The sequence below is a fragment of the Jaculus jaculus genome, chromosome 17 (genome assembly GCF_020740685.1).
Source record: "Jaculus jaculus isolate mJacJac1 chromosome 17, mJacJac1.mat.Y.cur, whole genome shotgun sequence".
NCBI classification, from domain to species: domain Eukaryota; kingdom Metazoa; phylum Chordata; class Mammalia; order Rodentia; family Dipodidae; genus Jaculus; species Jaculus jaculus.
Window position 1 is genome coordinate 59,747,122 of NC_059118.1, and position 71,714 is coordinate 59,818,835.

The window sequence follows — 71,714 nt, forward strand, 5'->3', positions numbered from 1 at the left end:
GAATGAGAACCTACCTCGAAAAAAGAAAAGAAAAGTTTCCCCAGTCTCAGGTATTTTGTTATGATAAATACAAAGCTGACTAAAAATACACCTTTGCCAGGTAAGCATGGTCAACTTCTCATATGCCAGCTTCCTGTGAGAGGTGTTTTAGTTCTGGGCTGGGGAGATGACTCAGAGGGCAAAAGCTCTTGCTGTGCAAGTGTAATGACTAGAGTTTCGGTCCCCAGAACCCACTTAAAAGCATCTGTCATTACAGATGTCCTAGGGCGAGATGGGAGTGGCAGGAGAATCCGGGAAGCTCTTACACAGCAGTGAAGCTGTGAGTCTGAAGTTGTCCTCTGACCTCCACATGCAGGCGAAATGGTCTAGCTCCAAGGTCAGAACTCAGCCCCCAGGCAAAGTTGTTCATGCCTTTAATCCCAGCACTCGGGATGTCAGATGAATACTTTACATATATATGTATATATAATATGCCTGGGTATTACAGTGCATGCCTGTAATGGAGGCTGAGGCAGAAGGACTGCCATGAGTTTGAGGTTAGACTGTACTACAGAGTAACAGCCCATCTCAAAGGATCACTGTGAGTTCAAGGACACCTGAGACTACATAGTGAATTCCAGCTCAGCCTGGGCTAGAGCAAGACCCTACCTTGAAAAACAACAATAACATATATATATACATACATACATACATACATATGTAAAAAAATATATAGATAGATAGATATAGATATAGATATAGATATAGATATATAGATATAGATATAGATATAGATATAGATATAGATATAGATATAGATATAGATATATATGGGGGGGGGGTTGTCCTTTTCCAGTGGCTTGATCCCTGAATGATTAAACCCTCTGACCAGAAGAGGCAGTAGTTCCAACCGGCCCCTCGGGCATTGGTCTTCTTGTACTGCTCCTTGTCTGTCTAGATAGATCCCTGCTACCAGTTTTCCATTTGACATACACTATATTAAATTCTAACTATTTCAAAAGGAAATAAATTTGTAACCCTTTCCTTCCCCTTTTGAAATAACATATACAAAGAAAAATAATTTAAAAAACTACAGCCATCCATAATTCCATAGGCCATTAAAAAGGAACTAGAAACTGGATTTTCAAGCTATAAAATTATAAAACTGGGCTGGAGAGATGGCTTAGCGGTTAAGCGCTTGCCTGTGAAGCCTAAGGACCCCGGTTCGAGGCTCAGTTCCCCAGGTCCCATGTTAGCCAGATGCACAAGGGGGCGCACGCGTCTGGAGTTCGTTTGCAGAGGCTGGAAGCCCTGGCGCGCCCATTGTCTCTCTCCCTCTATCTGTCTTTCTCTCTGTGTCTGTTGCTCCCAAATAAATAAATAGAAAATATTTTTAAAAAAATAGAAAAAAAATTATAAAACTGGGTAATAGGCTGGAGAGGTGGCTCGGGAGTTAAGGCCCCTTGCCTACAAAGTCTAATGACCTGAGTTTGATTCCATAGTACCTATGTAAAATAGACGCACCAGGTGGTGCACACATCTGGAGTTCATTTGTAGTGGCTGAAGGCCCTGGTGCGCCCATTCTCTCTTGTACATGTGCTCTCTGTCAGATGAATACTTTACATATATATGTATATATAATATGCCTGGGTATTACAGTGCATGCCTGTAATCCCAGCCCTTTGGAGGCTGAGGCAGAAGGACTGCCATGAGTTTGAGGTTAGACTGTACTACAGAGTAACAGCCCATCTCAAAACAAACAAACAATTTGAATTATAATCTAGTTTTTGTATCCTGATTCCTTCCAGATGCCAATGCCAAGCAGGACAGATAATTGAATAAGCCCTTTGCTGTTGAGAACAACACACTGCAACCATTGAAACCTTATCGTAAATTTCCACTAATACATGAAGACCACATATCGAGAAGAGGAAGTCAGTACTAGAAGATGTGAAGTGTACACATTGAGGTTAAAGACAAGCTTCACTAAAGTTTTCACATATAGGATCAATTGCTTTTATTTAAATTGCCAAGAACAAAGTAGAAATGTTTGTAATTGGATCTCCTTCCTCCCATCCAAGGCCCGACCCTGCTTAGCTTCCGAGATCAGACAAGATCTGGCATGTTCAGGGTAGTATAATCATAGACTAAAATCTCCTTCCTAAGAGACTTAAAAAGCCTATAAAGTAGAGGTTAGTAAACATAACATGGCACAAGCAAAACCTATGCAAGAAGAAAACCACCTATGTGTGTATACGTATATACAAGACCTATGCAAGAGAAAAACCACCTATGTGTGAATACGTATATACAAGACCTATGCAAGAGAAAAACCACCTATGTGTGTATACGTATATATGCACCTGAATACACGGACACACTGACAGCTTATCATCATTGTGTCTAATTACCCAAAATTAATCTGTATGAATTCTGCACAGTTTCCATCAAAATCCTCACAGGAAAAAAAAAACTTTCTAAAAGTAAATCAACAAAAATAGGAAAGAAGGCTGGCGGGATGGCTTAGCGGTTAAGGTAATTGCCTGTGAGGCCAAAGGACCCAGGTTCAATCCCCCCAAGACCCACGTAAGCCAGTTGCACAAGGGGCACATGTGTCTGGGGCTCATTTACAGTGGCTGAAGGTCCTGGCATGTCCATTTTCTTTCTCTCTATCTATCTGCCTCTTTCTCTCTCTCAAATAAATAAAATAAATAAATGCTTTTTAAAGTAGAAAATAATAAAGAACAGTTAGACTTTTTAGCCCGTTTTTTTTAATGGTATCTTTAAAATTTTTTTGTTTATTTATTTATTTGAGAGCGACAGAGAAAGAGGGAGAGAATGAGAATGGGCACGCCAGGACCTCCAGCCACTGCAAACGAACTCCAGACACATCTGGCTTACATGGGCTCTGGGGAATCAAGCCTTGAACCAGGGTCCTTAAGCTTGACAGGCAAATGCTTAACCAAGCCATCTCCCCAGCCCTTAAATACTTTTAAAAAATCTTTTTATTTATTTGAGAGAGAGAGAGAGAGAGAGAGAGAGAGGTAGACAGAGAGAGAATTGGTGCACTGGAGCCTTCAGCCACAGCAAATAAACACTAGGCACGTGCACCCCCTTGTGCATCTGGCTTACATGGGTCCTGGGGAATCAAACCTGGGTCCTTTGGCTTTGCAGGCAAGCACCTTAACCCTCCAGCACTTAAAAATCTTTTTGTTGTTGCTGGTGGTGGTTTTGGTTTTCTTTATTTTTTTTCATTTTTATTTATTTATTTGACAGCCACAAAGAGGCAGATAGAAATAAAGAGAATGGGTGCACTAGGGCCTCCAGCCACTGCAAACGAACTCCAGACATGTGCACCCTATCATGCATCTGGCTAACGTGGGTCCTGGGGAAACAAGCCTCGAACTGGGGTCCTTAGGCTTCAGAGGCAAGTGCTTAACCGCTAAGCCATGTCTCCAGCCTGGTGTTGGTTGTCATAAAACAGGGTCTCGTGTAGCCCCGGCTGGCCTCATCTCACTGTATACCTGATGATCACCTTGAACTGGCAGTGCTTTAGTTTCTGCCTCCCAAGTGCTGGCACTACAGGCATGAGCCACTGACTTTTACAAGATGCACCATATCCTAACTCTGCGGTGGTTTTTTTTTAAACAATGGTATTAGCCTATGAATAAATCAAAAGATTAGTGCAACGGAGAATTCAGAGAGGCCTATAATTATGTGAATATTTAGTGTGTCTTGGTATTTCCAAATCAAGGCAAAGGACGGAGGGGGCTGGAATAACTGGTTTTCCCTAGTGGAAGAAGAAGTTAGATCCCAGGGCCAGGACTGTCTCCAATGGTACCGTGCTTGTCCAACATCCACACTACAAAGCCCTGGGCTCCATCCCAGCACCTCATAAAACCTGATGTAGCGGCACACATCCGTAATCCCAACACTCAGAAAATAGAGACAGGAAGACCAGAAGTTCAAGGCCATCCTTGGCTACATAGCAAGCTCAAGACCAGCCTGGACTACATGAGATTCTGTCTCACATAAAGAAATTATTGCCAGGCGTGGTGGTGCACGCCTTTAATCCCAGCACTCGGGAGGCAAAGGTAGGAGGATTGCCGAGAGTTCGAGGCCACCCTGAGACTACATAGTTAATTCCAGGTCAGCCTGGACCAGAGTGAGACCCTACCTCGAAAAACCCAAACAAGAAATTATATGGCAAAATAAACACAGATGGTACCAATGCCTAAGTGTTAAACAGGGATACAGATGGCACAGCAGTTAAACTGCTTGCTTGCAAAGCCGGATGGCCTGGGTTCAATTCCCCAATACCCATGTAAAACCAGATGCACAAAGTGGTGTATGGGTCTGGAGTTCCTTTGAAGCAGCAAGAGGTCCCGATGTGCCCCCTTTCTCTCTCCTTCATTCCTTTCAAATAAATAAATACAGTATTACAAAAACAGTTAGTGGAGCAGAATGTTACAGGATGCATGCATGTTTTATTGAATGTCACTGAAAACAAAAGAACACTTGAAAGCTGGGTATGGTGATGCACACCTTTAGTCCCAGGCACTCAAGAGACAGAGGTTGGAGGTTTGCCATGAGTTCGAGGCCATCCGGAGACTACTTAGTGAATTCCACATCAGCCTGAGCTAAAGTGAGATCCTACCTCAAAAAAAATAAAATAAAATAAAATAAAAAAGTGCTCCTGAGATGATACAGATACACGTGTGTGGCTCTAAGGAGGGTGGGTCACATTTTGTTTGCATGTGTGTGGCGCTGGGGATCAAATTCAGGGCCCCATGCATTGAAAATAAATGGTGTACAACCTTTGAAAATGGAATACAAGAAGGCCTTTATTTTTAAAAATATTTTTATTAATTGTTTGAGAGAAAGAGGCAGAAAGAAAAAGAATGGGCACACCAGGGCTTCTTACCACTGCAAACAAAGTCCAGATACATGCGCCACCTTGTGCATCTGGCTTACGTGGGTACTGGGAAATTGAACCTAGGTCCTTAGGCTTCATAGGCAAGTGCCTTAACCACTGAGCCACCTCTCCAGCACCAACATGACCTTTAAATTGACTATTTTCTTTAGTTCTTATCTTTTCCCATGTGCCCAGTAGAAATATTTAGTTTAGTAAGCTACACAAAACTTTGGTATTTGACAAGTAATTGTGATACTGTTAAACATCTTATTCCTAAATTGTATCTTGAATTAAAAAAAAAAAAAAAAGAGCCGGGTGTGGTGGCGCACGCCTTTAATCCCAGCACTCGGGAGGCAGAGGCAGGAGGATCATAGTGAGTACAAGGCCACACTGAGAATACAGAGTAAATTCCGGGTTAGCCTGAGCTAAATTGAAAAACAAAACAAAACAAAACAAAAAGAATATGAGCTGGTTATGGTTGCACATGCTTTTAATCCCAGCACTCGGGAGGCAGAGGTAGGAGGATTGCTGTGAGTTCAAGGCCACCCAGAGACTACATAGTGAACTCTAGGTCAGCCTGGATAGAGTGGGACTCTACCTCAAAAAACAAAACCAACAACAACAACAAAAAGAATACATAAGACAGATGTGATGGTTAATCTTGTCAACTCTACTGGATTGTGAAACACCTAAATCAGCAAGGCACGCTGTGTCTGGGAGGGTATTTTTAGAACAATCAGATCATAAGACTCTGATGTACTTAGTGGGCTAATAAATAAGTAGATAAGAAAATTATGAAATTAGCTAAGAAAATTATGAAATTAGCTGGGCATGATGGTGCATGCCTTTATTCCCAGCACTCAGGAGGAAAAGGTAGGAGGGTCCCTATGAGTTGGAGGCCAGCCTGAGACCCTATCTCTCAAAAAACTAAACAAGTAAATAGAAATGTATGAAATTAGGTGAAAAGTGGGGGACAGAGCCTAGTAGGTTGCTGGGGGTATGTCCCTGGTATATTGCCCTGTCCCCTTCCTGACCCCCCTCTCTGCTTCTGGGCTGCCAGGGTGTGAGCTGCTCCATACCTTTCTTGCCTCGGTGTCTGTGACGCCGCGAGCCAGAACGAACCTTTCCTCCTGTCCGCGGCCTTCCTTGGGTACTCAGTTACAGACAGAAATGCAAGCCTGACTCATGCAGTAAGAAAGAGGACTTACTCCTGCTCCAAATTTTAAAATAAGTATAACCAACTTAAATAAAACTGATCTTCCATTTCAGCCTCTGTCATTCTCAAGGACTCTCCCTGACAGACCAAAAGGGTAAGTTCAATTATGAATTTCAGTAGATGGACGGGATGATTTTTTAGACAGATGCACACATATGAATATATTCCTTCTTTCTTCTCCTTAAAAATTTTTATTTATTTGAGAGAGCAAGAGAGAAAGAGGGAGAGAGAGAGCAAAAGAGAGAATGGGCATGCCAGGGCCTCCACTCACTGCAAATGAAATTCCAAGTGCAGGTACCACCTTGTGCATCCGGCTAATGTGGGTCCTAGGGAATCAAACCGAGGTCCTTTGGCTTTGAAGGCAAGTGCCTTAACCACTAAGCCATCTCTCCATCCCCTCCTCCTCCTCTTCTTCTTCTTCTTTACGCTGGGAGAATTGCTGTGTTGAACATTCATGGTGGATATTAATGAGCCATCAAATCAATTCACATAATACCAAAGATGGAAAACAATATATTAATTTATTTCCAAGAGGAAAAAAAAAAAACACACGCACAGAAAACATCATCAAAAACAAGATGGATACAGTAGTTTCAGGGCGTGCCCACAAGCTAGCAGAAACCCACTAGCTCCAACATTACACCTTGCTGATAGTAAAGGATTTAAGACATAGAAGAGGTGACCAGTAGTGGACATGTAAACATCTTCTATTCCAGAGAAATTTCTCCCTCTATGTGAGAAAGAGCCAGTGGAAACATTTCTACTCATAGCCCATCATTTAAATAACAGATTGAAATAAGGTTCAGATTTCAGCCTTGGCCTTCTTCATTTTCACTTTGTGGAGGTAGAGTCTCCCTCTAGCCCCGGCCAACCTGGCACTCACCCCGGCTGGCCTTGAACTCTCAGGGATCCTCCTACCTCTGCCTCCCGAGTGCTGGGATTAAGGGCGTACGCCACCATGCCCAGCTTTGTTTTTCCCAGTAGCAGGAATAAGAAAATTTTACATCAGTCATTCCCTTTAAAGATGATTAACATTCAGCAGGTGCGATTGTAGCAAAGGTATTAAATTGTGTTAATTAAGCCATGTGCAGTAATTGTTTCTCTCATTAGAATAAGTAGTTAGGAATGCAGTGGATTACAGGAGTATGAACGCTCACTCCCCATTTTTCTGAGAGCAAGACTTCTCTCAATACAGACACTGAGCCCATCCTTAAGTCTACCTTTTCTGGGGTGCTACATATGCCTTTATTTACCTTCTCTCAAGTAACCCACCTGAGGAAACAAGCTGAGAAGCCAAATTCCAAGAGAATTTGTTTCTTAATGGTCACGAACATTTTCAAGACTTGTCACTCTATCTAGAAAGCTGGAGTATTCACATAAACCTCGGAAGCGGACTGAACCAGGTTGGCTAGGGAGGAGCTGGCAGATCGCGCACCGACCTGGGTGCTGTTTCCTTCTCCCTGTCCTTTGAATAGTGTCTGACCTCACTGTTGGTATAGTCACCGGTCTCCACAGCCCGATGCCACAATGCCCACCATGCCTAGGAAAGTGGGAAGTGTGGCCATTGTGTAAGACTGTCAAAGCAGCCTTCCCAACGCTGCCATCACTGCCAGGAGTTTTACAGTTAATAAGTCCGTCACATTTTTCCTCTTGTCCTAGTACATGTCTAGAGGGTCATAGGCACTCAAGAAGCTTTTTATTTACTTATTTACTTATTTTTATTTTGAGGTAGGGTCTCACTCTAGGCCATGCTGATCTAGAATTCACTATGTAGTCTCAGGCTGGCCTCGAACTCACAGCGATCCTACCTCGGCCTCCTAAGTGCTAGGATTAAAGGCATGTGCCACCACACGCAGCTCAAGAGGTTTTTGTTGAATGCGGGCTGACGGACTCAATGAATGAAGACAGGTGCGTGACACAGGTGTCCAATCAAAATCTCTTGAAAATCCAGGCATTCCTGTCAGTACCACACATTGTCAAGCTGCCCGGAGAAGGTCATGGTGTCATCAAAAGCTGTGCAAGGGGCTGGAGAGATGACTTAGCGGTTACAGCGCTCGCTGGTGAAGCCTAAGAACTCACATTCAAATAAATCTCCAGGTCCCATGTAGCCAGATGCAAGCATGCAATGTTGCACATGCACACAAGGGGGCGCACGTGTCTGGCATTCATTTGCAGCAGCAGAAGGCCTTGGCATGCCCATCCCTCTCTCAAAAAGAAAAAAAAAAAAAAGCTTTGGGGTGACAGAGCCCCAGAAGAACTCATTCATTCAGAGGTTCCAGACCTGAGACTAGACGCGTGCAACGTCACCTTTCCTGTGGGAAAGAATTCCTTCCTTCCTGTGAGGATGTTCCCATGTTCTCGTGGGAAACAAGGAAGAAAGCTCAGACAACATCCTGGTATATAACTGAGAAGCGTCTGGGGTCCCTGGAGGTTTTTTTCCTGCAGTGTGGATAACGGTCCGGTGCTCAGTGCTCGTCTCTCAGTAGTGGCTTCGTGATACACATATTACACTCAGAACCTAAGACACAGGTGAGCTGAAAATGCTGATGCACAGACGGAGATCACCGCCTGGCACCTGCTGTGAGTGAGACAGAGAGTGTGTATGTATGGATATATATGTTTTTGTTTTGTTTTTTGTTTTGGTTTGGTTTCTTGAGGTAGGGTCTCGCACTAGCCCATGCTTACCTGAATTCACTATACCTGGTACTTTTTGTAAGTATTTGTTTTTTCTGGTGCTGCAGATGCAACTCAGGTCCTCATGAATGTCAGACAAGTGCGCTCTCACATTAATTTAGACCCTCAGCCCTTCGAGATCTGTTCCTGTTTAAAGGGAACTGGTGAGTTCCCAGAAAGCTGCTTATATGCTGCTGTGTGGTTGAGTAGAGCAGTGACTGGGAATATGTTAAGAGATTCCTTTGCAAAGAAATGCAGTTCTGATCTATACTCCCCCTCCTAAGAGAATATGTGGATATGGTGAGGGTCTGGTGTGAAGCTGATGGCATTTAAATATCTCTCTGATCGCAGCGGTAACTAGCAAACACAGACGTGAGCATTAGCAACTGGCCAGGCCACACTTCATAACCAAGTGTGGTGGTGTGCACTTGTAACTCCAGCACTTAAGAAGCTGAGGCAGGAGGCTTGCTGCGAGTTCAAGACCACTCTATGCTACATACTGATTATTCAGGCAGCCAGGGCTACATAGCAAAACCCTGTCTCAAAAATAAACAAAACAAAAAAACAAGAAAGAGAAGAGACAGGAAGGAAGGAAGGAAGGAAAAGAAGGTAGGAAGAAAGTGAGGGAGGGAAATGGCCAGACTGGCCCCCTCCACCACCCTGTCAGTGTATCACAGTGTCCAGTGGATATCTCAGGTAGAATTATGTAGCCCGGTCCGGCATCCCGGAGCCTTCAGCGTCACCAAGGTAACGTCTCTTGGAAGAAAGCATGGCTCTCCCCTTGTGGCATGAGCTGCAGTCAGTCATCAAAAATACCAGCTGGGCTGTATGGCCGTTTCACTCTGGTTAAGGGTTCTTTCTCGAAGCCTCAGCTCTAGGCATTCCACTGTAAGGGGGTACGTGTTCAGCTCAAACTTGTTAGCAAACAGGCTTGGTGAGTTAATTAGCCATTTCAAATCTCCATTTCCATAGATACAAATGCCATGTACATAATGACCTGCAAGAGAGAACAACAAACACAGTCACAGCGGGTTCCAACGTCAAGGGGCATCCGGGCATCTTAACACTGCAACGAGCATCACGAGATTAGATGGACGCCGGCTGGCTGTCCCAGCCCACCGGCAGCTTACACTACATAGGAACACAAGCACGTACTTGAGCACGTAGTAAGGAAGTGTCTCACGGCCATCTGCTCCTTAGTGAAGGGAGTTGCAGATGAGAAGTTCTAGACATGTACACTTGGGAAAGACCTGTGGGCTACGCCTTCTCGGAGTGCTGACTCCACAGCACCATGCGGGTGTGTCCTAAATCTCACCAGTGTGCTGTGTCAATGTGGCACTTTGAACCAGACGTCCCCCATAAACTTCCTGTGCTCTGAATGCTTGGTCCCCACCTGGTGGCAGTCTGAGAGGCGCAGTCTTGCTGCTGAAGGTGTATTGTTGGGTGTAGGTTTAGGGGTGCTATAGCCAGCTCCCCATTGCCAGAGTTGGGCTGTCTCTCCTGCCACTGTTTTCCATCTGCTGTGGCAGAGGTGACGTCCAGCCTCTGCTCATGCCATGCTTACCCCTGCCGCCACGGAGCTTCCCTTTGAGGATATAAGCCAACATAAAAACCTTCCTCCTATCAGCTGCTTCTGGTCAAATGTTCTACCCCAGCAACGAGAGGGAAACTACAGTCAGCACTGAACTTCTAATTGATTTTTTTTCAAAGTAGGGACTTGCTCTAGCCCAGGCTGACCTTGAACTCACTATGTAGTCTCAGAGTATTGTGAAACTCATCCTTCTATGTCTGCCTCCTGAGTGCTGGGATTAAAGGTGAGTACCTCCATACCCAACTTCATTCATTTTTGAGACAAGGCTCTAATTTTTTTGTTATTGTTGTTTATTTTTGTTTTTCAAGGTAGGGTCACACATTAGTTCAGGCTGGCCTGGAATTTACTATGTAGTCTCAGGATGGCCTCAAACTAACAGCAATCCTATCTCTGCCTCCTAAGTGCTGTGATTAAAGGCATAGGCCAGCATGCCCAGCTGAAACTCTGATTTTTGAGACTCAGGCTAGCCTTGAACTTGCAATCCTCCTGCCTTACTCAGCTTCTTGAGTTCTGGGGTGTGTGCCATTGCCTCTAAACCTCCTCCCTTCTAATCTCCCCATCACTGTCTGTGCTAATTCTATTCTTCAGTGCCTGGCTGCTTTGCAGCCCACATCCAACCTACTAGGAATTCTGCTTAACCTTCAAAGTACTTATGTAATCTACTGTTTGTTTTGAGATAGGCTGGCTGTGAATTCACTATGTAGCTGAAAATAACCTTGAACTTTTGATCCTTCTGCATCTACCACCTCAATGCTTAGATTGAAAAAGTGTATGCCAGCCAGGCATGGTGACACACACCTTTAATCCCAGCACTTGAGAGGTAGAGGTAGAAGGACTGCCAAGAGTTCGAGGCCACCTTGAGACTACATAGTGAATTCCAGGCCAGCCTGAGCTACAGTGAAACCCTACCTCAAAAAAACAAAACAACAACAATAAAAAAGGTATGCCTTAAAACCTTTTTTTTCCTTTGAAAAAATTACTTTTTATTGAGAGAAAGGCAGATAGAATGGGCATGCCTCACAAACTCCAGAGTATGCACCCCCTACTGCATCTGGCTTACGTGGGTACAGGGGAATTGAACCTGGGTCATTAGGCTTTGTAGGCAAGCAAACATCTTAACTGCCAAGCCATTTCTCCAGCACTCCCAACATTTTTTTTTGTTAGGCAGTGCTAGGTATTAAACCCAGAGCTTCAAGCATGATAGGCAAGCTGTATCACCTAAGCCACATTCTCAGTCTGAAATACCAACAGAAATACCACTGCCACTCTGGTCCTAGCAGCGCTCAGCTTCCTGTCCAAGTTGAACTAAAGAGTGGCACCCCTACTTGCCCCTTGGCCCTGTTAGTAAATGTTCCGCACAATGGCCAGAGAGACTGACTCTTTTAAATTTTAAGTGGAACATACCTCTGGCTCACTTCCACTGTAAGGGCATATAAGACCCTGGACTGGTCACTCCTTACTTTCCTGGACTCACTTCCACCGACTCTAACCTTTGGACAAAGCGCCTTCCTGCCGCCAGGCCCCAGCAAAGCAGGCCTGCTCACCCCGAGAATCCCACGTGCTCTTCCTCCTCTGATCCACCCTCCCCCCCCCCCCCACCTCGCTGAGCAGCACCTTGGTCTCTGCTTTAGAGCTGCTTTCTCAACGAGCCTTCTCTTTTCACCTCTCCCTTAGTCATTTGTATCTGGGCATATATTACTGACTGGCAGATGTGTAACAGACACATGCATGTGTCATATCTTAAACATAATTTATACATAATTATGTATCATATACATATACAGAACTTTTTTGTGGTTTTTCAAGGTAGGGCTTTGCTCTAGCCCAGGCTGACCTGGAATTCACTATGGAGTCTCAGGGTGGCCTTGAACTCAAGGCGATCTTCCTACCTCTGCCTCCCAAGTGGTGGGACTGAAGGCGTGCACGACCACGCCTACCTCCACCCTTGAAATTTTTTGAACAGAAAAGAGTCAAATGACAAAAGTGACTTATAAATATGTATATAGCTTGTTTTGATTTTTAAAAATATTTTATTTATATATTTATTTGAGAGTGAGTGTGTGCCAGGGCCTCCAGCCACTGCAAAAGGACTCCAAGATGCATGCACCTCCTTGTGCATCTGGCCTACGTGGGTCCTGGGGAATCAAACCTCAGTCCTTTGGCTTTGCAGGCAAATGCCTTAACCACTAAGCTATCTTCTCCAGCTAAACATTTTTTGTTGTTCTTGTGAATGTTTGTTTGTTTGGCTTCTTTTTTATTTTTGTTTTTTCAAAATAGGGTCTCACTCTAGCCCAGGCTGACCTAGAATTCACTATGTAGTCTCAGGCTGGCCTCAAACTCTCAACAATCTCCCTACCTCTACCTCCCAAGTGCTGGGATTAAAGGCATGCACCACCATGCCTGACTTGATTGTTTTTTTTTTTTTGAGGTAGGGTCACACTACCCCAGGCTGATCTGGCACTCATCCTGCAGTCCCAGGCTGGCCTTGAACTCATAGCAATCTACCTAGCCCTGCCTCCCAAGTGCTTCGATTAAAGGCAGACACCATCATGCCCTGCCATAACTTTTTCTTTTTAAATTTATTTATTTGTGTGTGTGTAGCATGCCAGGTTCTCTGTTTTTTTTTTTTGCTGTTTGTTTGTTTCGTTTTGTTTTGTTTTGACGTAGGGTTTCACTCTAGCTCAGGCTCTCCTGGAATTCACTATGGAGTCTCAGGGTGGCCTCGAACTCATGGCGATCCTCCGACCTCTGCCTCCCGAGTGCTGGGATTAAAGGCGTGCGCCACCACGCCCAGCTGTTTTGGTTTTTCAAGGTAAGGTCTCACTCTGGCCCCAGTTGGTCTGGAATTCACTACATAGTCTCAGACAAAGCGATCTTCCTATCCCTGCCTGCAAAGTAGTGGGATCAAAAGTGTGCACAACCACACCCAGCAAAGTTTATTCATTTGCAAGGAGAGAGAGAGAGGGTGTGGGCGTGGGCACAGGCACGCCAGGGCCTCTGGCTGCAGCTGCAAATGAACTCCAGATGCACTGGTCACTGTGCACCTAGTGTTGTACTGGGGAACTGAACTCTGGCCATCAGGCTTTGCAAGCAAATGCCTTTAACCATTATGACACTTCTCCATCCCCAACGGAAGTGATTTTTAACAAGATGTGCTCTGCGGCCATTTTCAGGGTGCATCAGAAATTAAGAGACTGTAGCAATGACCTAATCCACCTCCACAGGGAGGCCAAGTACAGGGAGTGCTGAGTCCATGCTGTGCCCTCCGGCCTCTGGACCCGCCATTGTCTTTTCTCTATGTCCTGGTTTGGATGACAATCTTTACATCCTTACCTTATAAAACTTTCAGCTGTTTATTGGCACAGCATGTACTAACGGAAGAAAAATGAGATCATCGTCTGAGATGGGCTTGGACTAACCAAACTTGTTTTATATTTGTTTGTTTTTGGTTTTCAAGTTAGGGTCTCACACTAGCTTGGGCTGACCTGGAATTCACTATGTAGTCTCAGGGTGGCTTCAAACTCATGGCGATCCTCCTGCCTCTGCCTCCCAAGTGCTGGGATTAAAGGCATACGCTAACCAAACATTTTGGCTAGTTTCCTGGCTAGTTCTCACAGACATAGTCTCTCCTGTGACCAGTGACGATCCTTATGAAAATGCAAGGCTGACCAGCTTGTACTTTCTGTACTAGGGGAGCACTTGGCACAGAGAGAGACTGTGGGTAACTCTCCGGTGGGATAGTAGCGTCTACCATGGGGAAAGCTTCAAGGTCAAGATGCCACTTGGGTGACAGCTGTGGATTAAAGACCTCCTGGGTTCTAGCTGGAGGAGCTCGGAGGGGACTGCAGATAAGACAGTGGCTGGTGTGAGGATGTGGAGAAGGTTCATACCGCCAACACTGGTAACCTGGCTGCCGCCGATGGCCAGTTTATTTTCCTCTCGATTTTTATTAACATTTTCCATGATATTAAAAAGTATCCCATGGTAATACCCTCCCTCCCCCCACTTTCCCCTTTGAAATTCCATTCTCCATCATATCCCCTCTCCATCTCAATCAGTCCCTCTTTTATTTTGGTTTGTTTATTTATTTATTTATTTATTTATTTATTTTTGTTTTTTCATTTTTTGAGGTAGGGTCTCACACTAGTCCAGGCTGACCTGGAATTCACTCTGTTGTCTCAGGGTGGCCTTGAACTCAAGGTGATCCTCCTACCTCTGCCTCCCGAGTGCTGGGATTAAAGGCGTGCGCCACCACGCCCGGCCTCACTTTTATTTTGATGTCATCATCTTTTCCTCCTCTAATGATGGTCTTGTGTAGGTAGTGTCAGACACTATGAGGTCGTGGATATCCAGGCCATTTTGTGTCTGGAGGGTGATGGCCAGTTTCTTCAAGAGAAAAAAGAGCCAAGTGTCATCCTCTGCACCGTGCCCTTCCATGCAGAGGACAGGCCATGTGGAGGGGGAGGCAGATAACATGCCCCGGCCTCGGGGAAATGACGGATGGATGAGAAGATGTGTGTATGAGAATAGGTGGGACTCTGAACATGGCATCAAGGCATCCCAGTGGAAGGGAACTACCACCAACAATCATGAGAGGAGGGGGGAATGATGGAGACAGGAAACAGGTGTAGATACACTGGACTGATGTGTGATGCCCAGACTGAATGGAAGCATGGAGACACAAGACTCACTTAGAAACTTCCGTATTCTCATTAGTGAATCCACTTAAGCAATAAATGTTATCGTGTGCAACTACAGGCTAAACTGTACTAACTAAAAGCCCAGGACCTCAGAGTGAGGTGGAAGCCATGTCTTTGAAGGGGTCATGGAGGCTGGAGAAGATAGCTCAGCGGTTAAGGTGCATGCATCTGGAGGCCCTGGTGCACCTATTCTTTGTCTTTGACTCTCTGCTTGTAAATAAATAAATTTAAAGGGGGGGGGGGGGCTGCAGCCAGGCGTGGTGGCACACAACTTTAAATTTTTTTCTGGTTTATTTTTATTTATTTATTGGAGACAGAGAGAGAGAGAATGGGCATGCCACGGCCTCTAGCCACTGCAAACAAGCTCCAGAAGCGTGCACCACCACATGCAGTTAGCATATGGGGGATGTGGGGAATTGAACCTGGGTCTTTAGGTTTCGGAGGCAAGCGCCCTAACCACTAAGCCATCTCTCCAGCCCAGGCGCGCGCCTTTAATCCCAGCACTTGGGAGGCAGAGGTAGGAGGATCACTGTGAGTTCTGAGGCCAGCCTGAGACTACATAGTGAATTCCAGGTCAGCCTGGACTAGAGGGAAACCCTACCTCCCTACATCAAAACACCAAAAAGCAAAAAAAAAAAAAAAAAAAAAAAAAGTTGCAAAGATGATTTAGCTGTTAAGGAACCAGCCTGCAGAGCCTAAGGACCCAGATTCAATTCTCCAGGTCCCACAAAAGCCAGATACACAAGGTAATGCATGCATCTGGAGTGCATTTGCAGTGGCTAGAGGCCCTGGTGTGCCCATTCTCTCTCTCTCTCTCAAATAAATAAATAATGGTAGTGACCTCTGGGATGACTCAAAAGGCACCAGGGTGCTGAGAAGAAGTGACGGAGGAGTGCTCAGCTCTGAAACAGCCGCTATCACAGGTTCAAAGGCTCAGAGTCCATTGCAGACAAGGTGAGGGGAAGAATAGGATCCTAACTCTTCCAGACACAAAATGGCCTGGATATCCACAGTGCCTGGTACTACCTACATAAGAACAGTATAATAGGAGGAAAAGATGACGACATCAAAATAAAAGAGAGACTGACTGAAGGGGCATGATGGACAGTGGAGTTGTGAAGGGAAAAGGGAGGGAGGGAATTACCATAGTTTACTGTCTGTCTATAATTATGGAAGTTGACAATAATAAAAATTTAAATAATAATAATATAATAATAAAATAATAAATATATAAATAAAAATAAATAATAAATAAATAAAATAATATAATAATAAATATAATAATAAATAAAAAGAAGAAACCTGTACCTAGACAAAATAAATAAATAACATAAAATAGATTTTTGTTTTGTTTTTTCAAGGTAGGGTCTCTTGTTCTAGCCCAGGGTGGCCTTGAACTCACAAAGATCCTCCTACCTCAGCCTCCAGAGTGCTGGGATTAAAGGCATACACCACCATGCCCAGCCAATAACATTGTATTTATTTATTTATTACAGAGGGAATGGGCACACCAGAACCTGCAGCCACAGCAGATTAATTCCAAACGCATGCACCCCCTTCAGCAACTGGCTTACGTGGTTCCTGGGGAATCAAACCGGGGTCCTTTGGCTTTGCAGGCAAATGTCTTAGAGGCTAAGACATCCCTCCAACACCTAAAATATATTTTCTAAAAGTTTACTGTGGGACTTCTGGTTAAGATGGCAGTGTAGTAACCACGCCAAAGCAGCACAGGGGAGAAAAAGGCAAAAAAAAAAAAAAAGGCAGCAAAATACACTCTTCTACTAAAAAGTGAGGTGTATAAGAAATAACCAAAGGCAACAGAGACGTAGGAGAGATCCAGAGCAGCCAGAGCCCACACAGGCGGGCAGAAGCAGCTGCAGCAGCAGTGGCACCAGCTCCGCGGGGCCACAGCTGCCAGGCTTGGCTTGAGCCGCAGGAAAGTCAGGTGAGGAGATTTTCCACTCACAATGGAGCTCCTAGAAAACTCAAGAAACATGAAGCAAGCTGGAGAGATGGCTTAGCAGTTAAGCGCTTTCCTGTGAAGCCTGAGGACCCTGGTTCAAGGCTCGATTCCCCAGGACCCACGTTAGCCAGATGCACAAGGGGGTGCATGCGTCTGGAGTTCGTTTGCAGTGGCTGGAGGGCCTGGTGTGCCCATTCTCTCTATCTCTATCTCTCTCTCTCTCTGCCTCTTTCTCTCTGTCTGTTGCTCTCAAATAAATTAAAAATCAAACAAACAAAAAGAAACATGAAGGGGGGCTGGAGAGATGGCTTAGCGGTTAAGCGCTTGCCTATGAAGCCTAAGGACCCCGGTTCGAGGCTCAGTTCCCCAGGACCCACATTAACCAGATGCACAAGGGGGCGCACGCATCTGGAGTTCGTTTGCAGTGGCTGGAAGCCCTGGCGCACCCATTCTCTCTCTCTCTCTCTTTCTCTCTCTCTGTCACTCTCAAATAAGTAAAAATAAACAAAATTTTTTAAAAAAAAGAATATAAAAAAAAAAAAGAAACATGAAAGGAGGGTCACAGCAAACAATGGAGGAGGAGATCATGAGCTAGAGGATGACATGGACCAGCGGGAGAACTAGAGCCACCGTCCACAGCCCCCCCTCCCCCACGGCCACCACGAGCGCCAGCAAGCACCGGAGGAGACGTGGGGAAGGGAGCTCACAGCACCCAACACCAGTGACCAGAGCAGCGATCCAATAGCCCAAAGAGCCTACTTGAACCCACAGGACACCAAAGAAGGACCCAAGCAGGAGCGCAGCATAACTGAGACCAGAATCATCCCAAAAGGAAGGGTCTCACTTGGTCACAACCTGACTTGGGACACTCAACAGACCAGAAATCATAACCACCTAATTGACAGATTAAGGGTGTGGGGCAACACACACCCTAAGGGACAGTGACTTTGTTAGAGGATCTGGTTGCCATAATACCTACTCACGCATAAACACTCTGTGCTGTTTTTCATTGAATGTGTACATTGTTTAGTTAAATTTTAGAATCTGCCTATATTATGTTCCATTTAGCTCACTTGAATACTCTCATAGCAGGCAAACCCAACACCTAGGGTCACTTTTGGAGATACTCTGAGAGTCTTAAGAGCTGTACCTAGCACCTTAAGCTCCTACTCTGAAGATACATAACATCAGATTGATAGATATATCTAATAATACTACAGCAAACCTGAAAATCCAAGCACTAAATTAATCCAAGATGTAAAAATACATACACAAGGAACACCAAAAATCAAGACAATATAAATCCACCAAAAAGTATTAATGCATCAGAAATGACCTCCAGTGAGAATGAGTTAGAGGAAATGCCTGAGAAAGATTTCGAAGAATGATTATAAATATGCTCAAAGAAGTCAAAGAGGAAATCAAATGATTCAAAGACGACACAGGACACCAACTTAATGGAATAAATAAGTCAATACAAGACATGAATAAGGAAACAGAAATAATAAAGACAAAACAGTCAGAATTACTAGCAATGAAGAACACAGTTAATGAAATAAAAAACTCTGTAGAAAATCTCACCAGTAGAATGGATGAAGGACAGGACAGAATATCTAAACTAGAAGACCAGGTGGCAGATATAATACAGTCCAACAAAGAGAAAGACAAACTAATAGGAAAGTATGAATGGGAATTTCAAGATATTCGGGACACTGTGAAAAGATCAAACATAAGAATTCAGGGCATAGTAGAAGGAGAAGAATTTTACTCCAAAGGCATACTAGACGTCTTCAACAAAATCATAGAAGAAAACTTCCCCCAAATTGGGAAAGAGGTGCCAATGTAGATACAGGAATCCTTTAGAGTACCAACCAGACAAAACCTGGAAAGAACCTCTCCTTGCCATATTATAATTAAACTACCAAGCTGACAGAAAGCTGGAAGAAGCCATTCTACATGTAGTTCAATGGGAGAGATACCACCAGTGAAGATACTCAACAGTGGACACTGCAAGCCTTATAATTGGCCAGCCAGGCCAAAGATGAATGTGTCACCTTGCGTATCTGGCTTTATGTGGATCCTGGGAATCAAACCCAGGTGTCCTGAAGAGAACTATTGCCAGGCCTGATAAAAGCCCTTCTTAGTAAACTCCGCAGAAATGACAGCAGCCAGCAGGTTGCGGTGCCACATACGTGTGGTCCCAGCGCCTGGGAGGCGGAAGCAGGATGATAAAAGTTCACTTTGGGGGCTGGAGAGATGGCTTCGCAGTTAAGCGCTTGCCTGTGAAGCCTAAGGACCCCCGTTCGAGGCTCGATTCCCCAGGACCCACATTAGCCAGATGCACAAAGGGGCGCACACGTCTGGAGTTCGTTTGCAGAGGCTGGAAGCCCTGGTGCACCCATTCTCTCTCCCTCCCTCTATCTGTCTTTCTCTCTGAGTCTGTTGCTCTCAAATAAATAAAAAAATTTAAAAAAAAGTTCACTTTGGGCTGGAGAGGTGGCTTAGCCATTAAGGCGTTTGCCTGCAAAGCCAAAGGACCCAGGGTCAATTCCCCAGGACCCACATAAGCCAGATGCACAAGGTGGAGCATGCATCTGGAGTTTGTTTGCAGCCTCTGGAGTTTGTTTGCAGGGGCTAGAGGCCCTGGTGCACCCATTCTCTCTCTCAACATCACTCACTCTCTCTCTCAAATAAATAAATAAAATATATTTTTTTAAAATGGCTGGAGAGATGGCTTAGTGGTTAAGGCATTTGCCTGCAAAGCCAAAGGACCCCAGATCAAATTCTCCAGGACCCACGTTAGCCAGATGCACAAGGTGGCGCATGCGTCTGAAGTCTGCTTGCAGTGGCTAGAGGCCCTGGCGCTACCATTCTCTTTGTCTCTTTCTTCCTCTCTCTCTCTCAAATAAATAAAGTTAAAAAAAAAAAAAAGAAAGTTCAACCGGGCATGGTGGTGCACGCCTTTAATCCCAGCACTCATTAGGCAGAGGTAGGAGGATCACCCTGAATTTGAGGCCACCCTGAGACTCCCTGGTGAATTCCAGGTCAGCCTGGGCTAGAGTGAGACCCTACCTCAGAAAACCAAAAGAAAAAAGAAAAAAAAAAAGAAAGGTCGAGGTCATCACAGGGAGTTTGAGGCCAGCCTGGGCTACGTGAGACCTCAGGCTTCTCAGTCTGAACACCCAGTTTCTCCGACACAAGTGCCCTCTCCCTTCACCCCATCACCGCCCTCACGCCGGGGCCCGACACTCACCGTGGCAGCCGCCGTGCTTGTCCTCCATGTCAACCCACTTCACGGCTCGCAGGTTGCCGGTCCACGACGCGTTCGGCATGGAGCCAGGGACTCCTGCGATGCAGACCGGGAACAAAGTAAGTAAGACGAGGGAAGTTCCCACCATCCAGCCTCCCGGTCCTGCGCAGAGCCTCTCAAGCGCTCGGCTCTGATGTTCCGCTCACATTGTGTGCACTGATACCCCACATCCTGCTTGCTCCTCCCAACTGATGTTGCTGTTGGGTTTTTGTTTGTTGTTGTTTGTTTGTTTGTTTTTGTTTTTCAAGGTAGGGTCTCACTCTAGCTCAGGCTGACCTGGGATTCACTATGTAGTCTCAGGGCAGCCTGATCCTCCTACCTCTGCCTCCCAACACCACACCCTGATGTCATACAGAGTGCAAAAGTTGTGGGGTCATAGGAAATCCCACTGAGATCTTTTTTTTTTAGGTTAAACTTTTTTTATTTTTTAAAAATAGTTTCAGGCTGGAGAGATGGCTTAGCGGTTAAGTGCTTGCCTGTGAAGCCTAAGGACCCCGGTTCAAGGCTTGGTTCCCCAGATCCCATGTTTAGCCAGATGCACAAGGGGGCGCACGCGTCTGGAGTTCGTTTGCAGGGGCTGGAAGCCCTGGCGCACCCATTGTCTCCCTCTCCCTCTGTCTTTCTCTCTGTGTCTGTCCCTCTCAAATAAATAAATAAAAAAATGAACAAAAAAAAATATTAAAAAAAAAGAATTTCTTAAAAAAAAATAGTTTCATTTATTTATTTGCAAGCAGAGAGAAATAGAAAAGAGACAGAGAGAGAATGGGCATGCCAAGGCCTCCAGCCACTGCAAATGGACTCCAGATGCTTGTGCCACCCTGTGCATCTGGCTTTTTACGTGGGTATTAAGGAATCAAACTTGGGTTATCAGGCTTGGCAGACAAGTGCCTTACCCACTGAGCCATCTCTTCAGCCCCCTTTTTTGCAAGCAGAGAGAGGGGATGGGGCAAGGAGGAGAATGGGCACACAGAGTATCTTGCCACTGCTAATGAACTCCAGACGCATGAACCACTTTGTGCATCTGGCTTTATGTGGGTCTGGGGCATTGAGCGTTGGCTTTTAGGCACCTGGCAAGAAGTGCCTTTAACCACTGGCCTATCACTCCAGGCCCCCAACTGATCTTTTTATTTTATTTATTTATTTTGGGTTTTTGAGGAAGATTCTCACTCTTGCCCAGGCTGACCTGGAATTCACTATGTAGTCTCAGGGTGGCCTCGAACTCATGGGGACATGGGGATCCTCTTACCTCTGCCTCCAGAGTGCTGGGATTAAAGGGGTGCACCACCACACCAGGCCCAACTGATTTTTTTTTCTTTTTTTTAGTAGAGACAGAGAGAGGGAGGGAGAGAAAATGGGCATACCAGAGCTCCTAGCCACTACAAACTCCAGACACATGTACCATCTTGTGTATCTTCTGGCTTATGTGGGACCTGGAGAGTCAAGCCTGGGTCCTTAAGGCTTCCCAGGCAAATGCCTTGACCACTAAGCCATCTCTCCAGCCCCAAACAGTGTTTTAAGATGCCATTATTATTATTTACTCAGTAGATAATCCAGTTAATATATGATTCAGTATACTAATATCAAGTCACTAATTAGATTTGAACATCAGGCCTAATTCTTTGAAATGTGAAGTTATCTTCAAAAAACAAGAGAGGGCCAGGCGTGGTGGTACATAGTGAATTCCATGTTAGCCTGGACTAGAGTAAAGCCCTACCTTGAAAAACAAAACAAACAAACAACAGCAACAACAACAAACACCCAAGAGAGGCAGGGGACTAAAATAAAATAAAATTTTAAAAAGAGGCAGAAGGTGTGTAAGCTGCCACTTATGGTGGCTTGAATGAATCGCCTCCCACAGGCTCATGTATTTTGAATACTTGGTCTGCAGCTGGTGGCAATTTGGGAAAGATGTGGAGCCTTTGGAAGGTGAAACCTTGCTAGAAGAAGGTGTCAAGCAGGGGTGGACCTTGAGGTTTATGAGTCCGGCCCTGCTAGATGCTCACTTGTCACCTCACTCTTGCTGCTACCTCACAGTTGGTGAAAAATGTGGTGTCCAGGGCTGGAGAGATGGCTTAGCAGTTGAGGCACATGCCTACGAAGCCTAAGTACCACTGCATGCCTGCAAAGCCTAAGGACCATGGTTCAATTCTCCAGGTCCCACATAAGCCAGATGCACATGATGGTACATACGTCTGGAGTTTGCAGTGGCTAGAGGCCCTGGCGTGCCCATTCTCATTCTCACTGACCCCCCCTTTCTCTGTCTCGAATAAATAAAAAAAATGTAAAACTGTGGTGTCCAGTCTCTGCTCTACCAGGTTGAAATTTCCTCTCAAAACTGTTAAACCAAGGATGGAGAGATAGCTTAGTGCTTAAGGCACCTGCAAAGCCAAAGGACCCTGGAGTTCAGTTCCCCAGGACCTACATAAGCCAGATGCATAAGGTCAGAGCTGCAAGACCTGAAGGCAGTAAGAACTATGGACTGTGAGGTATGGCTTATGAGGGTGAGAAAGAGCTTTGCTTGGACTGGGCTAGAAGTTTGTGTGAGATGTTTACTGTTATACCCATGTTCTGAGAAGTTGTGCAGGGTTGCTTTGCATAGAAATGAACTGGTGTGAGCAGAGGGATATGGCACAGAAAGAAAAATCTTTGGGTGAACTGTTGCCTGTTCTACTGCAATTGAGAGATTACAGCCTTTGAGACTGGGCCAGCTGACCTGCACTGGGGCAACAGGAAGAATGTAGACTCTTTTGGAGGGGCCTGAGTGCTCAATGAGTGTCTTGTTCTTCAGAGTCTGCTTTATTCCACACATACACACACCCCATCCCAGATTTATAAATTGGCACCCTGCCTGGTATTGTGGAGTATAAGAAATGCAGGAAAGAGAGGGTCACTGAGTTTGCAACAGTATTGTGTTTTGGAAATGGCCATGGGCAGTGTGAAGCGGGTTTGCTGGATGCCTGCATGGAGACCCCTGGGGCCATGAGGATGACCCATGGATTGCAGTGGAGACCCAGTGGAGAGAGATGCCGGGACCACGAGATGGCTGCCGAGGAGCTGCTGGTCCCGATGAAGTTTCCCAGGACTGTGAGTAGCCTAGCTAGAGGGGCAGAATTGGAATGCCAGAGACTTGTGGCTGGTTAGAATCATCGGACTTGGAAATTTGTCACTAGCTGGAGTTGTTGGACTTGAAGCTATAGGGTTTGATGTTTGCTCTGGTTGTTTTAAATCCTATATTGGTTGATTATTTCTTTGCTATGCCCAATGCCATCTTTTGCAATGTGAATGTTTATTCTGTGCCATTATGGTTTTTTTTTTTTTTTTTTTGGTATTATGGCTCAGTTAAAAGATCTTGGGACTATGGGGATGTATGAACATCATTGGAATTGATAAAAACTATGGGGAATTTTAAAGTTGGAGGAATGTGCTGCATTTTGTATCACGTATGGTTATCAGTTTACGGGGGCCAGGGGCGGAATGTGGTGGTTTGATTCAGGTGCCCCCCATAAACTTAGGTGTTCTGAATGGTAGGTTCCCAGCTGATGGAGATCTAGGAATTAATGCTTCCTGGAGGCAGTGTATTGCTGGGGGCGGGCTTATGCGTGTTATAGCCAGTGTCCCCATGCCAGTGTTTGGCACACTCTCCTGTTCCTATTGTCCACCATATGCAGACCAGGGGGTGATGTCCACCCTCTGCTCATGCCATCCTTTTCCCCTGCCATCGTGGAGCTTCCCCTCGAGCCCATAAGCCAAAATAAACCCCTTTTTCCACAAGCTGCTCCTGGTTGGGTGATTTCTGCAGCAGTGCGGACCTGACTGTCCCCGCGTGCTCTGCGGCTCCCTGTCCGCCCCGCTGTGCCAGGCCCCTCCAGGAGGTGACTGCGCCTGCTTGGGGGGGGGGGGCGGTCTCATCATGGGTCTATAAGGCTCCGCAGTTCCTAGACCCAAGGCAACTGCAGAGTTAGGACAGCCGCTGGGGCCTCTGGGCCATGTTTGGGGGATGTCCGACAGGATGTGGTCAAAGCCGCCTTTGGCCTTGAAAGGGGATGACAGAGTTTAGCTAGCAGTAGGTTTTGGACAGACACCCCTTAAGTGATTAACATGCCTGTGTGCAGAGGTTAGCAGGTGACTGAACACACACAAGATAAGGCAGAGAGGTCAGGCCTATTTCTGGCTTTCAGATGTGTCTGTCCCAGTACCTAACAGGGCAAGTGGAAGAGGAACATGGCCAGCCACTGGAGTTGGAAGGTGGGAGAAACACCCTGGAGAGGAATGGGGGGACCCCAGCAGCTGAAGGGCAAGAAAATGGGTCTCACCAAGAACAGAAGGAGCAAGCACAAGTGATGCCTAGACAGTAGTCTGGAAAGACCGTCTCACACTCCTCAGCTCAGCTGTAAGTTGATACATGGGTGCTGTGGAAACTCACCATTCTGTCACTGGGGTTCCTGGCTCAGAGCCCGGGCCTTGGTAGCCAACACGTAGGCTCAGCCACCTGTCTCCAATACGCTAATTAAAGAGACATGTTATAGGGCTCAAAAGATGACTGAAATTTGCCTGCAAAGCCAAAGGATCCCGGTTCAACTCTCCAGCATCCACGAAGCCAGGTGCACAAGGGGGTGCATGCATCCAGAGTTAGTCTGCAGTGGCTGGAGACCCTGGCGCGCCCATTCTCTCCCTCTCCCAGTCTCTCTGCCTCTTTCACTGTCTCAAATACATTAATTTCTCTTTTTAAAAAAAGGGGACAAGTAAATAAAAAAAGGGGGGACAAGTTATAGAAAAAGAAGAAAGAGATTAGTCCCTGTGAGGAGGAAGATTAGGAGGATGAACCAATAAAGGAGTCTAATAACGCCCCAAGTCCATCTTCACGGTACTGACGTTTCAGGCTGGAGAGATGGCTTAGCGCGGTTTAAGTGCTTGCCTGTGAAGCCTAAGGACCCCAGTCCGAGGCTCGATTCCCCAGGACCCACGTTAGCCAGATGCACAAGGGGGCGCACGCGTCTGTAGTTCGTCTGCAGTGGCTGGAGGCCCTGGCGCGCCCACTCTCCTCTCTCTCTCTCTCTGTCTCTTTCTCTCTGTCTGTCGCTCTCAAATAAATAAATAAATAGACGAAAAAATTAAATTAAAAAAAGAGCGCAGGTTTCAACAGAAGGCCAGAGCTGTGTCTAACTGTGCATTCTCAGTCAAGGTTCCCCCCCCCCCCCATGGGGACACATCAGTCCCAGCTGTACTCTGCCCTGCAAGGTGACCAAACAAGTTAGCAGCACTGTGTGGAATCTCTTCTTGGGATCCTGGAAGACAAGGTCACCCTCTGGCTGGCACAAGAGCCTTAACCTTGCCCTTCTTCAGCATGGGGTTCTTCACCTGGAGAAATGTACTTCCTGGGGTTCAAAATGTTCTGAGAGCTGAACGGGTGGGGGACACAAGTACCTCTCTAGAGTTCCTTCTCCGAGAATACTTACAGTAATTTATTATAGCAACTAATGGGGAGCTAGTTCACATCCTAATGAGAAGAAATTACTTTAGAAAATGGGAATTTAAAAAATACATTTATTTATTTGCTAGCAGAGGGTGGAGGGAGGGGGAGAGAGAGAAGGGGCACGCCAGGGCCTCTAGCCACTGCAAACAAATTCCACATACATGTGCCACGTGGTGTCTCTGGCTTTACATGAGTACTGGGGAATCAAACCCAGGTCATTTAGCTTTGCAGGCAAGCACCCTCACCACTGAACCAACTCTCCAGCCTGGTAATTTTTTTTCTGTTTTATTTATTTATTTGAGAGGGATAGACAGAGAATGAGGCTGATAGAGAGAGAGAGAAAGAGAGAGAGAATGGGCGCGCCAGGTCCTCCAGCCACTGCAAACAAACTCCAGACGTGTGCGCCCCCCTTGTGCATCTGGCTAATGTGGGTCCTGGGGAATCGAGCTTCGAACTGGGGTCCTTAGGCTTCACAGGCAAGTGCTTAACCACTAAGCCATCTCTCCAGCCCCCAGCCTGATAATTTTTTAATAAGAAAAAGGGCCACATACCTACAAAATGAGTGCTCAGCCACTCAGCTATCTGTCCAGCCCTGAAGTTTGCTAAAAATTCTTTATTGATTATTTATTTGCAAGGAGAGAGAGAGAGAGAAAGAGAATGGGCACACCAAGGCCTCTTGCCACTGCAGTGTGAGTTCCAGACCAGCCTGAGCTGGAGGGAGACCCCACCTTGGAAAACAAAACAAGGGCCAACACATTGCAGTCTGCCCTACAGCGGCTGCCTCGGTGACCACCAACCATCTATTTTCCATCCCTGTCCCGCCTGCTACAGTGGCTTAGAGAGGAGCTACACAGTCAACAAGACTTCCAGCCTAGCAGCAGCACTTGTCTACCTAGCATGAGGTCCTGGTTCAATTCCTAGCACCACCAACTGCAAAAGACTTGCGGCGACAGGTCCATCTGAATATTGTGTACGCATCACTTGGTTCCTGGGTACCCTAAAATCCTCTTTCTTTGTATTTCTTTGCTTCTTTGTTTACTTAGTTATTTGAGAGAGACAGAGAGGGAGAGAGGAAGAGGAGGAAAAGAGGCAGATGTATGGAGAGAATGGTCATGCCAGGGTCTCAAGCCACTGCAAATGAACACCAGATGGATGTGCCACCTTGTGCATCTGGCTTTAAGTGGGTCCTGGGGAATTGAACCTGGGTCGTTCAACTTTGCTGGCAAGCACCTTAACTGCTAAGCCATCTCTCCAGCCCCTAAAATCCTCTTCTAAGCCAAACTGCTTCCTATTTTTCTGAGACAGACATGGAATCAAACCTCAAGTGAAATAGATATTGGCCTTAGGGATTCGAGAACTTTTCTCCTAACTTTGCCACTCATTGGCTGGGCATCCTTGGGTATTTAACGTCTCAGGCTTACCTCCAAAATGGTTAGATGAGATCACCGTTTTTTTACTTTACACTGCAATCCTCAGAGGAAAAACTTACATCATCTGTCTCTTCCACATTCATATTAACTTATTCTTTCTCTCTCAAATGTATTTGTAATTTTTTAAAGTTCTGGTCAAAAGTATTAAAGAAGAGGCTGGAGAGATGGTTTAGTGGTAAAGGCGTTTGCCTGCAAAACCAAAGGACCTCAGTCCAACTCCTCAGGACCCATGTAAGCCAGATGTACAAGGTGCCACATGCGTCTGGAGTTTGTTTGCAGTGGCTGGAGGCCCTGGCATGCCCATTCTCCTTATCTGCCTCTTTCTCTCTTGCTCTCTCAAATAAATTAATGAATTAATTAAAAAATTATATTGGGCTAGAGAGACTGCTTAGTGGTTAAGGCACTTGTTTTCAAAGCCTAAGGATCCAGGTTTGATTCCCCAGTACCCACATGGGCCAGATGCACAAAGTAGTGTGTGTGTGTCTGGAGCTTGTTTGCAGTGGATAGAGGCCCTGGTGTGCCCATTCTCCTTCCCTCTATCTGCCTCATTCTCACTCTCTCGGTATCTCTCAGCCTATAAATAAACAAAATAGTTTAGCTGGGTGTGGTGGTGCACACCTTTAATCCCAGCACTGTGAGGCAGAGGTAGGAGGATTGCCATGAGTTCGAGGCCACTCTGAGACTACATAGTGAATTCTATGTCAGCCTGGGCCAGAGTGAGACCCTACCTTGAAAAACCAATAAATAAATAAATAAATAAAATAGTTCAAAAAAATACTAAATGAACAGCTGAATTCTCTACTGGGAAACAATCGCTACTTAAGAAAAAAATACACTAGGCTGGAGAGATGGCTTAGTAGTTAAGACACTTGTCTGCAAAGCCAGAGGACCCAGGCTCAAGCCCCCAGTACCTCTACATAAAGCCAGATGTACAAGGTGGTACAAGTGTCTGGAGTTCGTTTGCAGTGGCCAAAGGTCCTGGCACGCCCATTCTCTCTATCTGGCTCTCTCTTTCAAATAAACTGGGTATGGTGGTGCATGCCTTTAATCCCAGCACTTGGGAGACAGAGGTAGGAGGATCGCTGTGAGTTCAAGGCCACCCTGACAATACGTAGTGAATTCTAGATCAGCCTGGGCTAGAGCAAGACCCTACCTCAAGAAGAAAAAAACAATCAAATGAATAAATAAATAAATGAAACTCTGGATTCAGTTCGATGGCATGACTGCCACCATGGCTGTTAGGACTCTAGGACAGAAGTCTCAGGGCATGTGAGCACAAGCCTGTCTTCAATTCACAAGAAACCTAAGAAAAGACTAGTTTTCATTATTTCTAGAACAAGGCAAAAAGAACAGTTTTATCAGAGAAAACATTTTCACCAAAAAGAAAAAAAATATCCAACTTTCACTGCTCTTCACAGGGTTCTGTAAACACACTTGAGATAAAGTTTCTAGAGTGAGCTGGGGTGTTTTTCTTGGGTCTCAGCCTGCATTGGTCAAGTACTGGGTTGGTTAAATAAATGACTAGGACTCTCTGAAATGCAAGCTTTATTTATAATAACTTGATTTCTCCTCAGTGTTCTCACATGGCTTCCTCACTGGCAAAATGTGGCAACCAAGTTCCAGCAATTGTTGGATTCAAGCTCAGAATCTTTCACTTGTCAGATAAGGAATTTCATTTTTTAAAATATTTTATTTTTATTTATTTGACAGAGAAAGAGGGAGAGGAAGAATGGGTGTGCCAGGGCCTCCAGCCACTGAAAACAAACTCCAGATGTGTGCGCCCTTTTGTGCATCTGGCTAACGTGGGTCCTGGGGAATCAAACCTGGATCCTCTGGCTTTGCAGGCTAACGCCTTAATCGTTAAGCCATCCCTCCAGCCCGGATTTTCATTTTTATTTTATTTTGTTGTTTTTAGTTTCTACTGTTGGGCGTTGAACCTATGGCCTAACACATACTAGGTAAGTGCTTTACCACTGAGCTGTGTCCCTAAACTTTGTTTTTAATTATTTCTTTCTTTTGATGTGTATTCACAGGCATGTGCATACAACGGTACCTGTGTGGAGGTCAGAGAACAACCTTTTGTTTCTTCCTCACCTTGCATAACATTTGAGGCAGGCTCTTTTATTGTTCAATAATACTTCCACGGGTTTCTGGAGAATTTTACCTTTGCCTCTCTCTCTTCCGACAGTAGGCGCACTGAAATTACAGGAGCCCATCACATGGTCTCACTCTAGCTCAGGCTGACCAGGAATTCACAATGCAGTCTCACGGGGGCCTCGAACTCATGGCGATCCTCCTACCTCTGCGTCCCTAGTGCTGGGATTAAAGTTGTGCGCCACTAGGCCTGGCTTATGTCAGCAGTTCTTATCTGTGTGGCTTAGAAACGAACATCTGTGCAGTTCCATACAGATGTGGTGATATTTTTAAAGAAAGTATTTTATTTATTTATTTGAGTGAGAGAGAGAATGGGCGCAACAGGGCCTTCAGCAACTGCAAACAAACTCCAAACATGTGCCACCTTGTGCATCTGGCTTATGCAGGTACTAGAAATTGAACCTGGGTCCTTAGGTTTTGCAGGCAAGGGCTTTATCCGCTAAGCCACCTCTCCTGTTCCAGATGCAATGATTTTGTTCCCAGTGTTTTTCTTGCAGATGTGGAAGCAATGGCTGTAGAAGGCTGACTGTTAACAGACATACGCATGAGCAAGTAGCCAGCCAGTCTGATTGGAAACCTGATCCTCCATTACAAGTGTGGGGCCTGGATCTGTGGGAGACACAGACCTTGTACTATAACCGAAACCAGATTTCTCAAGCTGGGTGTGATGGTGCATACCTTCAGTCTAAGCACTTGGGAAACTGACGGGGGAGGATCGCTGCAAATTTCAGGCCAGCTATAGAGTGAGTTTCAGATCAGCGTGGGCTGGAGTGAAACCCTACCATGGGGAAAGGAAAACCTAAAAGCAAAGTTGGGCTAGAGAAGAGATGGCTCAGCAGTTAAAGGCACTTGCTTGTGGGGCTGGAGAGACAGCTTAGTGGTTAAGGCACTTGCCTACAAAGCCAAAGGACCTAGGTTTGAGACCCCAGGACCTATATTAGCCAGATGCACAAGGTGGTGCATGCGTCTGGAGTTCGTTTGCAATGGCTGGAGGTCCTGGTGCACCCATTCTCTCTCTGTGTCACTGCCCACCTCTGTCTCTCTCTCATAAATGAATAAATATTTTTAAAAGGCATTTGTTTGTAAACCCTGATGGCCAAGGTTTAATTCCTCAGTACTCACATAAAGCCAGATGCACAAAGTGGCACATGCATCTGGAGTTTGTTTGTAGTGGCTTCAGGCCCTGGTGTGCCTGTTCTCTCACCCTTATCTGCTTACAAATAAATAAAATAAGCTACAAGATTTCTCAACTTTGACAAGATTGATAGCCGAGCCATGCTTACTTTAGAAAGTCCTGCAGATCATCCAACGTTTAACAACATCCTGAGTACTACCCACTAGCAGCCCCAGAATCCTAAGCATCTCTCTGCATGTTGCAGATTGGTGAGGCACAAGATCACTCCTGGTTGAGAGTAACAGGGAGAGGCTGGAGAGATGGCGTAGAGGCTAAGTCAAAGGATCCGGTTTGACTCCCCAGGACCCACGTAAGCCAGATGCACAAGGAGGCACATGTATCTGGAGTCAGTGACTGGAGCCCCTGGCACGCCCATTCTCTCTTTCTCTCTCTCAAATAAATAAATAATATATATTTTAAAGAACATAACAGGGAGAGGAAGGGAGGGTGATATTAAACTATGTAAAATAACACTTGCATATTAAATGTGAGTGGAGAAGGACCCAGTTCTTTATTTAATATGACTTCAAGAAGGGCGGTAGGAGGGGACTGTGATCACGCTATATTGTCTACACACATGTAAGTTGTCAGTAAAAGGCTTTCCTTTAAAAATTTATTTATTTATTTGAGAGTGACAGACACAGAGAGAAAGACAGATAGAGGGAGAGAGAGAGAATGGGCGCGCCAGAGCTTCCAGCCTCTGCAAACAAACTCCAGACGTGTGCGCCCCCTTGTGCATCTGGCTAACGTGGGACCTGGGGAACCAAGCCTCGAACTGGGGTCCTTAGGCTTCACAGGCAAGTGCTTAACCGCTAAGCCATCTCTCCAGCCCAGTAAAAGGCTTTTTTAAAAAGACTTTAACACGCTGGCATGGTGGCACATGCCTTTAATCCCAGCACTCGGGAGGCAGAGGTAAGAGGATCGTCGAGAGTTTGAGGCCACCATGAGACTACACAGTGAAATCCAGGTCAGCCTGAGCCAGAGTGAGATCCTGCCTCGAAACACCAACCCCCCCCCCCCAAAAAAAAAACAAAACACCTTTAATGGACTGCTTTCATATGTTTACAAAAAGCTTATGGGCACACATCTGTCATATTCATGCCACTGATTTAGTAGTTATGCTTCTGGATATGCTAATAATTCAACAAAAAAATACACAGAATGTTCATTGCTAATTATTTTTAATAATAAAAAAGTTGAAAAAAAAAAACCAATTAAAGCCAAGTGTGGTGGTACATGCCTTACATCCCAGCAGTCAGGAGGCAGAAGTAGAAGCTGCTGTGAGTTCAAGGCCACCCTGAGACTACATAGTGAATTCCAGGTCAGCCTGGGCTAGAGCAAGACTCTACCTCAGGAAAAAAAAAAAAAGTTGAATGTCAGTAAGAACATGTAGCATCCAGCAACTTGCAGCTTGATTTTCCAATGATTTATTTGGGTCATTTACTATCTTACACTTTTGACGAGTTGGTGCGTGTGTGTTTGGGTGCAAGTGTAACAAGGTGCGTGTGGAGGTCAGAGGACAGCCTCAGGGCAGGTGCTTCAATAGGGTTTGTTTACCTCTGTGTCTGCCAGGTTAGCTGGCCTACAAGCTTCCCAGAGAGTTGCCCGTCTCCGCCTCCCACCTCGCTGTAGACACACTTTACACGGGCTCTGGGATCTGAACTTGAATACAGGGCCATGCTAGGTAACCCAGGGTCTTACTACTGGATGGCAGGAATTGTGTTGCCCACTCCCAGGCTGGCCTTGGACTCTCAGCAACCCTCCTCCCACTGCCTCCCAAGTGCTGGGAGGTGTGCACCACCATGCCCCGCTCCTTATAGTGTTGTTAGCAGCAGCCTAAACATGTTCTTGGACATTCCTCGGGCGAAGACAGGAAAGATGAGTGAACATTTGGAGACACAGGCAATCTTTGGCTCAGGGCAGTTCAGATTTCCACTGTTTACAACCTTGATATAAGGGCTGACCTTGATTCCTGGCTGACAGCCTGCTTATCGCTGGCTGTTTAGAACTTCAGTGCTTATCAAATAAATGTTCCTTTAAAAATAATTTATTTTATTTTATTTTTTCAAGGCAAGGAGTCACTCTAACCCAGAGTAACCTGGAACTCACTCTGTAGCCCCAAGCTGCCCTCGAACTTACAATGATCTTTCTTTCTTTCTTCCTACCTGATCCTCCTCCTTCCGCCTCTGAGGACTAGGGTTAAAGGCATGCTCCACCACGCCCAGCTCTAGGTATTTCTTTAGGCAACTTTTCCTGAAACGTGGCCTTTCACTTTCCCATTCCTAGACTCCCAGCCCGGCAGGTAGCCTGCTTTTCTGTACTCAGCCATGACAGGATTCAAGATTCCCGCCCCCCCCCCCCACAGCACCCCGAGTTCACTAGCTCATCCCTTGTAGCTCTGACGGCTGAACTTGTGCGCAGACGATGACCGCGGGATCACCACGCGCTGCTCACACCCCAACGCTCTGCCGCTGGGCCCTGCGACCTCGGTGACTTTACAGGCCTGCTGTCAACCCACTTCGTTGCTCACACCCATCCTACCATCAGGGCTGCTCCTCATTTACGGAGTGTGGATTTCTCTGTTTCTTTTTTTTTTTTTTTTGCTTTCTCAAGGTAGGGTCTCACTCTAGCCCAGGCTGACCTGGAATTCACTATGGAGTCTCAGGGTAGCCTCGAACTCATGGCGATCCTCCTACCTCTGCCTCCCAAGTGCTGGGATTAAAGGCGTGCGCCACCACACCCGGCGATTTCTCTGTTTCTTTATGCCAGCTAGAGATGCCCCGCCAGCCACACGCCCTCTGGCAAATGAACAAGGAAAACTTGCCACCACACAGAACTCTCCTGTGGCTGCACCTCTGATAAAGAGTTCTGATCACTCACTCTATTTCTCATTTCTTCGAGGGAGAGAGAGAGAAAGAGAGAGGGGGGGAGAAAGAGAGAGAGAGGGAGGGAGGGAGAGAGGGAGGGAGGGAGGGAGGGGGGAGGGAGGGAAGGAAGGAAGGAAGGAAGGAAGGAAGGAAGGAAGGAAGGAAGGAAGGAAGGAAGGAAGGAAGGAAGGAAGAGGGAGGGAGGGAGGAGCAGATAGAGAAAGAGAATTTGCAGGTCAGGGCTTCTAGCCACAGCAAACAAACTCCAGATGCATGCGCCACCTTGTGCATCTGGCTTACTTGGGTACTGGAGAATTGATCCTGGATCCATTGGCTTCTCAAGCAAGTGCCTTAACCACTAAGCCATCTCTCCAGCCCCTCATTTCACATTTCTGTCTTTCCTCCCCCTTTACCTACTTGATTACTTACCTCTTCCCTTAAAAGCTTCTTCTGCACTCCAGAGGCTAAGGTAGGAGAATCGCCATGAGTTCAAGGCCAGCCTGGTGCTACACATTGAGTTCCAGGTCAGCCTGAGCTACAGTGAGTCCCTACCTCAAAACAACAGCAACAACAAAACACTTCCTCTGAACTGTCATTTTCTTTTGCTTCTAACATCTCTAAGCAAGCAGCCTGCCCTAGCCAGCTTCGCAGAACCCTGACCGTGATTAGATTCCTGCTCACTGCTGTTCTGTCTCAGCAGTCCTGCGAAGCTGACCACGGCCCCTGAGGCTCTTGACAGCCTGGCTCCTGGACTACAGTCAACAGTGCAGAAGCTGGTCCGAAGCTTTTTTGGTTTGAATGTCATGGTGCAGGGGGGAGGGGTGGAATTGAGTTGAATAAACAGATTTCCTGTGGAAATCTGGACTCAGAGTCTCTAGACAATAATGTCCAGGGCTGTACAGTGGCCACAAGCTCCCCTGCCTTCCTGGCCCACACCAAGAGTCACTCAACCCCTTGGTGGATCAGACCCTGGATTTACCTTCCAACACAGTATAATGCAGCTTTCATCACCCAATACACATGCAGCTCTCAGGACACTCATCTGGACTTTCCTAAATTGGTCTATTCTCTTTATTTTATTTTATTCTTTTGCTGTGGGGGCTGGGGGTGGAGTTTCTAGGTAGAGGCTCACTCTAGCCCAGGCTGACCTGGAATTCACTATATAGTCTCAGGGTGGCCTAAAACTCGGAGTGATACTCCTACCTCAGCGTCTCAAGTACTGGGATTAGAGGCATGTGCCACCACACCCAGCTGGTGTATTCTTTAAGCCTTTTTTTCTCTTTCTTTCTTTTTTAAATAAATTTTTGCTTATTTTACAAGCATAGAGAGAAAGAATGAGAATGGGCATGCACCAGCGACGCTTGCTACTGCAAACTAACTCCAGATGCATGCGTCACTTTGTGCTTTATGGGGATACTGGGGAATCAAACCCCTGCCATCAGGCTTGGCAAACAAGCACCTTAACTGCTAAACCATCTTCCCAACCCTGTTCTCCGAGCTCCCTATTCCTTGGCTTATGCAACTACCCAATACAAGAAAACATCGGGCTGGAGAGAGAGAGAGATGGCTCAGCGGTTAAGGCACTTGCCTGCAAAGTTGAAGGAACAGGTCCAATTCCCAGGACCCACATTAGCCAGATGCACAAGGTGGCACATATGTCTAGAGTTTGTTTGCAGCGGCTGGAGACCCTGGTGTGCCCATTCTCTCTCTCTCTCTCTCTCTCTCTCTCTCACTTTCTGTCATCTTTCTCCAAATAAACAAAAATAAAATATTTTTTAAAAGAAAGAAAACATGTCCAGTTCTGTTAGGAACTGATCACTAAAGTAGAAACCCTGCCAGGCATGATGGTGCATGCTTTTGATCCCAGCACTTGGGAGGCAGAGGCAGGAAGATCGCTGTGAGTCTGAAGCCAGCATGAGACAGACTACAGAATGAATTCCAGGTCAGCATGGGCTACAGCGAGACCCTACCTTGAGAAAAACAAAATAACAGTAATACTTAATAATAAATAAATAAATAAATAAAGTGAAAACCCTAAGACACCCTCTTCTCTTGTTATATTTTCCAGGCTGGCAAAGACTCAGAAAAATGTATTCCCAGTGGCGGAGGTGGTGTAAGGAAATGAAGCCCTCAAACCTGCAAGGGGGAGTGTGAATTGGTGTCATTTCTGGAAGAACAATTAACGCTGTGTCAGAACTAAAATAGGAGCTGGCTCAGCAATGAAAAGCACTTGCAAACAAAGCCTGCCAGCCCAGGTTCAATTCCTCAGAATCCATGTAAAGCCTGATGGACAGAGTGGCACACGCATATGGAGCTTGTCTACAGCAGCAAGAGGCCCTGGTGCACCACACTCTGTCTCTCTGCTAAGAAATAACTACATCCTTCATGCACATACATATATATATTGGCTTTTTCAAGGTAGGGTCTCACTCTAGCCCAGACTGACCTGGAATTCACTAAGTAGTCTCAGGATGGCCTCAAACTCACAGCAATCCTCCCACCATTGCTTCCCAAGATTAAAGGTATGTACTACCAGGCTGGCAAAAATATTTTTACAAACCTCTAAAATAGGTGTTTAGGCACTTGCCTGCAAAGCCTAAGAATGCAAGTTTGAATCTCAAGATCCCATGTAGCCAGATGCACAGTGATGCAGGGGGTGCAATGTCACACATGCGTACAAGTGCGTACACATGTTTAGAGTTAGTTCACAGAGGCTGAAAGGCACTGGCATGCCTATTCTCCTTCTCTCTCTCTCTCTCTCTCTCTCTCTCCACCCCCTCTTTCTCTCAAAAAAAAAAAGCCCTCTAAAATAGGGCTGGAGAGAAGGCTCAGCAGTTACAGGTGCTTGCTTGCAAAGCCTGGTGGCCAGGTTCAATTCCCCAGTGCCTTAGAGCCAGATGTACAAACCAATGCGTACATCTGGACTACGTTTGTGTGCAACCTCCCTCCCAGTAGGAACACCACTGCAGAAAATGTCTCCACTCCCCGAGCAACCATTAACTACCAAAACATTTTTTAAGTGCTTGCATGGTCACAAGGTATAGTGTGGATAGAAACCAGAATTTTTGGTTTTGTGTAGTGCTGAAGATCAGAGCCAGAGTCTTATACAAACTTGTTAGTGCTCCAACACTGAGAAAAATCCCATCCAGGTAGGAGGACTGCTATGAGTTCGAGGCCACCCTGACATTGCACAGTAAATTCCAGGTCAGCCTGGGTTAGAGCAGGACTCTACCTCAAAAAACAAAGAACAAACAAATCCTAGCCAGGAGGTGAGTTGCACTGCCCTTCTGTAGTCCAGGCTAGCCTGGGACTCACTATGTAGCCCAGGCTGGCCTCAAACCCCAGGGATCCTCCTGCTGTAGCCTCTGGACTGTTGAATTAGGAGCATGAGCCCAGCTGGGTCCCAGTTCTTCACAGAAGTCTCCTCCTGACCTGAGCTGACCACCGTATCACAAGGTGGACACCCTGTGGTACCATCATCCCACCACCCTCGTTCCCACAAGATCAGCTACTGGGGCTCAGTAAGGAGAGATTACTGTTTCATAAAACAATGGGAGCTTTCTCTATTTTTATGTTCCAAGGATTTTCAAAGTGAAGTTCAAAACAGAAGATAACTTTGTCTTCCTGACTGACACATTTACGTTGGGAATCTTTAAATTTTCCCTTCTTCAAGTGATTTTTGTACAGTTTGTAAAAAAAAAAAAAAAGAAGAACAAGAAGAAGATATAATACAGGGCTGGAGGAATGGCTTAGTGGTTAAGGCATTTGCCTGCAAATCCAAAAGACCCATGTTAGCCAGATGCACAAGGGGACACATGCATCTGGAGTTTATCTGCAGTGCCTGGAGGCCCTGATGTTCCCATTCTCTCTGTCCCTCTTTCTCTGTAGGAAAGGAAAAGAAAGGGGAAAGGAAAGGGGAAAGGAAAGGGGAAAGGAAAGGGGAAAGGAAAGGGGAAAGGAAAGGAAAGGGGAAAGGAAAGGGGAAAGGAAAGGGGAAAGGAAAGGAAAGGGGAAAGGAAAGGAAAGGAAAGGAAAGGGGAAAGGAAAGGAAAGGGGAAAGGAAAGGAAAGGAAAGGAAAGGAAAGGAAAGGAAAGGAAAGGAAAGGAAAGGAAAGGAAAGGAAAGGAAAGGAAAGGAAAGGAAAGGAAAGGAAAGGAAAGGAAAGGAAAGGAAAGGAAAGGGGAAAGGAAAGGGGAAAGGAAAGGGGAAAGGAAAGGGGAAAGGAAAGAGGAAAGGAAAAAGGAAAGGAAAGGAAAGGAAAAAGGAAAGGAAAGGAAAGGAAAGGAAAGGAAAGGAAAGGAAAGGAAAGGAAAGGAAAAAGGAAAGGAAAAGAAGAGTCCTGGTGATTAGAATGAATTCAATAATGAAGGAAAGTACAAAAAATAGCCAGGCATGGTCGCACATGACTTTAATCCCAGCACTCTAGAGGCAGGGGTAGGAGGATCACTGTGAATTTCAGCCCATTCTGAGACTACAGAGTGAATTCCAGGTCAGTTTGGACTAAGTGAGACCCTATTTGACGGAAAAAAAAAAAGTACAAAGCCAGGCGTGGTGGTGCACACCTTTAATCCCAGCTTTAATCCCAGCACTTGGAAGGCAGAGGTGGGTGGACTACTGTGAGTCTGAGGCCACTCCAAGACTACATAGTGATTCCAGGTCAGTGTGGGCTACAGTGAGAACTCTACCTCCAAAAACAAAAACAAACAGCAACAACAACAAAAAAGTACAAATATAAAGACCAAGCCAAGCGTGGTGGTGCATGCCTTTAATCCCAGTACTAGGAAGGCAGAGGTAGGAGGACTTTTGATACCAGCTTGGGCTACATGGGTTAAGGTGAGACCCTACCTCAAAAACAAATAAACCAAAAAGAGTAGGAGCCAGGCACGGTGGTACACACATTTAATCCTAGCACTCAGGAGGCAGAGGTAGCAGGATCACCAGGATTTCAAGGCCACCTTGAAACTACACACTGAATTCCAGATCAGCCTGGGCTTCAGTGTGACCCTACCTACAAAAACCAAAAGAAAAAAAAAAAAGAAAAAGAGTAGGGCTGGAGAGATGGCTTAGCAGTTAAGGCGCTTGCCTACAAAGCCTAAGGACCCAGGTTCGATTCCCCAAGACCCATGTAAGACAGATGGAAATGGTGGTGCATGCATCTAGAGTTTGTTTGCAGTAGCTAGAGGCCCTGGCATGCCCATTCTCTCCCCCCGCCCCCGTAAACAGATAAAATAAAATAAGAGTATGTCTTAAGCCCTTTTTTCCTTTCTGTCCTCACTCATCTAGGTCTCCCCGGTGGCCCTGCGTGGATTCCTATGCCTCCAGATTTATTGGGGAACTGTGAATATCATTAAAATTCTCTTTTTGTGGTGAGAGAAAATAAGCAAGAGGGGGAGCAGGTGACTGTGCTCTAGAGAAATATTATTTCACAAAGCATCTTTTTGGACATATAAATACTTCTATGTCACTTTGGGTCCAGACCATAAATTTCTGTTGCTTTGTTTCTCAAGCTGGAGATTGAACCCACAGCCTTGTACATTCCAGGACTGACCAACACCCCCAATGCCAAGTACTTAACTATTAACCTGCTCACTAACATGTAATAAGCAAGGTTGCAAATACCCTGTCACATTTCACCTTCACCATTGGGTTTCCCTGAATCAGGCATCACTTATGTACACATTTGCCACTTTGACGGCTTTATAAAATCAACAAAGGGTTTCCTTAGGACTTACGTTTTTCTGCCATCCAGACACCGGAGAGTCTGCTAGCTAATTTTTAAATGCAATCTCCTTATTTAGATGTTTATATGTAGCTTAAATAAGGTGTTTTATATTCCAAGTGACATTTCCTAGGTTTTATGTGACCATTTCAAATAAAAGTACAACATTGGGACTGGAGAGATTGCTCACTGACTAAAGGTACTTGTTTGTAAAGCCTGATGGCCCAGGTTTGATTCTCCAGCCCCCAGGTAAAGCCAGATGCACAAAATGGTACATGCATCTGGAGTTCGCTTGCAGTGGCAAGAAGACCTGGTATGTCCATACTTTATCTCTCTCCCTCTCTCTCTCTCAGATAAATAATTTTTTTAGGGCTGGAGAGATGGCATAGCAGTTAAAAGGTTTTGCCTGCAAAGCCTAAGTACCCAGATTTGATTCCCCAGAACCCATGTAAATCAGATGCACAACATGATGCATATGTCCGGAGCATGTTTGCAGTGGCTGGAGGGCCTGGTGTATTCATTCTCTCTCTCTCATAAATAAAAATGAAGTAAATATTTTAAAAAGAAATAAGCTTTAAAGTAATAACAATTCAAATATTTAAATAATAATTTTTAAGTAAAATATTGACTTCTCCCTGGTGACAGGATCTTGTGTTATTAAAATCAAACATGGGGGCTGGAAGTTCCCCAGGATCCATGTAAGCCAGATGCACAAGGTGGCACATGCTTCTGGAGTTCGTTTGCAATAGCTGAATGTCCTGCCATGCTCATTCTCTCGACCTGCTCCTCTCTCTCTCTCAAGTAAATGAAATAATAGTAATAATAATAATAAGTCAGACGTGGACTGGCCAATTTGTGTGTGGCTGGGAAAGCGGTCCTTGACAACCCGTTAGAGAGCTCTCATCCTGCTCCTCAAGCAGGGTCATCCTCACCTCTAAAGCAAGGCCCCAGGCTACGCCCAGCTGGCTGCACATCAAGAATTCATCTGCATTTTGCAAAATTTTCCTCCCAATTCCACCAACAAACAGCCAAGTAAAACTCAGGCTCACTTGACCAATTTGCAGCCCAAGACAGGTCAAGAGTTGTTGAAGGTCAGCGACGAGTTCCACTTGTTGATTCTGGAAAGTATCTATAACGAGTCTAATCGTTTGCACAAAACAGCAGCACGTTGTGTTTGCAATGTTCTGTAAATACAAAAAACATCCAAGTCTACTTTAAAAAGGAAAGAAAGCTCTCCCTGTGCCTGGGATATGAGGATGCCCCTCCTCACACCCTGGTCACACCCGCTTCTCAGGGTGTCTGCAGCACTATGGGAATCTAGGCCTGCATACTTCTCCCCCAATCACTGCTTTAACGTGGGTGTTTGGTTGAAAAGTGCCAAGCTTTGGTTAGAAGTAATGCTGCAGCACAAAACCACACAGCTGATGTGTGGGTCAAGAGTAGTGGTTACAATGGAAGTGACCAGAAGGGAGCCCTCAAGGGTTCCAGTAGAGAGAACAGTTTCTCATGCTGCCTGGGCAGGTTTCAAGAGCAATTTGAAAACTCAGTACGATCTGGGCTGGGGATATATAGTTAGTTCAGTTGGCAGAGTGCTTGCCTAGCCTGGATGAAGCCCTGGGTTCGATCCTGGTACCACATGCAACAGGGGTTGGAGGTACACGCCTGTAACACCAGCCCTTGAGGTGGAGGCAAGAGGCTGAGCTCCAGGCCATGGCTACGTAGTGAGTTGGAGGGCAGCCTGAACTACATGAGAACTTGTCTCAAAATCAAAACAACATCCCTCCTCAGAAAATTCAGTATCTGTTCAATTCTGATATACACAGTTTCTACATGAAATATTATGTTTTTAAAAATATATTTATTTATCTGAGAGACAGTAAGAATGAGACAGAGGGAAAAAGGAGAGAAAGAATGGGTGTGCCAGGGCCTTCCACCACTGCAAATGACCTTCAAATGCATGTGCCACTTTGTGCATCTGGCTTACATGTGTGGGTCCTAGGGAATTGAACCTGGGTCCTTTGGCTTTGCAGGCAAGGCTTTAACCGCTAAGCCATCTCTTGAACCATGTAATATTATGTTTTACTATGAAGTTGAAAAATGAGATATAGTGGATAGGAACACAATAATACATATATAATTATGTAAATGAATCTCAAGCCTTCACAGAAATGCTTGTTCATTCTTCACACTTGACCCTTTCCTCACTGTATGGGACCCATTTGAGGGCCTGGGTGCCCACGAGGCACACCTCATTTCAGGCACTGAGGTTTCACCTGTAAGCACCTCAAGGCTGTGTTTTCACTTGGACAACAGTTTTTCTACAGGTTAGAAACTCTGAATTCTAAAATTGTTCATTTGAGAAATGTTAACAGAAACATCTTCTAATGTTTCCAGATCTTCTGAACACTGTACAGAACCCTGCCATCAGAACCTATCACTCAGTACTAGACAATGTCAGCATTCTGTATGCTCTTTTGCTCCCATACCTATGACATTTTTAAAAAATGGAGCTGGGCGTGGTGGCGCACGCCTTTAATCCCAGCACTTGAGAGGCAGAGGTAGGAGAATCGCTGGGAGTTCAAGGCCACCCTGAGAATACATAGTGAATTCCAGGTCAGACAGCCAGAATGAGTCCCTACCTCAGGGTGGGGGGGACAGGGTTGGAGAGATGACTTAGTAGTTAAGTTATTTGCCTTCGAAGCCAGAGAACCTAGGTTTGATTCCCCAGGACCCATATAAGCCAGATGCACAAGGTAGAGCATGTGTCTGGAGTTTGTCTGTGGTGCTGGAGGCCCTGGCACGCCCATTCTCTCTCTCTCAAATAAACAAGCAAACATTGTATTGTGCCTGACAAGTCTCAGTTCAGCGGCTAAATCAGGTGCTATGCAACAACCCTTCTCTCTCCCTAGGCTTGGTTTCTTAACTCTTTACCATGAGATTGTTCCTTTAACTTCAGCACAAAATTACCTATTCCACTTCACGAAGTCATTTTGTTATCTTAAGTTAGCCCCTGAGCTTCTCCTTTCCTGTATCTTCTGCTTAAATAGAAGCCCTTACCACAGCCACATTCAGCGACACCTTCTGTGTGCCAGACCCAGTGGCATGAGCTTCAGAAGTACAGGTTATTAGTCATACATTCATATTCATTTCTCACAACACGTGCCCTCTTTCTGCCTGTACCTCATCATGAGATCAGCATTCATCATTCTTTGGCTGAGGAAACCAAACTTAGAAACAACCGTGACTCATTCAGACCCTCACTCTGAGGGCAGAGGACCCATCCTCTCCAGTGTGCCCTAGTTCTCAGGCAAGAGCCTTAACCACTGAGCCATCTCTCCAGCTGGGGCTCAGTTCCTCATGGACCACGGACGCTCCGAGGGTAAACATGACCGAATCTAATTCATTCGATATGCTCCTCCCTGGGTTTGCTCCTGGCTGGAAAACCAGGAAGGAGGCTGACAGAGGAGGGAAAGATGTTCCCAGGAGATGGTCTGTTTCACCCTGGTTCAGGCGTCCCCTCATTTGGGTAGAAGCAATACTGCTTAGTACACCCACTCCCACACATGCAGAGAAAGAGGAAGTTCAGGTTATTTGGGAATTGTAGGTATCCTATCCTTCCCCCCACCACCGGAGTTGACATCCATCCTGACACAGGTTTGCTCATGGCCCCCGTGTTTCCCAGTGTTAAGACATCTGACCCCACCAACGCAGCATGTGGTCCAATGGGGCCCAGTAACCAAGGCAATACTCTCCAGCATTCTGCCCCACTCACTGGCCCCCGCAGGATGAGCCCTAGTGATATGAAAAGCTGAGGGAGGGAGGGATTCCAGATGACTCTAAGAATGTTCTAGAACATTTCCCTGATACTCTACAGTAACTCTGAAGCATGTGCAGTTTTCCAGTTCCCATTCCTCACCAAAAGTCCTGAATGAGGGATGCTGGGTAAACAAAATCTCATCCTAGGGCGGGCAGGGTGGTGCATGATTTTAATCTCAGCACTTGGGAGGCAGAGGTGGGAGAATCGGCGTAAATTTGAGGCCACCCTGAGACTAGTGAATTCCAGGTCCGCCTGGGCTAGAATGAGATCCTACCAACAAAAACCAAAAAGAAAACCAAACTAACCCTAGACACTGGGTGTGTGTTAAACCATGTGCAGTGGAAGTGAGTACTATGAACATTTCTAATTTGCAAACAAAGAAATGGAGGGTCAGAGATGGCATAATTTGCCATAAATCATATACAGTCGGACTTGACAGAGTTGGTCAAAAGCCAAATGGTTGAGCAGCGCAGAGACTATCCTCTCCACCTCCCACACTCACACATATATGAGCTTTGCTCTGGTCCAGCCGGTAAAAAAATATTATCTGGCTACCAAGAAAAATAGTATTTTAAAACTCGGTTCAGGGGCTGAAGGAATGACTTAGCGGTTAAGGAGCTTGCCTACAAAGCCAAAGAACCCATGTTTGATTCCCCTAAGCCAGGCGTACAGGTGCTGCATGCATCTAGAGTTCATCTGCAGCGGCTGGAAGCCCTGGCATGCCCATTCTCACTCTTTCTGTTTCTCTCTCTGTCAAATAAATAAATAAAAATAAACACCTCTGTTCAGGTATACACCTTTAATTCCAGCACTTGGGAAGCAGGGGCAGGAGGATCACCATGAGTTTGAGGCCCCCTGAGATTACATAGTGAATTCCAGGTCAGCCTGGGCTAAAGTGAGACCTTACCTTGAAAAACCAAATAATAAAATAAATAATCATAATAAATTCTGGCCAGGTGTTGTGGCGCATGTCTTTAATACCAGCACTCGGGAGGCAGAGGAAGGGGAGGATTGCCATGAGTTCGAGGCCACCCTGAGAAGATAAAGAGTAAATTCCAGGTCAACCTGGGCTAGAGAGAGACCATACCTCAAAAAGCCAAAATAACTAAATAAATAAATTCTGTTCATATGGCCAGGCATGGTAGCACACATCTTTAATCCCAGCACTTGGGCAGCCGAGGTCGGAGGATCGCTGTGAATTTGAGGCCATCTTGAGACTACATAGTGAATTATTGATCAGTCTGGACTACAGCCAGACCCTACCTTGAAAAATAGAAAACAAACGAAAAAGGTGGTGTGCACTGGAGAGATGGCTCAGCGGGGTTAAGGCGCTTGCCTGCAGGGCCTAATGACCTGGATTCCAGTACTCATGTAAAGCCAGACGCACAAGGTGGTGTATGTGTCTGGAGTTTGCGGTGGCTGGAGGCCCTGGAGTGTTCTCTCTCTCTCTCTCTCTCTCTCTCTCTCGCTCTTACTTTCTCTCTCTCAAATAAATAAATTATTTTAGAAACTAAACTGTCCAGCCAGGCATCGTGGTGCACACCTTTAATCCCAGTCCTCGGGAGGCAGAGGTAGGAGGATCACTGTGAGTTTGAGGCCATCCTAAAATTACATAGTGAATTCCAGGTCAGCCTGGACTATGAAATCCTACCTCAAACAAGCACTAAACTGTTCAAATGGGGGAGAAAAAAAAAAACCCTCACAGAAGCATGTCTTAGCAATTTCCATATGGACAAAGCAATGGCCACTGTAGCTTGTCCTGAAGCCACAAATAATCCAGAATGTTCTGGAGATGTTAAGATATGGCTCCACCAGCCCATTGGTGTTTATAATTCTTAGCCAGAAGTACAATGGACAGGAATGAATGCATCTTTTGTGGTTCTAGAAACTGCACTCTTAAGTTTGGACTGATGTACAGAGAACACAATGTACACTTTGAACAAAAACCCTGGGACTGATCCAGCCCCCTCCAGGTTTATGGCCCTGGTAACCTTCCTGTAGAGAACACAGACCTTCGAAATAGCTCCGTGTTTACACCTGTGGAGAGCTACACCTGGAGGATGTTTTAAGTTTCTTTCTATTGTTTGTTCTTCTTAACCTTTCATACTCTTAAACTCTCGGTTTCCTTTCTTCGGCCAGCACTGAGGTGCACTTGCGATTCCAGGAGGTCAGGGGCACCCGGGGCGCGGCCACGAGCGGTCTGGGGATGAATGGTGTCAACAGCAGAGCTGACTGGCTGCCAAGAGCAGGAGAAACTGCACCCAGGAGCATGGAGCAGAGCCCACTGGAGGCGAAGACCTGCGCTTGGCTGGTGCTCAGGCTGAGGCGGAGGCATCTTAGCCAAGAAAGAACTCAATCCCCTAACATTCCATCTAGAGCAGGGTGTGCTCATGCACAGTCCCAGCACTTGGGAAGCTCAAGTTGGAGGACAGAGGTGAGCCCAGGACCAGCCTGGGGCTACAGTGAGTTCCAGGTCAGCCTGGGCTAGGGTGAGACCCCGCCTTGGACAACCAAGACATATAAAGATGATTGCTATAGGCGCTAGAGTGATGACTCAGCAGTAACGGCGCTTGCTTGCAAAGCCTAATGAACTGGGTTCAATTCCCCAGTACCCATGTAAAGCCAGATGAGCAAAGTGGCATCCATGTGTGGAGTTCGTTTGCATTGGCTGAGGCCCTAGCACACCCATTCTCCTCTCCCCCCTCCTCTCTCTCTCTGCTTACACTATATATGCATTTTAAGATGGGGCTGGAAAGATGATTTAGCAGTAAAGGTACTTGCCTACAAAGCCAGAGGACCCAGGCTGGATTCTTCTTTAGGACTCACGTAAGCTGGAAGCTGGCTTACTGTGGCTAGAGACCCTGGTGTGCCCTTTCTATCTCCCTTTCTCAAATAAATGGAAAAAAAAAACATATATATATGTATATGTATACATATACATATACACATATGTATATAAATTTAGTGTGATGGCACCTGCCTTTAATCTCAGCACTTGGGAGGCAGAGGTAAGAGGATCACCATTGAGTTCAAGGCCAAACTGACACTACAAAGTGAATTCCAGGCCAGCATGAATTAGAGCAAGACCCTACCTTGAAAAACAAAACAAAACAAACAACAACAACAAAAACATGGATACCACCTTTCTCGTTCTTAGGGCTCAAATCTAGGCATGTAGGGAGAGGAGATATGAGCAGGTAATTGGCAGACCAGCAGAACCAGAGTTGGAGGGCCAGCTGTCTGGGAGGGGAGGGGTGTTATCAGAAATGGCAAAGAGGGTGATGCCATCCATTGTGGGTGACAGGATGAAGAGGGGTTAGGCTGCAGTGGTGGGGAGGGCACCCTTTAAGGAGAGGACATAGTAAAAGCATTCAGTAGGAAGGTGTAAATTGCAGGTGTGTGCAGGGTCAAGTCCTGCCTAGAGCACAGAGGTTGAGTCATCCTGTAAAGAGAAGAAGCTAGAGAGCAGGGTAGGGCTGACGGTGTCCCTGCCATCGAGACAGTGGGACACTCCTTGGGCACATAGTTCTCTGCTCCACACTAGTAGGTTGGTTTTGTAATAAACACGGGAGCCGTGACTTCATGATACCTAAGTTTTGGGATTTGATTACGATTGTTTTAATGACAGAGTTGCTAATTTCATCCCACCCCAACCCTCCAATTTTTTTTTTGTCCTGGATCTCTATTACTATTTTAAAAATAATTTTAAGCCTGGAGTGGTGGTGCATGCCTTTAATCCAGCACTCAGGAGGCAGAGGTAGGAGGATCGCCATGAGTTCAAGGCCACACTGAGACTACAGAGTGAATTCCAGGTCACTGTGGGCTAGAGTGAGACCTCCAGCCTACCTTCCTATCTTAAATGTATGTAAGTATTCTGCATATAGCATCCTCCCCCCCCCCCCCCCCCGAGGTAGGGTCTCACTCTAGCTCAGGCTGACCTGGAATTGTCTATGTAGTCTCAGGGTAGCCTCAAATTCACAATGATCCTCCTACCTCTAACTCCTGAGTACTAGAATTAAAAGGGTGTGCCACCATGCCCGGCTGTTGTTATTTTTAAAAAATATTTTATTGATTGATTGATTGGAGAGAGACTAGCAGAAAGAGAAAGAGAGAGAAAAAAGGAGGCAGATAGAATGGGCATGCCAGGGCCTCCAGCCATTGCAAACCAACTCCAGATGCATGTGCCACCTGAGCTAGAGTGAGACCCTACCTCGAAAAACCAAAAAAAAGAAAGAAACCACAAAACAAAACAAAAAACACCAGATGCTATATGCAGAATACTTACATATGTTTAAGATAGGAAGGTAGGTAGGCTGGAGAGATGGCTTAGTGGCTAAAAGGTACCTGCTTATAAGCCCTGACAGGGGCTGGAGAGATGGCTTAGTGGTTAATGTAGGTGCTTGCCTGCAAAGCCAAAGGACCCAGGCTCAATTCCCCAGGACCCACATAAGCTAGATGCACAAAACGGTGGCAGGAGGCCCTGGGGCATCTATACTCTCCCTCCCTCCCTCTCTCTCAAATAAATAAATACATAAAATAAAATAGGAGCCAGGCATAGTGGCACATGCCTTTAATCCCAATATTTGGGAGGCAGAGGTAGGAGGACTGCTGTGAGTTCGAGACCAGCCTGGGACTACAGAGTGAATTCCAGGTCAGCCTGGGGTAGAGGGAGACCCTACCTTGAAAAAGAAGCATAATATATACATTGTATTATATATGTATATATGTGTATACATATGTGTGTGTGTGTATGTATGTATGTATGTATGTATGTGACAGGAAGTTGTGAACAATAGGGTTTCTATTCTACCATGAAAAATGATAGTTCACGTCCAACGTACAAATTAACATCTCTGAACGTAAGTGCTTATGGGACAGCCTATGGGCCCATCTCCAGCCGCCCTGCCTGTCCACTTTCTGCCCTTAAATAGGCTTCTTTTGACTACCCTCTATTTAAATTCCTAGGAATGCTGAGTTATCTGAGACCTAAATGTGTCCTACTGCCTTGAGCCCAGTGTCAGATATGAAGGAGGCTTCAATATGACTCACAAGTGTGCCAATAAGATACGGCAGTCTGTCACACATATGAGCCAGGAGTTATTTCAAGAATGGCAGGCTCAGGGACACCCTCACCCAGAACCGACACCATAACCCAAGTGGCAAAATACTGGAAACCAGCATATTGAAACAACCCCAGAAAGAGGCATTTCTGCTCCAGGAAATAGAATTTTGAACAGAAGCCACATCTGAATCAGAGCAAGGTTGTTACTGTCTTCTCCCACGGCTGACTGGAATACCTTGGCCCCATTTCCACATCATCAGAAACCACCCGAAAGACCTGAGGTGCAAACAGGAGGCTGTAAACAGTCATTTCTCATCACAAAATCTGTAACCTGGCCAGGCGTGATGGCACGCCTTTAATCCCAACACTCAGGAGGCAGAGATAGGAGGATCACCACGAGCTCGAGGCCATCCTGAGACTGCATCGTTCATTCCAGGTCAGCCAAAATCGTAGCCTGGGGCTGGCAATGCAGCTCAGATGGCATGCAGGAAGCTGTGGGTTTGAGCCCAAGTACAGCAGAAGCCTATTGCAGTGGTGCAGGCTAACCCCAGCAGGGGAGATGGATAGGAGGTTGACCTTGGCTACAGAGGCCAAGCCCGGGGCTACGTGAGACCCTGCCTGCAAAAACCAAACAACAAAAACCAACAAAAAACCCCCTTGTAACTTACAAGTTGAGAATTTGGGGCTGGAAAGATGGCTTTGCGGTTAAGCGCTTGCCTGTGAAGCCTAAGAACCCTGGTTTGAGGCTCAATTCCCCATTCCCCAGGACCCACGTTAGCCAGATGCACAAGGGGGCACACGCATCTGGGGTTCATATGCAGTGACTGGAAGCCCTGGCGCGCCCATTCTCTCTGCCTCTCTCTCCCCCCCCCCCACTTCTCTCTGTCACTTTCAAAGAAATAAAAACATTAAAAAAATTTTTTTTAAAGTTGAAAATTGGAATCTGCATATCTTTCTTTATGTCTCCACTCTTCTATATTTAAAAAAAAAAAAAGCCATCAGGCTAGATTTGCCGAACTTAGGTTGAACCCTGAGCACCCATTCAAATCCTGGAACAAAGACATTTAAACCAGGGTGATCATTTGTGAGCATCCAAACAGGTTTCCAAGATTCTGTAAATGGCTCTCACCCACAGCAGTTCCAGGAGCCTTGCACAATGGCTGGCTGCACCAGCGAATCGGGGCCTTAAGTCACTCAGACACACCCCCTCTTTCACCTCACAAGCTCCAGGATGCTTAGGCCCATTTTCTCCCTCTTCTCTCTCTCTGAATGGAAATAAATAAAATGTATCTTAAAGTCAGGGTTAAAAAAAAATGGCTCAGCAGTTAAAGATGCTTGCTTGCAAAGGTTCGATTCCCCAATACCACATATAGCCAGATACACAAAGTGGCACATGTGTCTGGAGATTGTTTGCAATGGCTAGAGGCCCTAGTATGCCTATACACTCTCTCTCCCTCTCTGCCTTTTTTTTTTTTTTTTTGTCTTCCTTTCTTTTTAAAAAGTATCTACTTATTTATTAGTAAGAGAGACAGAAAGATGGAGGGGAAGAGAGAGAGAGAGAATAGGTGTGACCCGGGCCTCCAGTCACTGCAAACGAATTCCAGGCACATGTGCCACCTTGTACATCTAGCTTACGTGGGGTCCTGGGGAATTGAACCTGGATTCTTTGGTTTTGTAGGCAAGCGCCTTAACCGCTAAGCCATCTCTCCAGCCCCCTTCCTTCCTTCCTTTCTTTTCTCTTTCTTGCTTTTAAACAAATAAACAAACAAATAAAAATAGTATTTTAAAGTCAACACCTTAAGCTGGACATGGTGGCACAAACCTTTAATCCCAGCACTCAGGAAGCAGAAAGGAGGATCGCCATTAGTTCAAGGCCACCCTGAGACTACATAATGAATTCCAGGTCAGCCTGAGCTAGTAAAAACCCTACCTCAAAAAAAAAAAAAAAAAATAGTGAACACCTTTGCCGCACACAAAGAGCAGTTAAGAGTTACCACAGTGGCTTCTTAAATCACTGTATCCTGTAGTTTTAAAAGACCACAGAGCTAGCACAAAACTGTCAATAAAGGCAATCCATTGTCAAGTACTTAAATCTTTTCTAGTCTGTGTGGTGGTGGTGTGGCGTATGTACACGTGTGGATGCGTGTGCACTGGTGTGGTCTGTGGCATATGCACGTGTAGGAAGGCACGTGCATGACTACACGTGTGTACAGAGGCAGGACAGGCGACTTCAGGTGTTCTCTACCCTCCACATCATTTCCTGCAGTCAGTCTCGTGAACACAGAGCGCCGCCCCATCGCACTCCGGCCCAGGCCGATCTGGAATTCACTATGTAGTCTCAGGGTGGCCTTGAACTCACAGCAATCCTACCTCTGCCTCCCATGTACTGGGATTAAAGGTGTGTGCCACCATGCTGGGCTCTAAGCCTGGCTTTTTTAAATAACTTATTTTTATATATTTATTTATTTGAGAGCAACAGACAGAGAAAGAGAGAGAATGGGTGCATCACAGCCACCAGCCACTGCAAAAGAACTCCAGATGCATGCGCTGCCTTGTGCACCTGGCTTACCTGGTACTGGGGAATGGAGCCTGAAACCAGGCTCCTAAGGCATCACAGGCAAGCGCGTAACTGCTAACCCACTTCTCCAACACTGCCCCTCGCCTTTTTAAAGTTTTTTGAGGTAAGTTCTCACTCTAGCTGGGACTAACCTGGAATTCACTATGTCATCCCAGGATAGCCTCAAATTCAAGGTGATCCTCCTACATCTACCTCCCAAGTGCTGGGATTAAAGGTACACACCACTACACCCAGCTAAACCTGGCTTTAAAAAAATTATTCACTTATTAAAGCAAGAGAAAAACAGACAAAAAAGAGGGCATGCCAGGGCCTTTTGCCACTACAAACTCCAAATGCATGCACTACTTTGTGCATCTGGCTTTATGTGGGTACAGGAGAACCAAACCCAGGCCAGCAGGCTTTGCAAGCAAGTGTCTAACCACTGAACCTTCTACGTAGCCCAAGCCTGGCTTGACCTGAGTGCAGAGAATCAAACCCAAGTACAAATCACATGCTGAGCCGGGTGGGGTGGTGCATGTGGGAGGCAAAGGCAGGAAAATCCCCATGAGTTCAAGGCCACCCTGAGACTACAGAGTGAATTCCAGATCAGCCTGATCTAGAGTGAGACTCTACCTCCAAAATCCAGGAATAAAAAAAAAGCACATGCTGAGTCATATCCCTGGCCTTGGTACTTAATTTCTTAAAATTAAGTCAATCATTTCCCTGGAACAGAATGTTAAGTACAATCTTCAAACTCAAGAAAAAAGAGACTGACCTGGAATCCTATTGAGTGTCACCCAAAAATGTTCATCAGGACTATAGGTGTCTTTTGACCACAGCAAGAGATCAGTGGCTCGCTTGTCATTCAAAACAAAGTTGACGAAGTCTCTGGTGAGGGCCACATAGGCCGTGCCAAAGTAGATGGTTAGCTGATGCGGGGGTGAGGTTTTCAGGATGTTTGTTCTTTTCACAAAAGACCCTTGTTTGCCTATATATTCTTGGTGGACATACTTCGTCCGTGGAACTGCGTGCGCTGGGGGCAGCACCCCGGGGGTAATGTTCTTCCCCTTAAATCCTTTCAGGTACCGGACGATCTCCAGGTTGGTCTTCAGGGGGAAGTCCTGCCCGCAGGTATTGAGGAGGTACTTCCAGGGCACCGGGGAGGCCACCAGCTCCTCCAGGCAGTCCAGGTCGGCCTGCAGCCGGGAGAAGCCCGCGTAGACCACGTTCTCTCTCTTGGAGGCCACGAAGGCGTTTGAGAAGCAGCTCAGTAACTGCCACACCGACTTCTGAAACTCCACCGGGGCTTTCTCATCCACGTGAACGCAGTAGACATTCTGGGGCATGTAGATGGCCCTGAAAAGTCTTTCGAAAGTGCCGAAGTCTTTGTGGATCACCATGACATACGCCAGAGGGAAGGCGGCCTCTTCTTCGGACAGGGGGCTGGTGATGTAGTGGCTCTGGCTCAGGTAGTCCTGGCAGGGGACCCTGCCCACGGGGGTTGGCACCGTGTTCCACCACCGAAAGGTGGGCTTCGTTTCTAAGGCCGAAGGGCAAGCGACTGCCAATGTCCCTGCCGAGGAGCTGTTCGACCTCTGGAAACTTTGGGGCAAGCTGAGCTGGCTGTGGTAGACGATCACAAAAATAAGCACACTGAACGCGGTGAAAGCAAAAAAGTAACTCATCCAAAAGTTCATTATTGTCACCTCCCCGGGTCGGCAACGCAGAGACTGAGAGCCGGTGGCAGCTCCTGAAGTCACTGAACGGGCTTCTCGGGCCAGTGTGAAAATTCGGCGGCTTCGGCTTCCCCGGAGCTGCGGGCGGGTTTCTCCCCGGCTCTTCAATCCTTCCTTCCTCTGGGCTGAGGCTGCGGGGTCTGCTCCAGCCCGGGGCGCACGCCGGGACCCGAGGCCGGCGCGCCCGGGCGGGTGGGGTCTGCGGATTCCCGGGGCTCCAGCCCCGCCCCGCCCCGCCCCGGGGAAGCCCGAGCATTAGCACAAGAAACGAAGCGGTGCCCCGGGGCGAACTGCCTCCCGGAGGGCCGGGCGCCGGGCTCCCCGGGCACCGCGCCCACCCACCTCCGCGGCGCGCATCCAATAGCCGCGCCGCCGGCTCGGGGAATGAGAGGCTCGGAGTGCTCGGGCCAAGCCCACAGCCTGGCTAAGCCGACCTGGGCAGCCTCCTCTCTCGGGACACATCTGCTCCCTTCTGGTTTCTCTGGTCTCCCCACTCGGTTATCTCTGCCTTCGGGCATACAGATAAGGGAAAATGGCCTCGCAACCTGCCTTAGTAGATTATCAGCAGCAGAAGAAAAATCTGCGCTGGTGGTGTGTGCCGTATGGAAATCAGTCTTATGATGCTCGCATGACTCAGGGGGCGTGGGATGCGGGTGACTTTTCACCCCAAAGGGACGGCGCGGGTGACGTCTGCCGACGAGAGCACACCTTCACTCTCGGTGGGTGGGCGCCGACCCCAGGCCGCAGCTCGCGGCTCCCGAGGCACACGGAGCTTCGGGTGACTCGAGCTGCTGACCCGCAGAGAGTGGGTGCCAGCTACTGGGTCTCCGAGGACAGCGATGTCTTCACACTGGAGGGCATTTTATGAAACTCCAAGGGTACTCCAGTCGGCTTCCCACCCACCCTCCCCCTCTCCCACTTCCTGGAGTCTGAAGAAAGAACAAGTGCTTGGGGCAGCTGCGAAATTCCTGGAAGAATCCGTCATCGTGATTCTGGGGAGCCCGGAAGAGCAGGTCGGATCGCATTGCTGTTTGTGCGTGCGCGCGCGTGTGTGTGTGTGTGTGTGTGTGTGTGTGTGTGTGTGTTGGGGTGGCCAGTCAGCCCCCCCACCTCGCTGAGCTCGGACTGCTTTGGGAACTGATGTCCGTGTTAAGGGTATTTCTAGGGGGAAACGTGTTCAAAGTGGGTTCTTAACCCCCCCCCCAACCTATTCAGATGACAAGTGTAACAGTTAGGAAAGCACTGGGTTCCTAAGGGCAGCGATCTTCCTGCCCCACACACTCCACCTCTGCACAATGTTTGGAAGACTGAATGACCACAGTGGAATGGAAAGAGACAGATAATTGATTTTGGAGAGCCGCCAAACACTTGGCAGGCACCTTGGTGACCACCGAGCACAGTCTTTTGTGGAGGAGAAAATGGAGGTCAATAGAAATACTCTTCCTGAAGTCATTCCACAGGTTAGAGTCAGCTCCAGGTCTGGATGCCAGAGCCAGTCTCCTGGGCTAACTTTCTGCCAGCGTCACCAACCCTGGTAAAGTTCCTAACCTCTGCAAACACCAGGCCCCCAAGGGTGAAATGGCCAGGGCACCCGGCTGCTCCTGCTTTCTTAGGGGTTATTTGCCTGGCTGAATGGCACCACTCTAGTTAGTCCCTGGCCTAGCGGGGATGTGGGCACCAGGTAGGGATTGGGGCAGCCATGCTTATGAAAGCTGCTCCTCTTTGAGAAAAATACTTAACATTTCTGACCTTGTTAAAGAACCCGTGTCTGTTTGTTTGGGTTTTGGTTTTTTCCTGGCTGGGTTTCTCTCTAGCCCTCTCTTGGCCTCAACTGCTCCTCCAATCTCAGCCTCCTGAGTACTGGGATTAAAGGTGTTCACCTCCAGCCTGTCATGCAACTGAAGTTCTAATTCTGTTCTTAGTGGTGAAAAAATAAAGCATTTATTTTTAAAATTACTAAATTTATTTTAATTTATTTATTTGCAAGCAGAGAGAGAGAAGACAGAGAATGGGTGTGCCAGGGCCTCTAGTCAGTCACTGCAAACGAACCCCTGATGCCTGCTCCCCCTTGTGCATCTGGCTTACCTGGGTACTGAGGAATCAACCCTGGGTCCTTTGCTTTCACAGGAAAGCACCTTAACCATTAAGCATCTCTCCAGCCCTATCTTATGCTTTTTTTTAAATTTTTTTAAAAAAATTGTTTGTTTATTTATTTAAGAGACAGACAGATAAAGAGGCAGATAGAGACAGACAGAGAGAGAATGGGCACACCAGGGCCTCCAGCCACTGCAAACGAACTCCAGACGTATGCGCCCCCCTTGTGCATCTGGGGAATCGAGCCTCGAACTGGGGTCATTAGGCTTCACAGGCAAGCGCTTAACCACTAAGCCATCTCTCCAGCCCCTATCTTAAGGCTTTTAAATGGGCTGCTTTATTCCCAGAGGTGAAACACTATTTTTTCCCCCCACATGTTTATTTGCAAGGACAGAACGAGGAAGAGAGAACGGGCATGCCAGCGCCTCCTACCACTGCAAACAAACTGCAGATGCATGTGCCACATTGTGCCTCTGGCTTTATGTGGGTACTGCAGAATCGAACCTAGGCCATCAGGCTTTACAAGCAAGTGCCTTTAACCATTGAGCCATCTTCCAGCAGCCCTCTGAAACACTATTATTTTTTTTTTTTAATTTTTATTTGCAAGGAAAGAAAGAGAGAGAGAATGGGAGCACCAGGGCTTCTAGCCACTGCACATAAACTACAGATGCATGTGTCTCCTTGTGCACCTATCTGGCTTTACATGAGTACTGGCTTTACATGAGAACCTAGGTCCTTTGCAGGAAGGCGCCTTAACCACTGAGACATCTCTGCAGCCCAAAACACGACTCTTGTTTGGGTTGAGTGGCGCATCCCTGTAACTCCAGTGCTGGGAGGTTTAGACAGGATGACAACGAGTTCTAACTTCTAGGCCAGCCTTAGCTTCCTAGTGAGACACTGTCTCTAAAAATCCAAGAAATGAACAAAAACCTTTTCTTTAAAAAAAAAAAAAAAAAACTCTTCCTTTTCTATTATTGCTAATTGTTCTCCTGGATGGTCGAGGAAAAGGTCTTCCTCCCTCCTCCTCCCTCCCCCTCCCTCCCTCCCTCTCTCTCTCTCTCTCTCTCTCTCACACACACACACACACACACACACACACACACACACACACACACACACAAAATGTAGCAACAACAGAATAGAACATTCTGATGCCTTCATTTCACTTTTTGCCAAATGCATCCTTAGCAGGGCTGGGGAGAGGAAGGCGAGAGATGTCTTCCTGTGTGTTTCTCTCCTGGCACTTTCAGTCTTGTGCCACTCGTCCCCTTCGCTCTGCCCCGCCCTGACCCTCCAGTGCCATCTCCAGAACTCTTTCGTCAGGATTTAGTCTGAGCAGACTGTGCACAGGGCAACTAAAACGGAGCAGCAACCAAAAAACAATAACCAAAAACAAACAGGAAACACTTCCCTGGTCTCCCCTGACCGGCCTGCAGTGGAGATGAGCAGAGAACTGCCTGTCTCTCCACTGCCCGCCCCAAGTAGCAGGTTTGCCTTGCCTGGTCTCTGTTGACTAAAGAAGCATTTTCTCCCTGCAAATGACTGGGAGAGCTCGGCTATTAGGACATTATTTCTTCTCTATGCACCCCAGCTGGACTTAACATATTGAAAACTGTCCTTCAGTGGACATTTCCTATCCCACCTCTCTCTGTGCCCAAGAATAACCTTTAAGGGGTTACAAAAGACACACACACACACACACACACACAGAGAGAGAGAGAGAGAGAGAGAGAGAGAGAGAGAGAGAGAGGGAGAGAGACTGTGTTATAGCAAAGGACCCAGCTGACAGCACTATCGCCACAACCCAAACACTGAAACAAAGAGCCGGGCTGTCTTGTCTGGAGGACATTTTGAGCCTTGGCAGGATCTCCCACGCACAATGATTTACTTCTCGTTGACCTTGCAGTCACTTGCCGAAACTCAGCCTCCACTCTACCCTGGTTAGCCTAGAGGAGGTCCAGGACTGGAACTCTAGGCATAATTCTTGGCTACTGAATCAAGGCAATGTTTGTTTGTTTGTTTATTAACAATAATATTTGCTGGCCAGGAGTGGTGGTGCACAGCTTTAATCCCAGCACTTGGGAGGCAGAGGCAGGAGGAACACCATGAGTTTGATAGTGAATTCCAGGTCAGCCTGGGCCAGAGTGAGACCCTAACCTCAAAACACCAGAAAAATAAAAATTAAGGCAAAAAAAAAAAAAAGCATTTGCACACATTATGGGGCGTGATATTGTCACTCAATCCATGTCTGTAACGTGGACTCATCAAACTGGGATGTTTCACAATCTTATCTGTTGTACAGCAAACTCCTCCAAATTGAAATATTCCCTCCTTGGGCTGGAGAGATGGCTTAGCGGTTAAGCGCTTGCCTGTGAAGCCTAAGGACCCCAGTTCGAGGCTCGATTCCCCAGGACCCACGTTAGCCAGATGCACAAGGGGGCGCACTCGTCTGGAGTTCGTTTGCAGTGGCTGCAGGCCCTGGCACGCCCATTCTCTCTCTCTCTCTCTTTCTCTGTCGCTCTCAAATAAATAAATAAAAATAAAAAATGAAATATTCCCTCCTGGAGGGGGGTCAGAGATTCGGGAGGCCAAATTTGGAAAAGGAGAAACTTAAAAGTTTGCAAGACCCCTCCCTAAGAATAGAAAAAGGGGACTAGGGGATATGGCTTAGCAGTTAAAGGTGTTGCTAACAAAGCCTGTCATTTGGGGTTTGATTCCCCAGTGCCTGCGTAAAGCCAGATGCACAAAGTGCCACGTACCTCCGGAGTTTGTTCAAGGTGACAGGGGGCCCTGGTGTGCCCATTCTCTCTCTCTGCTTGCAAATAAGTAAATAATTTAAAAGTATTTTTAAGGCTGGGCATGGTGGTGCATGCCTTTAATCCCAACACTTGGGAGGCAGAGATAGGAGGATCACCATGAGTTCGAGGCCACCCTGAGACTACATAGTGAATTCCAGGTCAGCCTGAGCTAGAATGAGACCCTACCTCAAAAAAACAAAACAACAACAATAACAACTATATATTTAGCCGGGCATGGTAGCACACGCCTTTAATCCCAGCACTCAGGAGGCAGAGATGGGAGGATCACTGCGAGTTCCAGGACACCCTGAAACAACATAGTGAATTTCAGGTCAGCCTGGGCTAGAGTGAGACCCTACCTCGAAAAACCAAAATAAATAAATTAATTAAATTAAATAAATAGTTTAAAAATGGTAGACAGCTGCTGGGAGGGCGTTCTCTCCCACCTGTAAGTGAACTGCTCGCTCGAGAGGCGCAGCTTCCGTGAGCCGTCACCTGGGCCGGGGGGGCTTCTTGGTGGCACAGCTGCCTTTGAGTCATCCCTCCCTGCTCTGTGAGTAACCCCAATACCTCACTGGCTCACCACAACTAGTTTTGGTGCAATCGTGCTTCTGTCCCTTGTCAGTGCTCGATCTGGGGTGAATTGACATATGGATGTGCTGCTGTCTTTCCAGGAAAAGATTGGACAGGACACCCTCTGCTCAGTTATTGCCATTTCTGAGTGCTGGGAGCCTTCCACCTCTTCTCAGCTGCTTATTTTGAAAAGGTGAATTAACTGCTTTCAACCATGTTGACCTATGCCAGCACCACTTCCTGCCTTTAGTCAGGCACAGAGACATGAAGCCATCCCAGGCTGACCTGGAATTCACTTTGTAGTCTCAGGCTAGCCTTGAACTCACGGTGTTCCTCATACTTCTGCTTCCCGAGTGCTGGGATTAAAGGCATGCGCCACCACGTTTGGCAATGCAGGCTCTCTTGCTCACTTGTGTGAGTTTCAAAAGCAAATGCTTTTAAAAAGAATTTTTTTTAATTTTTCTTAATTTATTTGAGACAGAAAGAGGCAGGGGGAGAGAGAGAGAAAGAGAAAGAATGGGTGCGCCAGGGCCTCCAGCCGCTGCAAACAAACTTTAGATGCATGAGCCCCCTTGTGCATTTGGCTTACGTGGGTCCTGGGGAATCGAACCTGGACCCTTTGGCTTTGCAGGCAAGCACCTTGATCACTAAGCCATTTTTCCAAGCCCCTTTTTTGTATTTGGTTTAACCAAAGTAGGGGTCTCAGTAGCCCAGGCTGACCTGGAATTCACTGTGTGTCCACAGCAATTCTCCAGCAGCCTCTCAAATGTTGGGATTAAATGTGAACCCCCACGCCCAGCAACAAATGCTTCTTGAGTCCTCGGGGCTCCAGCAAGACCATAACATCCTTCCTTCCCTCTCTGCATGGAAGGCGTCATGTGACTGTCCACTAACCTCTAATTCTCTGGTCACAAACAAGAAAGTAAGAAGATCTGCCGCAACCAGACAAATGCTTGCCCGTTGTGGGCAGAACTCACCCACTGCCAAGCGCACAGGAGGGTAAGGGGAAGTAAGAACACCTGGCCACAGTGCCGTGGGCACCAGGACCATGGGGAAAGGGAAGCTCCGTGCCCACCCTGCCAAAGCAAGCTGCTCCCTCCCCATGCCCATCGGGGCACTGACCTGACGCTGCCAGCTCTTCTGATGTTAAAAAAAAAGTGAGACAACCAGACGTCCGTGTGTGTGTGTGTAATGCGCTCGTGTGTATGCACGTGTGGATGTGTGTGGATGCACAAGCTTGTGGAGGCCACAGGTCTGCATCGGAGTCCTCAGTCCTCACCATTTTGGTCTTCCACACAGGCAGTGTCGCAGTGACTGTCTCGTGGCTGGGACAAACAAGAAACAGCTCACGGGAGCAAAGCGTTTATTTCAGGTTGCAGTTTTCAGGGTGAGTTTCATCCTGGAAGAGCAGAGGCTGGGGACCTCATCTCGTCACGCAGGGGCACAGCAACGAGAGCAGCTAACAAACTCCCAGTAGGACCGTAACTTCCGTCCCCAGGGACACCCCCACCCCCAAAGCTCCACTAGCTGAGGACTGAGTGCAGAGGCTTAGTCACAAACACACGAGGCCATGGAGGACATTTCACATTCCACTACTATGGGGTCCCCCTGACCCAGCAAGCCTCTCTCCTGTCTGGACATTTCCTCCTCACTCACTCTATCCTTCCTGAGCCCCTGTCCTCACATGATACTTCCTTTGTGGAAAATCTTTCTGTCTAAGTCTCAGTTCCTTTAGGCTCTTGGGATCTGCAGAAGGAAGCCTGGCTTACGTGGCTCCTGGGGAATCGAACCGAGGTCCTTTGGCTTTGCAGGAAAGTGCCTTAACCACTAAGCCATCTCACCAGCCCTATCTTAATATTTTTAATTTTTACTTAGTGAGTTACTATTTGAGAGAGAGAGGCAAATAGAGACAATGGGCGTGACAGCGTCTCTAGCTACTGCAAACAAATTCCAGACACATGAACCACCTTGTGCATCTGGCTTAAGTGGCTCCTGGGGAATCAAACCTGGGTCCTTTGGCTTTGCAGGCAGGCACCTTAACTGTTAAGCCATCTCCCCAGGCCCAGAAGCATCTTTAGAAAGAATGTCACATGCTACGCAGGTCACAGGGCAAGGGAAAGAGACCCGTGTATGGTTCTGTCGTGGAGACCCCTCCTTGAGAAGTGGTTTGTCAGTTGAGGCATGGTGGCTCACATAATTTTTTAATCCTAGCACTTGGGATGACAATCATAAATTCAAAGACAGCCTAGGTTACAGAGTGATTTCCAGGACAGCCGGGGCTAGAGTCCAACCCTGCTTCAAAAAACAAAGAAAAAGAAAAAGGGAAAAGGAAAAATAAACATAGGTTGAATGCTAGCAGACCGAATGGTTTTGATTGCCCTCTCAATAGATTCAGGAGATCTATTAAAGCTTCTTAGATTTCCAGCTACCTGGCTGGAGTAGGTGTCACTGGATGGATCCTAGCGTCCAGCCCTAAGGTGTGATGGTGGATTTGAAATTCCAGTCTAAAGATATGTGAAGTGCCTACGCTTAGACTGGAGTTCCTCAAGTGTGCTTGCTTGCTTCTTGGTGGTGATTTTCCCCCCGCTGCTTGGACCTGTGAAAGCAGACTAGTTTCTTCTACCATTATGAAACTTCCCCTGATCTCTAAGCTTCAAGAAGTATCTCCTCAGGTAGCAGAAAGAATGTAGGAGCCAAAGGAAGGGTAGGACTCCTTACATCGTGCTCCCTCTAGACACAAAATGGCCTGGATGTCCATGACCTTGCAGTGCCTGACACTTCCTACACAAGACCTCATAACAGGAGGAAAAGATCATGACATCAAAATAAAAGAGAGACTAATTGAGAGGGGGAAGAGGTATGATGGAGAGTGGAATTTCAAAGGGGAAAGTGGGGGGAGGGAGGAAATTACCATGGACTATTATCTTCAATTATGGAAGTTGTCAACAACAAAAATAATTAAATAAAATAAAAACAAATAAAAAGAGGGCTAGAGAGACGGATTAGCAAGTAAAGCACTTGGTGCAAAGTCAAAGGACCCAGGTTCAATTCCCCAGGACCCATGTAAGCCTGATGCACAAGGTGGTACATGTGTCTAGAGTTTGCAGTAGCTGAAGGCCCTGCCATGCCCATTCTCTCTCCCTGTCTCTTTCTTTCTCTCAAATAAATAAACAAATAAAATATATTAAAAACAAAAAAGACCCTAGAAATAGTCACTGGATTGGAGCTCTACTCATGAAGGGAATGCATGCATGATTCTGCAAACCTGTGAAGGGGGGTCTTGAGTCCTCTAGGGGAGTAATGCCTGCTGGAGTCTGGCTAAATGCAAATACTACGCTCACCAAACTGCCTAGTACGCACTTGTCTTAATGTTCATATTCATATATTAATGCTACTCTCAGTTTTGGTTAGAGAAGCTTCTCTTTTCAAATGGCAATGACCTCTGGGATGACTCAAAAGGCACCATAGTGCTGAGAAGAAGTGACAGAGGCATGTTCAGCATTGAAACACCCATTCTCTCTCATTTTCTCTGTCTCTCCCTCTTTCTCTATCAAATAAGTAAATAAATAAATTCTTTAAAAAAAAGATTTGGTAACTAAAGCTGGGCATGGTGGTGCACACCTTTAATCCCAGCGCTCTAGAGATAGAGGTAGAAGGATTACTATGAGTTTGAGGCCAGCCTAGAACTACAGGGTAAGTTCTAGGTCAACCTGGACTAGAGTGAGACCTAGCCTCGGAAAAAAAAAAAAAAAAAAAAAAAGAATTAGAAGGAAGAAGAGGAGGAGGAGAACAGAGCCAGCTTGGACTAGAGAGTAAGATCCAAGTCAGCCTGGGGCAGAGTGAGACCCTGTATCAAAATAACAACAATATAAACAATAAATAAATGGATAGATTATCCACTTTAATGGAAACTTCCCACAAGGGATTAGCAAAGCCATGAATTTTGACACACTTGGCAGCATGACAGCTTTTTCATAATCTTGAACTTGTAGCTCAAAGTTCCATGACAAATTTTAACTCAAAGATGACTGGCTTCAGTCGTTAATAACTATCTCTCCCTGGCATTTTTATCCCATGTGCTCTTTTAAGTAAAAAAAAAAAAAAAGGTTTTTGAGGTAGGGTCTCACTCTAGCCCAGGCTGACCTGGAATTCACTATGTTGTCTCAGGGTGGCCTCAAACTCACAGCGATCCTACCTCTGCCTCCCGAGTGCTGGGATTAAAGGCGTGCGCCACCACGCCCGGCTTTTTTTGTTTGTTTTTTGAGGCAGGGTCTCACTCTGGCCCAGGCTGACCTAGAATTCACTATGTAGTAAAAACAACTTTTAGAAAACAAAAAACAGCAACAACCCCCCACACACACACACCTTAGAAAAAAATGATTCTAAACTGGGTGTTGTGGCACATGTCTTTAATCCCAGCACTTGGGAAGCAGAGGTAGGAAGATCGCTGTGAGTTTGAGGACAGCCTGACACTACAGAATTAATTCCAGGTCAGCCTGGGCTTGAAAAAAAACAAAAAAGAAAAAAGTGATTCTACACATGACCTTGTGGGTAATGAAGAGCGCATGGAAGCCATGCATGAAGATAAGAACTTGCACCCTGGTATTGGCAATAGCAGCCGCTCAATAAATTCAGTGAATCTTTACAGCAACTGACTCGTCCTCACAGAAGTCAGAAGATTGTAGAGAAATCCCATTAATAGCCATAAATCCTCTGGAAAAATCCCTTGGGAATGTGTTGTGCATGCTCTCCATCATTCCAACACACCTGATGCTCTCTTTAATCATAGCTGTTTCTTCTACTATACAAGCAATGAAGGACCCGGCTGGCACTGAAGAACTGCGTGCAGACACGCCCTATGCTTATCAGTTGGCCACGGGACTGTATCCCAGACTCACCGAGTGGAATGGTGGCCAGGCTAAGGTGACCCACACCACTTCAACTTACACAAATGGTGACTGTGGCGACACACACAGAAGTCTGACTCAGGAGGGCTGTAAGTTTGAGGCCAGTGTGGTCTACATAGCTATGCCTCAGAAATAATGGTAATAAATAATAAGGTACATAAAGTGTGAGCGCACACACATGATCTGGAGCAGTTTCCTTAGGACTGAAACATTCCCCCCAGAAGGGAGGTTCAGAGGCTTATGAAACTCAAAGGCTCAAGAGATCCCTCTCAGAGATGATCATATAAGCAATATGCAAGTGCTCGGGTGAGGGTACTCTCTGGTGATGTAGCTCGCTCCCTGCAAGCTGCACTGAGAGCTCCAGGTGGGTCATCACTCATACGAGGGTGGGCTTTTTGGTAATGTAGTTGCCCAAATCACCACACTGCTGTACATAACCCTCAGCCATACTCTTGAGGAGTCACTCACCCATGCTCCTGTAAGTAATTGCTCACCCATGTTCCTGTGAGTAACCCTCACCCATGCTCCTGTAAACATGCTCCTGTGAGTAACTCACTCCCATGTTCCTATGAGGAATCCTAACAGACACACTGGTTCAACAAGACAGACTCGGGTGGAATCATTTCTTTGGCCTGTCATGGTCTTACTGGGTGACAGGCGCTTCCGTACTATTTCCCAAGCAGAGCAAGGGCGCCCTGCACACAGCTGAATGTGAACGAATGGAAGCCTGGACTCCACCGCGAGCCATACTGCTCATGTGTTGGGGGGGGGAGGGTTACTGTCTGTCCCGCAACAATAAAACTCGGCATGTATAGTTGCTACCCTCAGGCTTCATCCCCAAGGCCAATAGGAACTTTCAAGACTGAAAATGGGCCTGGAGATGGATTAGCAGTTAAAGAAAGGCTCTTGCTTACTGACTGGCCCAGGTTCAATTCCCTAATACTCATGTAAAGCCAGATGCATGATGTGGCACATGTGTGTTGAGTTTGTTTGCAGCAAGAGGCCCTGGTATGCCTATTCTCCCTCTTCCTCATTTAAAAAAAAAAAAAAATTAAGAGACACAGAGAAGAATGAGAAACACAGAGAGACAAAGAAAAAAAAAGAGAGAGACAGAGAGAGAGAAAGGGCATGCCAGGGCCTACAGACACTGCAAATGAACTCCAGATACATGTGCTACCCTGTATATCTGGCTTACTTGGGTTCTGAGGAATCGAACCTGGGTCCTTTGACTTTGCAGGCAAATGTCTTAACTACTAAGCCTTAAGGTGCTTGCCTACAAAGCCAAAGAACCCAGGTTCAATTCCCAAAGACCCATGTAAAAAGCCAAATAACACAAGGTGGCACATGCGTCTGGTCTACTTAGAAGGATCACTATGAGTTCAAGGCCAGCCTGAGACTACAGAGTGAATTCCAGATCAGCCTGGGCTAGAGTGAGACCTTACCTCAAAAAACAAAACAAAACAAAGAGGGGGGAAAAAGGAATAAAGCAGAGGGAAAAAGTTGCAGAAACCAAAGGCCGCATCAAGCCTGCCTTTTCCTTAGAGACAGACCTGCTCTGAGGGGGAGAAGACAAGCTAGTGACCACAGGGCCATGACAAAAGTCAACCCGCCATCACTTCCCTACGTGAGGAACAATTTCACAAGACACGAACCAAACCTCTATAGAAGGGCTAGGGATGTGGCTCAGTGGGAGAGTTCTATGCTAAGCACAAAGCCCTGGGCTCCATCCCCAAACAACACATAACCCAGAGAAAAATACAGCACTGTGCGGCCTCAGGAGTTCAGTTCCAGGGCAGGAAAGCCAACAAACAAGAAGAGCCCGAGAACTTGCCTGAGCACCGAGAGCCTGAGGCTCCCCAGGGTGTCGGAGCAGACTGAGGTCCTGGGTGTGGCTAGGAAGGACAGAGCCAGCTGCCCCATGGGTACAAGAGCTATCTCGGAGAGCTGCAGACACCCTACCTCACCTCTCCTCCCTCTTCTTCCTCCTATCCTTGCCCAAACCAGGCAAGTTCTCTGCCACTATTTGACACCCCAGCCCTCTTACCTTGCCTCTCCTCTCTCCTCAAACACATCTTCTTCCTCCATCTGCTTTCTCCTCCTCCTCACCTCCTCCAGCTGTCTGGGCAGTTTTTCTTTTCCTCTTCCATTCTCCAGGCCTTGCAAATGCTCTGCCACCAAGCTGTGCGGCCCCAGCCCTCTCAAAGCAGTATCTCAAGGGGGGATTATTTATGTGCATGTGTGTGTTGCGTGGGCATGTGTTTGTATTTGTATTTGCACATGTGTAGATGCGTGTGTGCGTAAAGGTTAGAGATCTATGTTGAGTGTCTTCCTCAGTTGCTCTACAGTTTATTGAGACAGTTTCTCACTGAATGCAGAGCTTGTGGATTCAGCTGGTCAGCAAGCCCCATCTGCCTGATTCGGCCTCCCCAGCACTGGGACGACTGATGTGCATGGCCATGCCCAGTGTTTGCCCTCGCATTTTCCCTTCCATTTTGAGCCTTTAAAAAAATATTTTCTTTATTTATTTGAGGGAGAGAAAGAAGCAGATAGAGAGAGAATGGGTGCTCCAGGGCCTCTAGCCACTGCATATGAATGCCAAATACATGCACCACCTTGGGCATCTGGCTTACATGGGTGCTGGAGAATTGAACCTGGGTCCTTTAGGCTTTGCAGGCAAGTGCCTTAATGCTAATCCATCTCTCCAGCCCCCCCCTCTCTCTTTTAAAATATGTTATTTATTTATTAGAGAGAAGCAAAAAGAGAGAGTGGGTACTGGGGAATTGAACCAGGTTCCTTAGGCTTTGCAGACAAGTGACTTAATGCTAATCCATCTCTCCAGCCCTCTCTCTCTCTCGTTCTTTTAAAATATGTTATTTATTTGAGAGAAGCAAAAAGAGTGGATACTGGGGAATTAAACCAGGTTCCTTAGGCTTTGCAGGCAAGTGCCTTAAATGCTGAGCCATCCCTCCAGCCCCGACACTTCTTTCTTATAGTAGTTTTGTGTGGGAATTTATATAAATATGCAAACTTTTTAAACTTACTTATTTGCAAGCAGAAAGAGGGGAGGAGAGCAAAGCATGCCAGGGACTCTAGCCACTGCAAACAAACTCCAGATACAGACACTACTTTGTGCATCTAGCTTTACGTGGGTACTGGGGATTTGAACCTGGGTTCTTAGGCTTTGCAGGCACTCCAGATACAGACACTACTTTGTGCATCTAGCTTTACTTGGGTAATGGGGATTTGAAACTGGGTTCTTAGGCTTTGCAGGCACTTCAGACATAGACACTAATTTGTGCATCTAGCTTTACGTGGGTAATGGGGATTTGAACCTGGGTTCTTAGGCTTTGCAGGCAAGCGCCTTAATCACTAAGCAATCTCTCCAACCTATTTTTTGTTGTTGTTTTTTGAAGTAGGGTCTCTCTCTAACCCAGGCTTACCTAGAATTCACTTTGTATTCCCAGGGTGGCCTTAAGCTCACAGTGGCCCTTCCTTCTACTTCAGCCTCCCAAAGGCTGGGATTAAAGATGTGTGCCACCACACCCAGCAAGGTTCACACCCAAGTTTTAGGAGGATGAGTTTGTAAGGTACAGCCAACTTTGTGGAACCCCCTTCAAATATTTTTGCCTTTTTTTTCTTTTTTTATCCAGTGCTGGGGTTGGAATATAAGGTATTTCACAGGGTAGGTAAGAAATGAGCCACATCCCCACCCAGTCACCATTTATAATGCAGTGTTAAAAACTAAGAAACAAGACACTATCCCCACAGAAAGACAACATGGAAAGAGAAAATAAGTAAGAGCAGTGAGATGTGCTACATGACTCAGAGCTACCTCTAAGGTCAGCTTTTCTCCTCGGCCTATTAATCATCCCCTCCTGGCTGACATCAGCGAGCTCTGCAGTGTAGCCCATCACCTGGTGCAGCAGATGCTTCAGGTTCACTGAGATGAGCTTCCAGACCAGGACAGTTATGGGATAAGGGACACAGTTATGGAGGAAGATTACAGATCCAGGGGAAGTTCCATAATGGCAGAAGAAGCTGCCTGCTTTCACAGGACCAAACAGAGAGAGAAGCACAAGCCAAAAAGCCAAAAGCCACAAGCCACACAGCACAGCACACTTCCAGAACTCTAGCTAGGCACACTTTGCATATCTTTAGACTGAAACTCAAACCCTGGTACCACCACATGTCAAGATCCTCCCAGTGACATCTTCTCCAGCCAGGTGGCTGCAGATGCAGTCTGAATAAAACACTGAATATAACTGGGAGCCATCTATTCAAACTACCACACCTAGCCAAGTTTTTCGTTTAAAAAATTTGGGGGGGGGGGGCGCAGAGAGATTGCTTAGTGGTTAGGGCACTTGCCTACAAAGCCCAAGGACCTATGTTTGATCTTTCTCTACATCCCATGTAAGCCAGACGCACAAAGGTGAGGCAAGAGCAAGGTCGCACATGTCCACTAGGTGGCGGAAGCATCTGGAATTTGATTACAATGGCTGAGGCCCTGGCACAGCCAACTCTCTCTCTCTACCTGTGTGTGCACGCGTGTGTGTGTGTGTGTGTGTGTGTGTGTGTGTGTGTCTTACTTGTGTGCACTGTCTAAAAATTAAAAATAAAAATAGCCGGGCATGGTGGCGCACACCTTTAATCCCAGCACTCGGGAGGCAGAGGTAGGAGGATCTCTGTGAGTTCGAGGCCACCCTGAGACTACATAGTGAATTCCAGGTCAGCCTGAGCCAGAGTGAGACCCTGCCTCGAAAAACCAAAAAAAAATAAATAAATAAAATAAAAATAAAAATATTTATTTATTTATTTATAAGGAGAGAGAGAGAATGGGCACACCAGGACTCCTACTATCTGCAAAGGAACTCAAGACACACGTGTCACTTTGATCTGGCTTTTTGTAGGTACTGAGGAACTGAACTGAGGTCATCAGGTTTTGCAGGCAAACACGTGAAATGCTGAACCACTTCTCCAGCCTGTGGCCAAGTCTTTCTAACACACACACTTTGATTGAAGCCTTCAGAGAGATGACTTAGTGGTTAAGGCACTTGCCTACAAAGCTTAAGAACCCAGGTTCAACTCTCCAAAACCCACGCAAGGCAGATGCACAAGGTCATGCATGAGCACAAGGTGTTGCACGTGCCGAGTTCGACTGCAGTGCCTAGAGGTCCTGGCACGCCAATTCCCTCTCACACTCTCTTTCTCTTTCCCTCTGTCTCTCATCTAAGCACGCCTTTAATCCCAGCACTTGGGAGGCAGAGGTAGGTGGATTGCTATGAGTTTGAGGCCACCCTGAGACTACACAGTGAACTCCAGGTCAGGTCTGCCTGGGCTAGAGTGAGACCCTTCCATGGAAAAAAGAAAGAGACAGAGAGAGAGAGAGAGAGAGAGAGAGAGAGAGAGAGAGAGAGAGAGAGAGAGAGAGAGAGGCCACTGCCAGTACCCTACGCTGAAGACTCCAATGCTTGGGCTGCAGGTCACTGGGAATTGAAGCTGGAGCTGAGCTGGAAGCCTCTCCCATCATGTAGCTGACAGAATGCTGGAAAGAGCTAAGCACCCTGTTGTGGGCGGGGGGGGGGGGGGGGAGTGTCATTAGTGGTGTTAACCAGCAATGGACACTGCAAACTTTATGGCTGGCCAGCTAGGCCAAGTGTAACAATTGGTGGCATATCTGTTATGGAGGGAACCAACTGCTCTCTGATTGAACTTGAGGCCTGCTCCATGGGAGGGAATTCATGCCTGGTACTGAAAACCTATTCAAAAGCCTATGGCTGAGGAGGTTAGAAGTCCTAGGGGAGAAACTATTTCTTGTTATCTGGCTAAATGGATATACTCTGCCAACCAAAGTGTCCTCTAAATGATTGTGTTTATGCCCACCTATTGTTACTCTCACTTCTGGTTAGAAAAACTTATCTTTTCAAATGGCGGTGACCACCGGGGTGACTCAAAACTCTCCCTAGTGCTGAGAAGTGACCGTGAAGTGTTCAGCACTAAGTGAGACATCTCTAACACTCCTTCCAAGGCTCAAGGACAGCTGCTGAAGAGGTGGCGGAAAGATTCTAAGAGCCAAAGGAAAGGGAGGAGTGTTAACTGTACTGTCTTCTAGACACAAAGGGGCCACGGTATTCATGATTTCAAAGTGGCTACAGCTACCTACACAAGACCTCCAGAATGGCAGAAAAAAATGATGACATCAAAATGGAAGAGAGACTAGTTGGAAAGAAGGAATTCAACAGAGGGGAGATTTGGGAGGTGGGAGTGAGAAGGTGCCGGGTGAGGACTATGATCATGCTATGTTGTTTGTATTTATGGAAGCTGTCAACAAAAAGTTTTCAAGATATTTTATTTATATATTCATTTGAGAGCGAGGGAGGGAAAGGGAGGGACAGCAGGCATAACAGGGCCTTTAGCCACTGCAAACAAACTCCAGACACATGCACTACCTTCTGCATCTGGCTTATGTGGGTACTGGAGAATTGAACCTGGGTCCTCAGGCTTCACAAGCAAGCTCCTTAACTGCTAAGCCATTCTCTCAAGCCCAAGTAAAAATAAAAAGGTTTTAAATTAAAAAATATATATATTTATTTATTTGCATGTAGAAGGAGAGAGTGGGTGTGCCAGGGCATCCAGCCACTGCAAGTCAACTCCAGGTGCAAGCGCCACTTTGTGCATCTGACTTTATGTGGGTACTGGGGACTCAAACCTGGGCTGTTAGGCTTTGCAGACAAGTGCCTTAACCATTGAGCAATCTTTCCAACACAGTTAAAAAAGTTTAAAAAAAAAAAAAAGCCGGAGAGATGGCTCAGTGGCGAAAGGACTTGCGTGCAAAGCCTAACAATCTTAAAGAACAACCAGAGTAGTGGCACATATCTTTAGAGGTAGGAGGATCACTGTGAGTTTGAGGCCACCCTGAGACTACATAGTGCATTCCAGGTTAGTCTGGGCTAGAACAGAACCCTACCTCATAAAAGCCACACACACACATACACACAAAATTGGGCTGGAGCAATGGCTTAGCAGTTAAGTCACTTGCCTACAAGGCCATAGGACCCAAGTTCTATTTCCCAGTACCCATGTGAGCCAGATGTACAAGGTGGCACATGCATGTGTCTGGAGTTTGTTTGCAATGGTGGGAGAACCTGGCATACCTATTCTATCTGCTTCTTTCTCTCTTTCAAATAAATACATTAAATTAAAAACAAAACAAGAGGCTGGAGTTACCAGTTTGCTCTGTTCAATTAATTTGTAGTTTGGGAAGACTCTGTCTACAAGCAGGGTATCCTTTCTCTCTGAAACAGGCAGGAAAGGAAGAAGGCAGACCCCCGTGAGGTGTGGGTAGACCACTGGCATGGGCTGTACTTGGCTTCCTCTTGGGGAGTTGTTCTGTACAGAAGTTCTCTCCCTCAGCTTTTACAGAGAAAACAGGGTGCCACAACCCTTCAAAGCTAGTGAGCAACAGAGACTCCAGGCTTACCAACTAGCATTGTATGGAAATAGAAAGGGAATAAATACTTAAATGTGAAAATCAGTCCCAGAGTACCTAATGTTCCCGAATTACATGCCATTCTGGAAACAACAGATCAGAGGGGCAAAGAGGGTGGTGAAATGGGGTGTGTGAGGAAGTGAGAATACGCTGTGCCAGGGAAAGGTGGCTCATCAAGCAAGGCACTCTGGAATCCAGAGACCAACCCCCTGGTATTTTCCAGTACGTGGGCACGCTTATCACCCAGCAAGCCCTGCCCGGCCGCCCCAGAGCACTTACCAGCATTTCCAACTTGGCATTCCCCCAACCTCAGAACAATGATGGCTTTTCTCTCGCTATAATTATGCTGCCTAGTTCATTAGAGACCCATTTTGTCTTTTTGTATTGAGCCCACAGCACTGTCTCCTTCCAAAGAAATGCTATCATGTTTCGTATATTAAAAAAAAAAAAAAATTCAAGCTGGGCGTGGTGGCACACGCCTTCAATGCCAGCACTCAGGAGGCAGAGGTGGGAAGATGGCTGTGAGTTCGAGGTCACCCTGAGACTACATAAGTGAATTCCAGGTCAGCCTGGGCTAGAGTGAAACCCTGACTCAAAAAAAAAAAAAAAAAAAATCTGGGGCTGGAGAGATGGCTAGGTGGTTAAGCGCTTGCCTGTGAAGCCTAAGACCCCGGTTCAAGGCTCGATTCCCCAGGACCCACATTAGCCAGATGCACAAGGGGGCGCACGTGTCTGGAGTTCATCTGCAGTGGCTGGAGGCCCTGGCGTGCCCATTCTCTCTCTCTCTCTCTCTCTCTGCCTTTCTCTGTCTGTTGTTTTCAAGTAAATAAATAAAAATAAAATAAAAATAATCTGATAAATTACAAATGTAGAAATAGTCTGATGAGAAAGAAATGAGTGTCTCCTGTACTCTCTCTCTGTACCTCAAGTACAATATATTTTTAAAGAGAGAAACATACTTATAATATGACATATGCATGAGTATTTCTCATCTCCCTGGGTCTTGGGGAGTCAGCTGAGTACTGTAATAAAGCCTCAGGATTTGCGTCTCTGCACTCACTCGCTCGCTCAGCAGCATCTAACATCAACTTCCCAAGTATTCACTATGTGCTTCGTGCACTGAGGACACAGCAGTTAACAAGACGGAAGCCAGCCGCAGCTTCATGCGGCTCTTGCAGAACAAATCCATGCAAATCAGTAGACGGCCTCATTACGGAAGGTGACTCCTTATGGGGAAAACCGGGGTGTGCTGACAGGTGGCCGTGGCCAGGGACAGTCACAGCTGAGATGTGAGAGGAGAGCTGCGCTCTAGGGCTGGGCAGGAGGATGACCCCTGTAAGTTGTTTGGGCTAAGCACAAGTCTGAGAAACTTGGCAGAAAGAAAGCGCCCCAGTGCGGGCTGAAAGCAGTACTAGCGTTGTGGTGGATTTAATAGGAGGAGGTGACAGAGCGTGATGTACCTCACTGTGAAGCCTGGAGCAGAAGCGTCTGGCAGTGCTAGAACGCTGTGATCACCTGCA

At 46.6% G+C, this 71,714-nt stretch overlaps 1 protein-coding gene across 1 annotated transcript; it reads right to left on the reverse strand.

The window, feature by feature from the left end:
• Positions 1 to 6,610: 6,610 nt before the first annotated feature.
• Gcnt2 (glucosaminyl (N-acetyl) transferase 2 (I blood group)) lies at positions 6,611 to 52,421 on the reverse strand. Its single transcript, XM_045136576.1, has 3 exons — positions 51,376 to 52,421; positions 20,291 to 20,383; positions 6,611 to 9,780 (listed from the first exon to the last, which is right to left on the reverse strand). The coding sequence occupies exons 1-3, from the start codon at positions 52,295 to 52,297 to the stop codon at positions 9,590 to 9,592; spliced, it is 1,206 nt and encodes a 401-aa protein (XP_044992511.1). The 5' UTR covers positions 52,298 to 52,421; the 3' UTR covers positions 6,611 to 9,589.
• Positions 52,422 to 71,714: the final 19,293 nt, after the last annotated feature.

Excerpts from the sequence above, each read along its gene's own strand:
- Gcnt2 (XM_045136576.1), bottom strand. The coding sequence starts at position 52,297 with ATGAACTTTTGGATGAGTTACTTTTTTGCTTTCACCGCGTTCAGTGTG. Across the intron at positions 20,384-51,375 it reads GACACTCAATAGGATTCCAG|GAGTCCCTGGCTCCATGCCG; the intron begins GTCAGTCTCTTT and ends TCTGCATCGCAG. Across the intron at positions 9,781-20,290 it reads CAAGCACGGCGGCTGCCACG|GTCATTATGTACATGGCATT; the intron begins GTGAGTGTCGGG and ends TCTCTCTTGCAG.